Source organism: Anguilla anguilla, chromosome 18 (genome assembly GCF_013347855.1).
Source record: "Anguilla anguilla isolate fAngAng1 chromosome 18, fAngAng1.pri, whole genome shotgun sequence".
NCBI lineage: Eukaryota > Metazoa > Chordata > Actinopteri > Anguilliformes > Anguillidae > Anguilla > Anguilla anguilla.
This window is the reverse complement of record NC_049218.1, coordinates 15298129-15354707: the sequence shown is the minus strand read 5'-3', so window position 1 is coordinate 15354707 and position 56579 is coordinate 15298129. Positions and strand designations below refer to the sequence as shown.

The following is a 56579-nucleotide window of genomic DNA, read 5'->3' as shown; positions in this document are numbered from 1 at the left end:
AATAATTGCTATGACTTCATGTGTTGTCTGACTTGTCATTCTAGTTCACACTAGGATGGAGTTACCTGCATTCATGTTGTCTATGAGATTCACTGAAAGATACTTCATACATGTCATTAATAATATTCTGTTTGATTTCATACATAATTGACTTTTGAATTCATGGAAGGTTACTTTTACCGTAAATTTGAGAAATACTTCCTTTGGTAGTCGCTGTAAATTTCTAATCATATAGAGATATGCTGTGCCCCATGTAAACTATTAAATATGGTATGTCTGGACCAAGAAACACCCCAAGATGTGTGGTTCCTTAGTATATACAGATAATATAGGCATCTGTGGTCTCTACTTAATGAGAATTCCTCATATCCATTACACACATTTCATATATTTTATCTCAGAAATGATTTAACTTTCAGATAAATCACATATATTGTGTCCTGATTGCACCCTCTCAAATCTTAATACATGACCCACACATGGCACCTCCAACTGATCCAGTGATGGTGGCTCAGGTTGTCCTTGAACCCCCCACCCCCACTTAGAATGACCTTGGAAAGGGTAGAATGTGTAGTTGAATGGTTGCATCAGCTGGCCTTTACACTGCTCTAACGTAGTACATCTGCATTTAGATTTGATATGACTGGATGTCATAGATCAATTCATACCAGACGCAAGCTACCGAGCACAAACTGATGTAGCCTACAGGCAGCTCTGAAAAAACGTGAAAAAATCAATCTATCATTAGCAATGCCTAAGAAAACATGAACCGCAGTATTAATCATAATTTATATAACCACTGGTAATGTTAGATAGGCTACACTAACTATATTTTCTAAGCAATTGTAAACACTTCGTGGCTGTAAATTCGTTTTTATTCATAAAGTTTCAATACATATACCCCATGTGTTATTAAATATTGCAATAGGCTACCGTATTAAATAGGCTACCATTCGCCAATTCAGGCTGGCTCAAGTAAACAAGAATATTCCTTACTTTGTTTGTAATTATAGCCTGTGTATGGCGGGTTTAATAATTTTAGCCTTTTGTTTCCCCAACTCTTGATTCTGTTAAATACGGCTTTCGTGTTCTTTAAGAGTAAAAAACGTTATATACAGAATATCAAGGAAACTGAAGCAAGACGGTGATTAAATTGGCCCATACGCTTTTTCCAATCAAAATGTATAATGAATGCAAACCTATACGCTATACGACGTTTTAAAGACTTGCACGTACCTAAATACTCGTCGCCGGCTATTTTAAATTATCACACAACTTATGGACCATCATTAATCAGGCGACGGAAGGTTAATTTAACCAGTTCATAGTTAATCACTTATCACTGATGCGAAGTGCTCTTTGTAAAAAAAAAAAATTACCGACAACATACTTCATAGAATCGGTAGGTATGTTTGGCTCTATCAACATTTCAATGCTGTGGTTCCGATTACAAAACTAAATCAATACGTATTCTCCTTTCATCAAAGCGCGTCGAACAGCTTTTTGGAGCATCGTCATGTTGGAGACACTGCAACCTGATGTAAAACTCGGCGTCTGCACTCTCCTGCAGCTTTCGGCAGGCGCTGCTGACAGCGACAGCGCACATGCGCAGTGCGTCTCCACTGGCTCGGTGCTGAAGTTGGGCGGATGGAGGAAAAGCACCTCCGATGGAAATCGAACGGCAGCGTGCAATTTTACCGTGTGCTTTAACAAACAACAACATTAAACACTTTCAAAGTAACCACAACAGCAGACTGACGTCTAGGATTTAAATGGTAAGATTACATGTATATTTCTATATTGCATGCCGTCGTATCCCACCCGCTATTGCTTCTTCGTCGTGCATAGCCTAAATGATATTAAAATACAGAATAAAGTGCGGATGTTTTGCATTATTATTATTTTATTTGAGGTGGTTTTCATCCGACGCGTAGGTACTTTTACAGATTGAAATATACGTTTCAGATGGCAATGCAGTGTCTTTGTTGTTAATGGGATCGTTTTGTCATGCCCGCAGTGACTTAGTTCAGATATGCTTCGAATTTTACAGCTGCAACAGCAATCGATGCAAAAACACCAAGGCAGCGACAGCGAGATAAGAATAGAATACATTAATGACAAGCAGGCATACGAAAAAATAAAAACGAGTTTGTGATTTGTTAGAGCAGTCATTGGGTTGATCTGATGGTAGCCTACCTATGTTTGAGGGTTTGGCCCACATGTGTTGTGAATCGCTGCGTGTTAATAGCCAGCTCGCTACCTTTTCAGCAACCATTCTATGAGAGATTTAGTTATCAAAGGTTCGAGTAGCGTTTTTTGATCTACGACTGTGGTCTGACATAAGACTAAACGCCCACAACGCAGCATATATGCCGCAAACTGGCACTACAGTGAGCACAATGCATGCTGGCTCACTTTCTCATCGTTGTTATTGTTTTATGTCACCATTTAAATGTAGGCTATTCCTTTATTTATCTAAAGTCGATCTGTTTGCGAATGAGACAGTCGATAATTTGGTCACGCAACGAAGTCCACGGTTTATGTTACATATATTTGACTAAACTAGGTAGCTATGTCAGGTGAGTGAATTTAAGCCATTAAACTGGATATTGCACGAGGCCGTAATAAAGCTGTCAATCTTTCAGACCGCCCATAGTTTTAGCTGAATTTCTATGGTTACAGTGACAGATATGGCAATGTTCATAAACATAACCAGATGGATTTACTGGCGTGTAGAGTTTCCAGATCTCTACCATGTGCTTTACCATAGTTAATTCCTTCCCAGATATGTTTTTAATCAACACAATCAACAAATTAACCTGTACATTATTTTTGTACATTAACCTGTGTTCACTGTAAAAAATAATATTGATAATTCTACATTGTAGCTAGCAGTAGATAGGATACAGTAGGTACGAACAAAAGCTTGTGATATCCATTCTATTGTAAATGGGAAAAAATACAGTTATACAATTAAAATGAAATTATCACCTTTCCTCTTTTTTCGGCTTCATTCTTCTGAACATGGAGCATTTTTGAAATGACAAATATATCCTGTTTATTGTGTATTTTCCGGTTGTTGTTTAAATAATGAAAGAAATGAGTTTTTTCCCCTTGACATTAGTGTACAATCTCTTTACTTCTTTTTCACCCAGTCCTGCTGAACCACGGGCTCTCAGCTTTGAATTAGCCACAGTATTAACCCTTAAATGTGTCATTCTAACCTGCCAGCCTCCCTTTTAAAATTGGGAACATTAAGCAATCAGTTCAACCCAGTGTGAAGAGCATAACGTTACTTAAATTTGGTACTTTGGAATTATATTAAGGTTCTAAGATTCAGAATGATAGGATTCATTTTAATGTAAGTACATTTTCAGTATAATTTACGTAACTTTCCGTCTATATTCTGATTTGTGACATGAAATCCAAAAATGTGCAAGCCTGCTAGTGGTTGGTACTGAAATCACATGTGATTTTTCCGTAATTGCCTAGTTTTTGCTAGCAGCCGCCTCAGTGACATCTATGGTTATTTTTCCAGAATGGAATTCAGACCTAAAGTCATGGTAAATGGGGTTTTCCAATATGGCAATATAGCATAATGGTTGGGCAACTGGGGCTGTACCTCCAAGGTTGCAGGTTTGATTCCCTGGTGGGGCACTGCTGTTGTGCTCAAGGAAATTCACCCATTATCCATTATACAGTTGAATTGCTTCAGTAAATGTCTAGCGGTGTAAATGGGTTATATACAAAATAATGTAAGCTGTGTAATGTGCTTGGATGAGACTGTCTACAGAATGTCAGTATGCCTTATATGTACTGTAAATGCAAATAAAATATGGGTAACTGTAAGGGAGAAAGGGGTTGTTAATGGTTGTAAATGGAGATGATGAATATCCCTGATTTGTAGGCCCTGTGCAGTGAGACCGTACTGAAGTGGCTTGTGTTTTTCGCCTGGTGTTTGCCTTTCAGATATGATGCTCAGCTTCCCTCACCCTCTCAGCAGTTACTGATTTCTGCACTGTAAGCTGAGTCACACTGAGGAACTGGAGTACAGAGCCACTCCCCCCCCCACCCGCCGAAGGACCTGCACGACCCCCCTCCCCCCAGATGCCCCCGGCCTGCTGTCCCAGCGAGCACACCCCGTCTGGAGCATGGTGAGGAAAGAGCAGCGAGGAGACAGCGCTTCCCGACCCCTGCCGGCCACTCCGCTTACCTCAGCACCATGAGCCTCCTGCCCCAGTCCACACATTCACACTAATCTGCCCGGTAGGTGCGGTTTTATCACAACCTATGCCGCTGTTACGCCACAGCTTACTGCTAAACATGCTGTACGAAGAAACAAAACCATCATTTAACGGCAGATATTTGGGATCAGTTTAGAGTGACGCATCTGACATTTTTAATGCGTATAGCTTTTCCTCATTTTCTCAAGTGAATGCATAGCAGTTATATTATGGAACCAGCCAGTTCTGGTGTCAGGAGGACAGTGAAGGAGACATGATCCATTTTGCTTCAGGCAGTGATTATGGGGACCATGCTCTCTATTCACTGTGAAGCCACTATGTTGACGTGCAGTAGGAAACCAAGCTTGGGCACCATCCTTGAGCATGCTACGAAGTTTGGAAAAAAATTATCAGTTCGTTTTTAAGCAAAATAATCCAGAGCGAAAACTGGCAGAGGAATAGATTTCCAAATATAAAAGGCATATAAATAGTAATAAAAATAGAAGATAGCATGAGAAATTTCATGGCTCAGTTGTTGTGCATCAATATTTTTAGACCAGCATGGGTTATGCTGAAGTCTTTCCCCTTTTCTTGAATATAGAATTGGACCGGACTGTTGTAGTCCTGTTTGGCGAATGCTGACCAGCTCGTTACTCTGGTTCCATGCTAATTGCAGTTGCCGGGTATGTTAAACACCATCGATAGAATAAGAACGTTCTGTATTAACTAAATTGGTTGCCTGTTCTCATTGATACAGAAAGAGAATTGAAGAACATTCATTGCACATTATCAGCACTCCCCACACATGTATAACGGACATTTTCAAATAAAACATTGACGTTAAAATGTATTTTGGTACATTAAAATAGAAAATAAATGTTTCATGATGTACGTAAAAATATTAAATCATATTAAAACTGTACAATAGAGTGCTCACAGGAAACATTTTGTGTATAATTGATAGTGTTTTTTATACAAATAAAGAGCATCATTTGAAAAGTGTTTTTAAATCCAAAACATTGGCTGTGAAGGTTTCTTAAATGCTTTAAGCATCATTACATTACTGCCATTACTGAAGGTTAACAGGAGAATTGTCATTTAAGAGACTGAATCAATAAATTGGTTGCAGATTAGTCAAATTACCATCACTCTAATTCAGTATTTCATTGATTAGTGAAGATTCCCTCAATCAGCATACCATATATATCAACATACACTGTATAAACTAATGCAGGGAGTATTTACATTACAGTGCTCTGTAAAACCTTATGCAGTGAATATTTGCATTACTGTGCTTTATAAAGCTTTATGCAGTGAATGTTTGTACTGCCATGCTCTATAAAGCTTTATGCAATGAGTGCTTGAATTGCTAAGCATTATAATGCATTCTGCAGTGAGTGTTTATAATACAACACACTGTAATCCTTTATGCATTGATCGCTTGCATTAATACTCTCTATAATGCTTTATACAGTAAGTGCTTGTATTACTGCTCTCAATAAACCTTTATGCAGTGAATGCTAATGTTCTATAAAGCTTTATGCAGTTGCAAACATGCATCTTTTCAATGTTATGTTGTTATTAATAGCATTTGACATTGTTCATTTTATTAGACATTTGTTAATTTTATTAACTGGTCACCTGATGTATCCACTCACATATTAATTACCATAATTAATACTGGCCATTGGTAATCATCCAATAATCATCAATCATATAGCATTCTGATGATAATGGGGAAGCAATAATTAATTGTAGCATTCAAAATTTATGTGAGTCATGACTGAGGCAGGCAACATTTGGTAATTGAGACCAGGACAACTGTATTGTGTTTGTGTATTTGTTTTGAAGTTTAGCAAGCATATTTAGTCATTTGAAAGTGTTTCTTAAAACACTGGTATATTTATATAGACTCTGTGTTATAGCCAAATTTTTGTATTTTCAGATGGTAGCCCAGAGGTTACTCCCCAGTGTAAGATTTGCTGTCAGTTAGCTGATGTCCGTGAAGCAAGTTTCGTAAATGTGATATGCAAGTGAAACCATAGTAGTTTTATATTTTGGTAAACCATCTTAATATGACGCTGATTTGTAGAAAATTAAATCAAAATCCCATTTTTTGAAATTCATTTTTTGGTATTCAGTGTTCTTAGTCAGTGTTGTTACTGTGAACCAATGTGGTTCTGCTATCTAGTTAACAAAATTCTTGAGTGAGCCTGTTTTTAGTGGGCCGTCTTTCAAAAGTGAACTTGTGAATATTTATTTTTAAAATGTGTATTTTTTATTTCCCCCTCTTAAGTACAAATCATTCTCCTTTGGCTTAATGAACACTTTAAACATCACAGAAATGGAATAAAAGTGGTCGCACAGGGTCTATAAGGTAAACTGCAGTCTATCTGTAGTATAATGAATCAGGCAAATGCAGTCGGGTGCCTTTGCATGCACCTGTTGTGTGAACCCTCTAGTTAATTACACTCCATTTTTTCTCTTTCAAAAGGAACAAATGCCTGAAATAGGTTCCCCTTGCAAAAGCATTGTAAAGGTAAGGCATACCTAGTGATTGATTTCATTTTTTAAGTAAATGATCATCTTATTGGATGTATTGGATGAGAAGTGGCTGAGTTGTCATTGGCTGAAATGCCAGTATCTATGTTGCTTTGGGCCTGTGATACGGCGTTGCTGCTCATGGCTGAGTGCTGTGAGTGGGGGTGGTGGGGTTGTGCATTGATCCGTGACCCATGCCATGCATCATTTGAAGCGGCTCTGGAATCTGTGCAGTAAAGTGCACAGGGCAGAACACACCACCCAGCTGCATGGAGAGATCTGCTCAACAGGGTAGAGGGCCTGACGGGCATTCAAGCATTCAGGAAGCATGCACACAGTACTCACATGCGCACACATCACACGCATGCACACACTGCACACGCTTGCACACACAACACATGAATGACACACCACACGCGCATGCACACAGTAGACACGGAGTACGCACACAGTATGCTCATGCACCCAGAACAGACATGCAATCCGCACACATAGCACACGCATGCACACAGCACACAGCACACGTCTGCACGCACAGCACACATGCAGCTACATCATACACATGCTCATACTTCATATACGTGCAGCTACATCATATATATGCACACACATGCACACATCACATACATGCACACACCGAATGCACATTCAGACACAGCACATGCATGCACACTCAACACACACATGCAAACAGTACACACATGCACACATGCACACAGCGCATGCACAGAGCATGCAAGCACTGTACACAGAGTGCATGCACACAATGCTTATATAGGCTACTAGCGTCATCTAAGTCCTTTGTTACCTATGTTGCCTCAAAGTGAATCCAGGGAATTGAAGTTTCATGTGAGCATGCACAATTTATGTCAAACCAATATAGACTCTATGTGATCATAAATCATAACTCTTATTAATTGACCAATTTGCTGATAATATTTTTATCATGGGCTTAATTGAAGGTATATCGGATAGATGTTTTTGAAATTTCTTACTTGAAATATCCTCAGAATCCACTGAGCTTCACTTTGCCTTAAAGTTAGCTCCTTCGGAAACATATATGACCATAAAAGCTCACTTAATTTGTATAGGTAAATCTAGGCACAGTCTTTCAGTGAAGAGATCTTGAATGGAAAATTTTTCTCCTTATAGTCCTTGTGGATTGGTTTCCAGTCTGCAGTGCAGGTTAGGATAATAATTCCAGTTTGTAAAATGATGGTATACTTCCAGATTAATTATTGTAGTTCTCTTTCTCTTTCTTTGGAAGTTGCTCTGGATAAGAGCTTCTGCTAAATGAAAGTTATGTCATGCTAACATTTCTTTGCTAATGTATATGTATAGGTGCAGACCATCAGGGATTTTTTTTAGTACAGTATGTATTTTATATACTGCAGCTAGCTATCTGTCCAGAGTGAATGGGGTGCCCAGGTATTACTCTGAATATCTCTCATGCCATCTGACATCTGTTTGTTAATATTTTATATAGGTCAAATGAGTTCTCAAAGCTGTGCACATAATGCACTGCAGGCTTGACTGAGCAGTCAATATGGGGCCAAAATGCTGTCTTGTTGAGCTGATGCTGGAATTGCTCCTACATGAGTGCCTTCTAGGCACCGGCCAGGGCCATTTTTGTATTTTGTCTTATAGTTCTATGTAGTTCTTATTTTGATATTGGATCGTATGTATAATATCAGAATTGGATTTGGTTATTCATTCTTTTATTTTATTGAACATGTTCACTTTCAGTGGGACCTGAATATTCTGGCTGATGTGATGCGTGCTGTAGAGAGGGGTTTCCTGGGGACAGCGCCGTTGTGTTGTGTTGCTCATTTTAAGCAGTAAAAATGTAGGTCATCTTTCATTATTTTTTCTGTTATGATTGAAAGCCGACAGCATTTCGAAAACGTGTTTTTGTGTTGCAGAAAAACAAACACCTAATTGCAAAAACGCTTATGAGGGTGCGTGCGTGCATGTGTGTGTACTGAGATTCTCTAATGCAGGAGGGACTAATGTGGAGTTTGTGGCATGGAGTAGGTGAGGACATAACCACCAGCAAGTTCTTATTTTTGTTTTGTATTTGTTTTAGTATGTTTGGTAAGTAAAAATTGCTTATAATACAGCAAATAAGGTAATTGCTGCCAATATTTTTCTGAGTGGAATTATGGCTTTAATTATGCTTTTTACAATGCAGGTCTTCAAAAAATCTATTATTTGTGTGTCCCGCTGAGCAATGGAAGTGTCCATCACATTTCTGTAAGTGTGTATCTGATGAAAAACACATTTTCAATGTACAAAAATGCCAAGTTACTCACACATACAAAGCGCTGTCATTCATTCAAATCTAGGCCTGCCATTAAAAGTATTGATATCAAAATTGCAAAAAGTTCACACAAATTCTCACACAAATTAAACAAGCTGTATTTCAAAGCAGTGCTAAATTGTTTCAAGTAACTTTGGCACTATGTTTGTTATGAGTTAGTGATAATAATCATTCATATAAATGTAGGCTGAGAGTCATGCATACGCATACATGCATGCAAACACACATTCTAGCTTAAAGAAAAATAGGCATGGAGTCAATCATTTTTCCTTTACCTTGAATGACAAATAAATGAAAGTGTATTTCATGTTTTTAAATGTAAGCATTTTTAAGGGGCTATTGTACACGACAGACCTACTAATTGTTTGTATGTCGGTAGCGGATATATAGGGCAAGCTAACAATCAAATTTCAAAATGTGGCGTTGCAGGTCACAGTAGCTTAGTTTAAAAGTATTGAACAGTAGAAAGGGTTGTTAGATGTCTTTGACATTGTCACTTTTTAAGAAAATGGATATGCATGCATTATCTTGCGCCAGTTTCTATACGACCCGTATCGTTACCTACCGGACCCCGAAGTGCAACGCTGATTTTAGAGTTGGATTTCACAACCGTCTGTACTGACGTTATACACTCGGTCCGTTGTCTTGTTAGCAAGGTAGCTAATGTTCGGTGAAAATTCCAAAAGCGGAACTGTGCAGTGTGGGTGTATTTTATTTGTAGTTACATAAATACAGTAATATAATTGAGTTTCCCGCAGTGATTATACAGATGTAAAAGCAATAGATTAAATATTTTGTTTTTAGTTGCCCAGCAAGGTAGTGTAATGAGTGAGAGGTTTTCCTGAGTCCGAGGGGGATTTGAACCCTGCCTGTCGCTCATCCAAAAGTGTTGTGCCACTAGTGAAGAAGAAACAGGAACTGCAAAGTTTTACTCTTTTAAATTAGTAACTTGGCGGCATAGAATACCGGCCATCCCATTTTACAAGATTTGCAAAAAAGGTTTGTCACTGTAAAATGCACTGTGATTATCATTACAGCTGCAGCTGAAAAAGGCTGTCAGTGAAATGCATGCTCTGGATATCATTACAGAGAGTTTCATATGAGAAAGTTTAGTAGTGTAATCCATGCTCTGGGAATCATTACAAGGAGTTTCATATGAGAAAGTCTGTAAGTGTAATCCATGCTCTGGATATCATTACAAAGAGTTTCTTATGAAAAAGGCTATCAGTATAATGCATGCTCTGGATATCATGAAAGAGAATGTCATATGAAAAAGGCTGTCTGTAAACCATGCTCTAAATATAGCGGATGTTAAACATGTATAAAATTAATTGATGTTTGAATGGATTTATTTTTAACCATTTTCACATAAAGTGAACATTTAAAAGTTAAAATCCGTATGAAATACAGAAGCTTGGTTCAGTTGACTCTGGGAAGTAATGAAGGTTAACTATGTAGCTGCTCAGAAAAGGACATTAAATGTTCTCATTCTGAAATAATTTAGCTTGTCTTACTAAAGTAGCTCCTGTATAACCCCATATAATTGATGTGCAGCCAGTGCGTTTGTCCTACTAAAGTCTAATGGCACTAATGGTAATGTTAGCGCAATGAAGATGTAACACACTCCTTAAAAATTAATTCACCACTTTTCTGATCAGACAGTGATACTTTCAAATTCCCTCTGCTCACATTTTTAAGGCCATGTATTCAGGAACATTTTGTAATAAATATGCTTTTTGTTGGCAAAAATTCAAAAGATGAAGTTGTGGTGTTTACTGATGCAATCATTCACAGGAGCAACAAAAAACTGCAGTGTTCCTTAATGTGATCATTCACTGGAGAAGTGAAAGGCAGTGCAGTGCTTATTAACGTGAGTGATCACAGGAGCAGTGAAACTGTACAGTGTTCATTAATGTGATAATTCACTGGAGAAGTGAAACTACAGTGTTCATTAATGTGATCATTCACTGGAGAAGTGAAACTGTACAGTGTTCATTAATGCGATCAATCACTGGAGAAGTGAAAGGCAGTGCAGCGTTTTTAATGTGATTATTTACAGGAGAAACAAAGCAGTGCGGGGTTTATTAATGTGTTCATTCACAGGAGAAGCTAAAAACAGTGGTGTTTATTAATGCAGTAATTCTCCAGAGAAATGAAAAACAGCATTTGTTGAGAGACAAGTAGGCTATATTCCGTGTAACATGCTTCTAATGTAGTAACTTCTTATTTTTCTAATAATTTAAGTTGCTATTGAATTCTAAAATTTACAATGTGACAAAAATGGTGGCATGATGTAGCTATAACTTGTCCTTAGTTTCTGATGTGTGTGAAATATTCATAATCACTCTTGGTCATGAGCCTGGTCCCCATTATACCTGTGTCATTTGGCTCAGGGCCCATACACCGCCTGTGTGTGTACGTGAGGACGCTGTGAACAGGGGCAGAGATACCCAGCATGCCAGGGCCGGCAAGTTCAGGGCAGAAGGGCAGCAGGGAACTGTAGTTGGTACTGAGCATAATGCAGTGAGCGTAATGGACATTTTGGGAATGTTGGAAAAAGGCTGACTTATGTGGCTAATGGAAGCTATCAATGCTTGCCGTTGGGTGACAGGAAGTCGAGGCAGTGAACAGTGATGAGTGTTGCCATTGCCTAGCAACACAGTGCATTTCCTGCTTAAGTAGCTTGGCTGTTTTTGGTAGCACGATTTTGGTAGCTGCTTTTTTGTTTATATACAGTATTTAAGCAAAGAATAAATGATAAAAGCAACTATTAAAGCCTTTGGTTTAGACTCTCAGGGGATTATAATGGTCAAAATACTTTTAGTTTGTGGCTTCATTTAATGTATCCACATGCATTTTTAGCTGCGACCCCAGCTCTATACCTCTGTCTGTCGGGCGGGTCGGTTGGCCGGTTGGTTGGTCGGTTGGTCCACAAAAGTGTCCCACCCTGTAGCAGCCACAGTTTTTGCCCCAGGAGGCTGAAATGTGGCATGGACGTTGGCCATGACCGGAAGTTACAGCTGAGTAACTTTCAGGCCGATTGACCAAGAGGGGGCATGGTGATGGGCGTGGCCTATCACAAAAAGACTGGAATCCCGAATGGATTCACAGATTTGCAAGATTTTGTGGAAATGTTGGTCATGAGCCAAAGAAGAGGTCACGTGCAGCTATTGTGGATTCTTGCTTGTATTTTATAAAGATCATCAACACTGTTGAAAGGCGCCGTTGAACATCTGATTGCAACAACTGACAAGGACGAGAATCTTGATCCCAGGGCATTGTTGCACTTAGTTTCTCCCATGCAGCATTTGCCAATAGGCTATTGTTAAAATGCATAGGCCTATACAAATTATACTGTAGTAGTCTACGTTACGGTTACTATCTGAAACAACCGAAAAATCACGGAAGGAACTAAAAACAGGGAAATGGCAAAAGTTGTGGAACCCAACTTTGAAAGTTGACAAACACCCAAGCATACTGATCAGTATATCCCAATCACATCATGAAATCCCCATATATTTCTATGAAATAATTTGTCTTACTATCATGCTATATATTACTGGGGTGGATGTTTTGCCTGTTTTGTAATATTGGGGGGGGGGGGGGGGTGTCGGTGGGGGCGTTGTAACCCCCCCCCCCCATCCCCCTGTAAATGCCCTTAAAATCACATACAGTAAAGTATGTTACTGCATTTTCAGTAAGACCTGGTCTGACTCATACTGGGAATGTTATGTTGTATTTTTATATCTGTTAGTTCTGTGTAGAGAGGGAACTGCTCTGCATTTATATTGTAGGCAGACTCTGCAATTGTTCCATGGTCCCACATCAGCATCAGTTCAGACAGAAGATCATCTGGTGCTCCTGTAGTGTTTAGAAGTATCCTTTCTGTGTACCTGTGAAAGGCACTAATCAGCCTCTTTCTCTTTTCCTCCAGCCTCAGAGCCCCAGCAGGTGAGATGAGAAAGAGACAGCAGCCCCATATCGAGGCTCCCCCCCCGGCACCAGCCCACCTGAGACCCAACACCTGCTGTTTGTGCTGGTGCGGATGCTGCAAATGCCCCTGGTACGTCCCACATTTATAACACACTCACTTCTGACCCATTTATAACACACTCACCTGTGCCCCATTTATAACACACTCACCTGTGCCCCATTTATAAGGCACTCACCTGTGCCTCATTTATAACACACTCACCTATAACACACTCACCTGTGGCCCATTTATAGCACACTCACCTGTGCCTCATTTATAACACACTCACCTATAACACACTCACCTGTGCCTCATTTATAAGTACTCACCTGTACACCTGTGCCCCATTTATAGCACACTCACCTGTACCCCATTTATAACACACCCACCTTTGCTCCATTTATAATATGCTTGCCTATGCCCCATCTACAGGACACTCACCTATGCCCCAGATATGATCTCATCTTGGCCCAACCCCCCCTGCCCCCCCCAAAATTTGTCAGGTCCTGATTGGGTAACTCTAGCTTCTCACCGGCTCAGTTTCTCTAGCTGTAAAACAACATGGGGCCACGGGGGAGATGCAGAGGCTGATGGAGGCAGAGCCTGCATGTCTCCCGCTCAGTAGCACCATGAGAGGAACAGACTGCCCACCTCCTCCTCAAATAAAAAATACAGATAAATAAAAGAACTCAGCTCTTTATTTATGGCATGGGAATGCCGGCTGCCAAGTGAACTGTAGAAAGTTGGAAACAGTTTCTCCATTGAAGGCTTTGGTCTGTATTTAATTGTGCTCAGAATGCAGACTTGTGCATGCTGAGTGTCACCACTCTCAGTCACAGCCTGCAGAGGGTGCTTGAGCAGTGGGCATGTGGACGCTTTGTGAACAGGGCCGCAGAATGCTGTTTTGATCTGGTTTGGCTGCGACTGGTGGGCCTGTCTTCCATTTATAGAGTGATTTTGTTGAACAGAACTGCAGCCTTGTGATGACTGCAGTAGAGCCAGGGTCCTCCCTACCAATAGAAACATTAGAGCAGGGCTGAAGCATTGAATACCAGAGCATAATCTCACACACTAATTAATGTGAGAACATCAGTGTAAAGCACTGTGCATTGTGCTCAATGTAGTACATATTAGCTGATCAAATCATCTTTGTTTTAAAAGTGACTTTTAAAGGGAGGGGGGAACAGTCCTGGGGGGCAGGCAGGATCAGTCTTGGAGAAAGTAGCAGAATCAGAGATTCCATTGCATGTGAGTGCTGCACTATATGGAACACATACAAACACCAAATGATTCAACAAAAATTCAGAAAAAATAAAGAAAATCTTGAGAAAGCAGGACCTCCCTGTTTTAGAGCAGGGTTTCCACAGCCTCCACCACCCCATTTATAAAGCAGTGTTTCCGCCGCCATTCCTAATTATGTGCTGCCTTATCTTGTCTGTGAAGAGCTATTTTCAGCCACACATCACATGCTAAACAGCTGTGCCCAACATGCGTTATATTTAGAGACCTCAGCATGTGTAGGGCCTCGGGCTAGTGAGTCCAGCTATGCTAGCACAATAGAGACTTTGACGAGCATACCGAGAAGTCACAAAAATTCACTCTGAGGCTAAATAGACTTCCAGTTTATTGTACACATACAGTCTGAGACTCAAGATGCGTGCAGGAGTGGGGCTGTAAGGCATGATGCATGTAATGGAGCAAAACGACTGAATTTTCCCATTGAAGGAACCCAGATTCTGAAAGCAAACAGCCATGTTTAATTCTGTGTCTTTTCCTATCAGAACTGATGCTGATGATATTATCAGGGGTCTGAAGATGACAGAACCGGAATAGCGTTAGTGTACTGTTCTGCTATGGCTGGAAGCTCAGGCTTGAGAGCATTAGCACTGTATTTATAAAGAAGCAGAGCTGTGTAACTAAAGCTCACCTTTAGTGGCAGTGTTGCATCGTGCTTCTGCACCGGAATCGCAGTTTTTATTTATTTATAATTTACGATGGCGTGACATCTGTAACTAGTCTGTGAGGTGATTGGTTCCTGCCCTGGTGGCTATAAATTGCTAAACGAGTAGAGGGGAGTAGTGTCGAGCAGGGCGATGGAGCAGAAGGCGGGCAGTCACATGGGGGCCGGTGGGTGGGGGTGGGCTTGGGTGTGGGGGTGGAGAAGAGATCACTGACTGTAATGACAGGAAACTATTTGATATTTTGGATGGGGATTTCAGGCCTACAGGGCAGAGATGATGAAATAATCGGTACGTTCTAACAGAATTATCATCATAAAACCTAAGGCTCCGATGACAGGATGACAGGGAGTACAGAGCATTCAGGGCAATTAAATGCAGTAACAGTGTCATTTCATCTACAGTATAACAACAGTGACTGTTAATGTATAATAACAACAGTGGCGGTTCATATATGATAACAACAGTGAGGGTTCATAGATGATAACAACAGTGAGGGTTAATACATGATAACAACAGTGAGGGTTCATAGATGATAACAACAGTGACAGTTCATATGTGATAACACTGACGGTTCAAATATGATGACAACTGTGATGGTTCATACGTGATAATAGTGAAGTTACTTGTTTAGAAGTTGAATGTATATTTACTGGACTGGATCATGGTTCCAGTCCAGTAAATATATAAAATGTATATTTACTGGACTGGATCATGGATCAAGGGAGCAGCCAGATTATTCTTATCTGTTGATCAGAGAGATATTTGATCAGAGTGATATATTTGTTCGATTCTTCAGCAAGTGGTAAATTGGCGCTTTGAGATCCGACTGTGGCTGCTGCTTAGGGGGGGGTTCCACAGTTCACTTCTTGCCATTTTGTCCCCTTTTCAGTTTCTCTCTAGCATCTCTATTGCTTTGAGGAATTCTGATTATCACTAGTTTTTTGTAACTAATATATATATATATATAACATTACTGTACATTGAGTTTTCATTACAATTACTGGGCAGATACTCTTATCAAGAGCGACTTACAGCTGCACAAATATATTTCCCCCAGCATAGGCTGAGCATGTGTAGGCTTGCTGTGGTGAAGCTCTGTCCATTTTTCTGTTAAAGGAATGAAGACCGAGTGGAACGCACTGAAGGACAGACAAAAATGGACAGTATTGAAGCGACTGAAGAACAGTAAGTGACTTTGAGAACCTGGAATATCATGACATCTTGAAAGTAAAACTGGACTGTCAGTCTGATTTTTAATAATTTTATAATTATAAAATCATTTAAATTTTTTGTTGTTGAATTTTTTATAATTATTTTATAATTTTGTCATGACTGCATATTTGATTGTAAACGGGCAGGTTAATACAACAAACGCAAAATGACAAGCTCCAGTATGTGGAAAACCGAAAGCCCTAGCTCAGACGTGTAGTCGTTTGTGTTTGGCAGTTATGTGCACACATTTACAGAGTAAAAGCCTTTTTTTTCTTGAAGCCTTATTGGTCGGTGTAAGTCCTGACTGTTTGGCTCTGGTGTTGTGTGCGTAGACCCCCCACGCTAGAGGAGGTTCTGTCCTGGTCGCGTAGTTTTGAGAAGATGATGCACTCCCAGGAGGGCCGAAATGTTTTCAGCCAGTTCCTGCGCTCCGAGTACAGCGAGGAGAACCTGCTCTTCTGGCTGGCCTGCGAAGCGCTGAAGGCGGAGACCAACCGGACTGCCATCGACCAAAAGGCCAGAATCATTTATGAAGATTACGTCTCCATACTCTCCCCAAAAGAGGTAGGATCTTATGTCTGTCCGTTTTCCAGCATCAGGGTCCTTTTCGTGCTTCCTTTGAAATGGTGTGCAACTTGGGCTGTTATTTTTCTGCTGATTTGAGAGAAGTATCCCCTCACTGCAGAGGGTTTTATGCATGGGGAATATGCTGCGGTGGACTTTAGACGCAGCTTAGGGCAGGAAGTGTGAGGAGTCCCCCTAACAACCGGTCTCCGTGCAGGTCAGCCTGGACTCGCGTGTGCGAGAGAGCATTCACCACAGCCTGGCAGAGCCGAGCAGGGACATGTACGAGGAGGCCCAGCTGCAGATCTACACCCTCATGCACAGAGACTCCTACCCTCGCTTCCTCAACTCCTCCTTCTACCGGGAGCTCGTGGAGAGCAAGAGAAGCTCCTGTCTGGACACCTAAACTCTTGCTGAGAAAAGGGCAGGGAAAGTGTCCAAATCTGAAGGTTTGATATTTCCTATTTTAAAAAAACAAAACAAAAAACGAAGAGCTAACCATAGTGTGAAATCTCATATGCCTGCTTGTGTCCCTTGGGCTTCACTATAAGTGAGCTCCCAGGAAGAACCACTCAGGCTCTGAAAACAAGACAGAAATAGGCAAACCTGTAATTATGGTACTGTACTCCTCTCTCTCTCCCTCCCTCCCTCCCTCCCTCTCTTTCTCTCTCCCTCTCTCTCACACCTCACGCATTTGAACCTATTTCAAACAATGTTTTTTCCCCTCTGAGTTGTTTAACCAGGTTTAAGAGCTTGTCCATGGTGAGCCCCTGGTTGTGCATGTTATTGAATTTTAACTCACTGGCAGTTTCTCCGTGGCCTGGGAAGGGGAGTGAGTTTATTTTAGAATTGCCCTGAACAGGCTCATCATTTCAGTAAAGGGAATTAACTGATAGTTGTTGTCTTTTTGGGAGATGGGGTGTCTTACAGCAATGCCACATACACTTTAAGCCATCCAAGCACTTTCCTTCATTACAGTACAGACGCTGGGATTAATAAGGGCTAAATTTGTAGAGTGGTTGGACAGCTCAATGTGTTTTCCTCTGCAAAAATCACAAAGCCTGTATGAGAACACAAGAGCTGAAAAAGCCAGTTTACTGTACCAGTCCTCCCCCCATCCCAAAATACATTTTACACAAATAAAGAAGCACAGCTATTGAAAAGCTATTCAATTATTATTGAAAAGAAGCATAAATTAGATAGTAATGTATGAAATAAATGGCAAATGTTTTTTTAAGCTTTTGGGGGGAAAACTGCGGAGGGGAGGGGCTTCTGTTGGTGCTTCTAAATGGAAGCGGTTAGGCGCCTTGGTTATTTGGGGCAGCACTGCCTGGTTGAAATACACCCCTCCAGGGGCTGCTGTGTGGCTCATTTGGTCAAAGCACCAAGCAGTGGTACATCGATGAGCCCCACGGTTGTTGATGGAATCTGGACTGTGCCAGTGCCGACTGTGGCCGGTAGCACCACAGGGCGAATGCATCACTCAGGATGCGGGTGGGTTCAGTCAGTTAGGGGTCTGCGGTGTGGGGAAAAAGGAGAATCGCAAATGTCTACACAGTGGAGTTTGCGCATGAACGTGGCTGCGGTTGCAGATAATTGGACATTCCAAATTAGGATGGGAATTAGACATGTTCAGCCCCACATTGGGTGCCAAATTATTTTTAAAAACACCTTTCTTACAGATCACAGGACATTGTTTAGAAAGGGCCTTACGGCATACATAGCTTCAGCTTTTATTTGCAGACTGGTGGATTTGTCTGAAACGCTTTGCTGTAAGTTCAGGGAGAGTCAACACCTCAACCCAATGATTTCTTCAACCAGGAGAGTCAAAACCACAAGGTTTTTCCTGGGAAGTGTTCAGATTTAAGATCTATATTCCATATTCACTGTACTGCACTTCCCAAATATGTAACAGAGCAATTTGTTTTGATGGTGAAGTTGTGACATTTGCATATGAGCAAATGTTCATTCCCCTTTGAGGGATAACTCCTTTATGTGTTCCTGAATTGAAGGCCAGTTGGCCATTTGAACATGGAAGATTTATTCCAAGTCTTTGGCTTCTGCCTACCATTTCTTTTGATGAAATCAGTGCATGATTAAGCAATTTTTTGAAGGGCAGTGTACATAATCAAAATCACTCACTTGAACTGAAAGAATGACGCAGGATCAAACCAATAACATCAGTCTGAATTGAACAGAATTTCTGCTTTTCTGGATCAAACCAATCAGATCAGTGTTAACTGATAGCATATGGGCTTTTCTAGATCAAACCAATCAGATCAGTGTTAACTGTATAGCAAATGGGCGTTGGCCACCAGTTTCTGGATTTTTTAAAGGCTACTTGCCAACATTTCATGGCCAGTCATCAGATCAGTTCAAACAGGGGACAATCCTGTAGAACATTTAAGTGCAATTAGATAGTATTCTATGAGCTTGTGTTGTGGTTTGGAAAAAGACCCTTTTAAATATTAACAGCCATTTCTGTTGGTGATGGTGATAAACATTTTGATGGTCGATTATAGTCAAGTGTTCACTGGCAATTCGATGACAGCATACAAGAAACCTAACCTTTGGATAACATTCATTGAAATGCATGCATGACAGTACTGAACATACAATTTATTAGTACAATAGATTCATTTTAAATGTGGCTCCTTTGAATCCACATTAGATCTCCATTGGTGATCTCGTATTTGGTTAAAATGTACTTGTTTACAGTTAGGTGTGAATTTTGAATGGGCACGCTTGCCAAGTGAGGAAATAATGTTGCGTGTTACATTTTTACCCAGTTTACATTTTCACTGCAGAATGGCCAGGGAGACTCACTCTTTTAGTGATGACAGGTTATGGGAACACCAATTGTGCACGAACAGTGTTTTTAATGCATGTTTTGTTTTGATGGGGGAAAATGTCTTTGCTTTCCTCACTGTCCTATAATGTCAGTGTTCACAACCACTGCTTTTAAATTACTGGATAGGTTAAATGCCTTTTGAATTTTTTCCTCCTATTTTCTTTTGACTTCATTTAGTGGAAAACAAGTGAGAAGCTGCACAGCACCATATCTGAGCGCTTTCAAACAGTTGAGGACTTGTGGTCTGATTTGTGGTATAGACTGGTAGATGGTCACTAATGCTTTTATAGTTCATGGAAGAATATTGGCCTTATCTACTTTTTCCTTTGAGAGTTTCATTAGGATTTATCACTACCTCTCATGTCAGTTAATTTATTTCTCATCTAGTTGTCAATGTACAGTTCCTATTTAGATCTACTTGAATCCTAACACTGTAAAGACAATGTGCACAGGGGAAATGCCCCTTTATACTGAGAATTAGGGAAGAGCAGCCTTTTCGTTTCTTTAATTGTGTTCAACTGAAATAGATTTTTAGATTTAAAGAATTCAGGAAATATAATGTTCAAGGGCTAATCTCATTTTGCCTATGCAAATATATTACTGTTGTAATGTGGGAAAGTTAGAGAGCTTTTTGGCTGTGTTGAATGGACTATGGTTTACATTTCCCTTTGCTGACACTCTTCAAACTTCTTCAGCAAAAATGTATTCTTGTTTTTTGTTTCTATAAAATATATCAAGAAAATATATAGAGAATATAGTATATGCCTTTGTGATGGTATAAATAACATTTATAAAGACTTTAAATAAATTTGTCTTGTCTAAATTGTGGCTGTGTTATGACATCTTGATGGGGTGGCAGATCACTGCATTATAAATGTAAAATACACTCTGAATGGAATGTACGGTTTTACAAGCCCCTTATTTCATGGTTGCTTGGCTCATATGCTGTATTTGTTTTCAGGCCCATGAAAATTGATTTAATAAAGGAGGCACGTGGTATTAGACTTGCAGTTATTAATGTTGTGTACAATCCAAACAGCTATAGGTTCAAAGGAACAATCGTTTAATCAAAGTACAGTGATCTTTCGTTTGTTCATGATGGTGCGTTGAGTCAGTTCAGAGAGGAGGTCGTTGGGCTGAAGGACGGTGCGAGGCGCAAGGACAGAGAGAGCAGAAGTATCTACCTCTGTGCTGCCTTCCGATTCCCTTACGCACATGACACTGGCTTTTCTGTTCAGTGCTGTGTGGCAATTGTACCTTCATTATTTTTTTTCTCCTGTAATACATGTTGCATAGTAGCAGTAATATTTAATCACTTTGTTAGGGGGTCATGTTTTCGTTTAGGAATTAATGAATGCCTGTAGTGCAATGCAGAATAACAAAATCAAACAAAGAATCTAACTGAGTACAAATTTTTGATATTTCAGCAGTTTGTTTTTGAGTATAAGCAAATTAAATCAAGAACTAAAGCATAAACCTAACAAGCAATCTATTTATTCATTGTATTTCCCCTAAGAGTGTATTAGATACTACTGGGTATATTTCCACTAAGGGTGTTATTGATATTACTGTATGTAATATTTCCCCTAAGGGTGTGCTTTAGTATATCATATTATTCTTAAAGGCATGTCTGGTGCAAATAAGTCTCACTTCATCCAACACTGGTTAGGTGAGAGATTAATTGGTGTTTTATGGGATGTACTGGTGTCTTATGAGATGAATTGGTGTTTTATGAGATGACTTGGTGTCTTATAAGATGAGCTAGTGATTTATCAGGAAATGAGCTGGTGTTTTATGAGATTGATTGGTGTTTTTTGAGGAGATGCACTGGTGTTTTATGAGATGAACTAATGTTTTTTGAGGAGATGAACTAGCGTTTTATGAGATGAACTGGTGTGCTGTCCTAGCTCCTGAGCATGTTTTGCTGATTTTTTTTTTTTGGTTTAGACATATAGAACACAGTTCTCATGTTAATTACCGGATCTCTTCAAACTAAGTCATATCACTGAGTTTTTTTTTTTTTTTTGTAGTTTTTTTTTGGCCGACTTTGGCCGAACCCCCTTTTGTCATGTGTTTTTCGGTATAGGGATGTAGCGATTAGTAGCAGATTTCTGTTCTTGAAAATGATCTTTTATCTTTGTTCCACTGATACAGGGCACAGGATTAGCTTGGTGTATAATCAGCTGCAACCACTCAGCTTTAGCATCCTGCTTCTTTTGCACAACAGTGCCCCCTGCTTCCACTCTAATAATGACATTGATATTGAAGGGTGGAGTATTATCTCCAGCTCTATGTAAAAGGTGCTCTGTGTAGCAGAGGTTGTAAAAACTACACTGGAATGCTTGCAAAAATGCTTGGGAATCTTTAGTGCAGATTCCCCCATTCAGTTGCATGACGAATAACCCCATCTTTGTGAGGCCAGCCCCACTAATGTCTGAAAAACCTGCGACTATAGTATTGTCCATTAGCAAGTTTACGAAAACTACAAAAAACATTCAAAAGATGGCACATTTAAAATAACGCTTATGTAGTGATTCGTATCATTAAATTATTACAAAATTGTTGAATAATAGATAAATGTAACGAAGAAAAATAAACAATCCCCTTAATCGCTAAAACACTCACCTTGTTAAATTATTTTTCAGTGAATTTCACACATGTAATAATTATATTATTAATTAGATTTAATTATTAAGTGGATGTCCCGCACTATACCCATAAGACTGTAACTTAAAAACTGGATTTCTTGTCCAGCTGTGGTGTTCACTTTTGACCAGTTGGATGAGGTGTGTTGTCAAAATTCAAATTATCTTGTGATTGATGACCAGTGTTAAAATGAGTAATTAAAAATGAAAGCCCAAAAAGACTGCTGATTAGTATTCTCTGCAGGCACCCCCAATGCTTTGCTTTGGTGTGAACCAGGATTTCCATGTGCAGAAACATGTTTGGCTCACAAGCTTACCTATCCAGCAGACCTACACACTCATTTTTCTTTCTGAACCCTTAATGCTGTTTGAGATAAAAGCTTCTCTGCTTGTCCAGGTCAGTTAAAGGGAAGCTCTGCTATAACCTGGGTGTGGGGTGCTCTTGTGGGCGGAGCTATTTTGTGACACGGGGAAGCAGCATTTCAATAAGACTGATGGGTGGGGCCTGTGCATTGCACACCTTCCTCCTGTACAGTTAAACCTGGGTGGAACACAGGTAAAGGATCACTGAAAAGTGTAACCTTGCTAGAGAAATACCAAACTCCTCTGCGTCCAGCATAGCACAATGTGTAGCATTTCTGCGACGAGTCACGGACACAGTTATCCCTGTCTTATGTGGAGGTGCTGAAAGAGCAGGACATGATTCCATTATTTAATGACAATGAAAATTAGTTGTTTTTTTTTCTTTCAGGGAGTTTGGATTGCTGTTATATCCTCTTCTGTGAGGCTGTTTGTTTCAGTGCCAGGGGTGGAGAAGAGCAAATTTTAAGTGATGTAGATGGTACTCTCTAAGAACTTCAAACACAATCAGAAATTAGCGTCAATGTGGCAAAAACAAACCAGCTTTATGGCATCTGTAGAGCTGGCTAGCTCCTAGAGTACATCATCGGTTCATACCCGGCCTCCTACAGGCTTTTCCCCATGTTAGGACCTGTGCTTGTCATTATGTCTTAGCAGCTGAAATCCCTGTCCCTCTCTGACATTCTGTCTGGAAGCAGTTTGGTTACTTGATTATTGCTGTTTCTCAGACTGTAGTGTCATTGGTGGGATTACAATTTCCGAAAACCACAATTTATGTGGCATTTATCTTATTTGCTTCATTTTCTGCATTTAAGATGCCATAATATTAGGCTTTCTTTATGGACTTGAATTTACGAATCCTTTTTGGATACCTTCAAGTCAATTGATGATTGAAAAAAATGCTAAGGTGTAAGGCACTGAAGATATTGAGATATTGATAAGTGATATTTTATATTCAGCATGCATTTACTCAATAAAATAATAAAGTTATTTATCATAAACAATACTGTATGAGTATGTATAAAAGTACTGCAATATGCAGACAACTAGTAAGTTTGAAACTCCTTGAGAGAGGAAATTGTTTTCCATTTGAGTATGTTTAGGTGGTATTGACAATATAAAAAAATATTAAAGAAATTTTACCAGTGGATTCTCAAAATTGCCAGAATGACTTAGATCCTCTTTATATTAATGAGATTATGCTATGATGGGTCAATTCAGATGATTTGGCTGAATTCAAATGTTGCATGACCTTGTTATACCAGTCATTGGTTAGATTAATGACCGTTTCAGTTACTAATTTTAGTGGATTGAACATGATACATTCGTAGGATATGTAAATATATGGATAATATGATTTCATGAGATTCTCCCTTTTGTTGGGCGTTGTGAATGGGTATGTTCCCCAGTGTGTTTTAGACAAAGGGCTGAATAGATCTGGTCGTTAGATCACTGAACACCAATACATGTTCGGTGAAATGGCGATTTCAAGGGCAAAGAATCTTATTTTGTTTTGTAAGCCTCCATATATTTTGTGAAGGAGACAGTCAATGTTTTTACCTTTTTAACTGAAGGTATTTTCATCCTGTTTTTCCTGCATGCCTCCTCTCTAGCATAGCTGTGAGCATCTCTAGTGTTTCCAAGGTCTTCACCATTGGGTGGTTACTTAAAAGCTGATGGAAAGATGGTGGGGAGGAGAGAGCTGGACTCTGAGGAGTGCTCATTAATGTATGCAGGAGGTGTGCATGATGGGTATTAAAACATTACTTGGGCAGCTGTGATCCAAGTACTTTTTTGCAGAAATATGTTGCAATAGAACGATTTTTTAATGGGGAAATACGTGCTTAATGGCCATAGCTACTTTGCAAAGTCTTGGAATTCTCAACGAGCCATATTCCATCTTGGGGTTTGTTCACTGGTTTACCCACTAGAAGCTTTGACATGGACTTCTTTCAAATTCCTTAGTGTCACTATTCTTCTGTCATGTCCACTCTTAGCAGTCCTGCATGGAAGTAGCTCTATGGGAATATCCTCTCCTTAGGATCCAGTATGTGAGTCTTGATGTTTTCTTTCCTGAAAAAATAGGCCTATTAATGAAAAAGACCTTGATCCATGTTGTTATGTTGTTCATGATTTAATGCATACATTTTGTTATTTTAGGAATGTGCGTGAAAGTGCCAAATGTTTATATGATCCCAGTACTTCTGCTTCAACTTGCCAAAACAGTAAAGAGGGACTTTTCATTCTAAAAACTTTGAATACAAATTTATATACAGGTTTGGTGCAAGTGTGTGTTATGAATTGTTCTTCTACACTCAAATCAAAGGATTCATGTGCTATATATTCAGAAATATAAACAAATACTCAACTCCCTGACGTCTATATTAATTTGTCCTATTTTCTTAGAAGATATCAGTTTCTTCAGAAAATCTAATTCTGTAATAGCACTAAAGGGCACTAAAGCTGGATGTGTCATGAAGAATGACCATGGGATCTCATGTCAAACGTTTGCAGGGACTGGTATCATTCATTCATTAAACTTTTCTTTCTTGGCATTCACAATCTAGAAGAGGTGGTTGAAAAATCTGTTGAAAGAGTAGGATTGTGTAAAAGACCAAATGTGATGAAGATACTGTAGGGGCAGTCTAATATGACAGTAAAGGTGGAGTTGATGTACAAGTTATCATTCACTATTTTCCTTTTTTATCTTGAACTTCTTGTTCTCTTCTGACCAGGTTTCTGTTTAGTTGTTTTAGTCATAATGAAAATGTGCATTTGTTGAATTTTATTTTGAAAACATTTTCTTCATGGTTTGGAACACCTTCATGTCCGGAAGCTCACATGCTGGAGACTCTGGGTGCTGAGTTGTTTACACAATGCTGTCCTGTGGAGGAGAAACCTGTTTAACTGCCCTCAATATTTCTGTGTACTGACATAGTGCTGCTAGAGAAGAAATGCTGAATTTAAATGTAACACCTTACTACAATAAACACTTTTTAGACTTTTACCAATGTTTGTTTTGACTTCTTTAGGCGAGAAGCTATGCTGTCTTTCAGCAATTCAGGAACTGTTTCAGTCATATGTCTACAAGGGAAAAAGGACTAGTAAGAAAATTAATCCAAGAAAATGTAGTTAAATATGAACTACTGTTTAGTAGTGACCATTATTCTCACATATTTAAGAATGTTTTTAAAAAGTGTTTAACCTGTAGAAAGGTAGCATAATCTGGGACAAACACGGAGTATTCTGCCCAATGAGAAGAAGGGAGCTTCTGAAAAGTTTGTGAAGGAGACCTGGTAGATGGAATTTCCTTATTGGAAGTGATGAGAGTTGAGTAGGAAAAATCAGCCAGGAGTCAGCAGATGTAATGGACGGACTGAAAAGGCCTCTGTCTCAGTTCAGAGTGTTGATGGCTTTCCCTTGGCATCCCTTGGTGACACTAAACCCATTAGCTCAGATAAAGTGCATTTGCCAGCAGGTGTCAGGTATAAAGAGGTGTGTGACCTGTCTGATAGCTCTTTGTTTGAATTTATGTCTTAAATACATCAGTTAGCTGCCAAATGCTTTACACATGTGGTATAATTCTGAGCAAGATGTTGATCTGGTGCAGTACTGGAAAGTTCTCTGCACAATGGCATGAATGCCAAATCGCATTCCGGTCCAATTTTCTTGCCAAAAATATGTGTGAGAATATTTGATGATGTGAACAGGACATTCAGCCAGCATAAGCTCATATTTTTTCCCTGAAATCTAGAGTAGGGCTGCCCAGCCCTGTTCCTGGAGATCTACTGTCCTGTCGGGTTTTCTGTCCAACAAAGCACACCTCATTCAACAGCTATTTCTCTCGTTGAGCTGCTAATTAGTAGAATCAGATGTGCCAGATTAGGGTTGCAATGAAAATCTACAGGAGAGTGACAGTAGGTCTCCAGAAGCAGAGTTGGGCAGCCCTATAGTAGAAATGTAACCCTGTAGTAGTGTTCCATCCTCACTGCGTCCTTCTGTGATTCACTTAGAATCATTGTAGTGTACTTAAGAGATTCCACACATCTGTGATATGCTTTAATTGGAATAATGTCCTTAGGGTGGAGTGCTTGTGCCCACTGAAAGGCGGGGTCCCTTGTGATGGCCCATCATTTTAAGGGTGAAAAATATGCTAAACACTAATGCACACATTCTCCATCATCTTCACAGAATTGCAAGCACTACAAGGTGAAAGAACTGTTCCCCCAATAGCAGGACCTGATCATTTTAAATCCAGAGTAATCAAAGAATTTGTTGATTTTTAATCTCACATCATCTATTGTCACTGTCCCCATCTGAAAACCCATGAAAGCCTAATGCATCGTTCCTGTACAGTGCTTAAAAAAAGTACAGGGGCAGTGAAGGCATTCAGACCTGCTGCTCTTGTATAGCAAATGATGAAAAGGTTTAAACATGCAACCCTATTGAAAGCCCAAGTAGGGTTTACCAAAACCATATTCAGTTTGGCTCTTACCTAAATTCTCTGTTTGCGGACAGTTCATGAGCCCTTAATAAATAAATACATTTATCTTTAATAAAGCTGGTAGATTTACCAGGATGAAGTTCTTTGCACGAAGATAACTTGACAAAAATGCCTTAACTTTCATTTCAAAGGATGAAAATATAACAAGGCAAACTTTCTTTAAAGAAGCGTGCCTACAATAATGTAAAATCTGCTCCAATAAAATTTTTTAACAACTTGACCACTCTTATTCTCAAATGAGATTTTGATAGTTAGATAAAGAAGTCATTTGAAAGAGGGGCTGTTATCTCTGGTCAAGCACGTTGATCCAACATACATACACAAAAATTCATTAAAAATAAACTGCTTAATTGGCTTTTATTGGCTTCTACCTGGAAGCAATTCTCTATTAAATGAGAATCTTTAATTTTTTTCACACGTTGTCACTCTCAATTAAAATGAGGTTCCCGTTCGGTTCTGGCAGGGAAAAATGAACTCACGCTTGGGAATATTTGGAATAGAATGATGCCACAAATAAAACACACTGCACAGTTAGCTTGGTCTCAGAGTACAATGTTACTTGCACTTACATACTGTCTGGGACAAACACGACCAATCTGAAGAGGCACCTGCAGCTTCACCACCCCAACATCTTTGACATGGTAAGTGGGCATTAACACGCTCTGTGTCAGAGTTAATTACACCAACACCAAAGATAGCAAAGTTAGCAATGTCTACCTACTACTGTATATGACTGCAGTAAAGTGTAGTTTTATATTGGACATTTGACACACATTTGCTTCTGGAATATCAACAGCTTAAATTGATTTGGAAAAAATTGCCAAACTCCATATTCATTCTTGGAGCAATAAGGAAAAATTTTAATTTAATAATATTTTGCAATTGTAATATTTTTATGTTTTATGTTCTCATTGTCTGTAACTGTATGTGCTGTTTTTCTTGGACATGTCTCTCTTGCAAAGGAGATTTTAAATGTCAGTAAAACTAACCTGTTAAAATAAAGTTTAAATAAAATGAATAAAGATTCAGCAATCCAACCGTGAATTTCGAATGTGTATGTCACATGGATGGACTGCTATTGAAGAAATTGCTTTTCATAAAATCATTCAAGCATTGTTTTCAAAAATTGGCCTTTCTGGAGTGCAATTTGTTTTAGATCAGCATGTCACATGGATGGCCTGCTATTGAAAAAACGTGTTTAAAACAAATCACTAAAAAGTACTCAAGCATTATTGTCAAAATCTAACACCTGCACTAGGGCCCACTTTTTGGCCTTTTTAGAATGAAAAAAGAGTTGTTTTAAATACGTATTTCACGTGGATGGACAGCTATTGACGAAAATGTGTTTTCAAAAATCACTAATAATAATTGGAGGCTTTTATTCAAAATCTAACACTTGGACTCGAGTCCACTTATATGCCTTTCTAAAATGCAAATGGGTTTAGTTCTGTATATCACATGGATGGGCAGCTATTGAAGAAACTTGTTTTAATTACTAGAAATCATTCAAGCATTATTTTCAAAATCTAACACCTGGACTAGGGCCCACTTATAGGCCTTTCTAGAATGCATCTGTAGATGTGTGTATCACATATATAGACTGCTATTGAATTTTTTGTTGTACAGAAAAACATCCAAGCATCATTTTCCAAATCCAACTCCTGGTCTTAGCATCCACATAAATGACCTTACACAAACATGCATATTATATGGACGGTCTGCTATTAAAATTTTTTATTATTATTATTATTAAGTTCATTAAAAATCTGAAAAGCTTAATTTTCTGAATTCATCAACTGGACTGGAGTCTACACAAATGGTTGGACAATTATTGAAAATTTTGTTCAACTGCAGTTCAGCAGTAAAATTACTGTCCAGACATAGGCCGTTCTACCAAGCAAAGCTGTTACCAATACATGTATCTCTTTTATAACATACAATTGGCTTTTAAACATAAAAGTAGGATGAGAATAATTATCTATACAGTGCATATTCAATAGCAGCGCAGTTTTGAGATGGTTCTTTGACGGCTGGAGTGTAATTCTGGCTGCTTTCACTCCTATATTTATGTTTAACTGAAAACACAAAAAGAATTGCAGGTAAATATGAATAAGACGATTGGACTACACAGTTCTCCCTCACCTTAGAATGAATATGCATTGTGTAAGATTTTACCTGCGGTCATTCAGGAGCTATTGGGGGAAAGATAACATTTTAAATATATTAAAAACAAAGGAAAACATTGAATACACACATGTTCTTACCCAGAGAATGAATATGTTGTATGAATATAACATTATAGCTATAGCCATTCAAAAGCTATTGACATTTTAAAACCAAATAAATGTTGAATGTCCAATATAAAACCAGCTTTACCATAGTCTGTATGTCTGTGTACCACTGCGCTGATGAATGCAACATCAAATGTGGTGATAAGTGTTGGAGTTTATTTAATTGGAGGGTGCCAATAATGTTAACACACATATCAAAGTGCAGGTTAGCAGCAGCACAAAATTAGTGGGGAAGGGGGGTTAGGAATTACTCAGCGGTATAATAAATTGTGACCATGTCCATATTTGTATTTGCACAATGTCAACACAGCTCCCACTAGTGACAGAGTAACTAATGACTGCATATAAATAGTAAATAGTGTGTTGAAATGCCTTATTCATATGCTGTTTTATAAATAGTAAATAGTGTGTTGCAGTGTTTGGCCCATATGCACCATTATAAAAAAGAATCTAGCCCCCAGGAAGAAGTAATTGAAATAATAATAATTTAAAAAATAATCTATTTGAAATAGCCTGTTGTAAAATTTGAGCTACTGTCTTTACTGCCACCTTGTGGTAGACCCAAATATATGACAGCACCTTTACAGAAAAGGAAGCAGGGAGAAGCAGATAACTGGAACTGCCCCTCTGCTGTTTATGAAGTCATTTTGTTAAGTTTCTCTTTAAAGACTTGAGTATTGTGTGACAAAACAGAACCCCAGCTAAAACAAGGACCACATCCTCACTTTAGAAAACATCACCATGGGGCTTTTATCAAATTCAGTTGCATTTTAGTTCAGTTCCAGTGACAGTGACCAATGAATTTATGTTCAACCAAAACATCCTGCAAGCTATCTGTGCAACTGGGTCATTTTGTTGAGTGAAAAGAGAAATGGTAGTGTCAAACACCGCTCTCCACTGCAGCGGAGAACCCATTTATATTTAGCATTTACTTTTATCCAGACAACATACAACAGCATACATTCTTTGTACATACAATCCATTTATAGAGCTGGATATTTACTATGGAAATTTGAGTTAGGTACGCTGCTCAAGGGTACAACAGCAGTGTCCCACCTGGGAATCGAACCTACAACCCTGACGTTGGAAGCCCAGTTCCTTAACCCTAACTATGCTACACCACTGGCATACCATCACAATGACACTTCAAACAGATTCTTGTCAAGATCAGTCTGTTCATCCATTTAATCATTACAATAAATCCATTTTTATTAGTATTTCTATATTGTCTCTGTTGTGTTGCATCTGGAGCTCCATTGTGAATTCAGCCATGAAAATAATCATTTATATAGTTATATATCAGATTGGGTCAAACATATTTTTCCATCACTGTCACAAATTTCACAAAAAAATATAAGAACACTGAAAGGAGTCCCAGAGCAAAGACAGGACAGAGTCAGGCACAAGCCAAGCTTCAGTGTGTGAAAACCAAATAAAAATAATAGAGCAGAATCAAACCTCTATTTAAAGCATTTATAACACCTTAATAAAAAATGCCAATGACATAACAGCAGAAGACTCCATGCTAATGTCAAAGAAGCATAAACACTTTATACTTATATTGTTTAAATAATCCAAATGTTTTGCAGTCAGACGTGAGATTAGAACTGTATCATTTACATTTTTAAATGTAACAAAAAGTCAAACTGCATCAAAAAATAATAATAATAAAATAATCACAGCCTGAAAACTGTTAACGCAATGGCATTTAAAGGCCTCTTTCAATCCTTAGTTCTATAACGGGGAATATGCATAAAATGTGTCCTTACTCTCTGTCACCTAGCCGTACCTCAAACAATGGGCAGAACACCAGGCTGAAAGAATGATATTTCAAAATGACAAATATTCATACAAAAAATTTACTGAACATACCCTCGCTATTTAAGAAAGGGAAAGAAACAGAGTGGGACTGCTCACTGTAGCAATGCTAATGCAACCCATTCCCCCGACAGTACTTAGCAGCATCATTGTCATGTGGCTCATGTCCACTGTGTGTTACACAATGTGTTACAATACACCATTCACTCATTCTTGCACCAGATAATCAATGCTCTCCCATATCAGCCTATTTAATAGCAGCTGTAGCCAGTTTTTCAGTCCTACAGTGGGGTTATCCTTTCTGGATTACCGTATTCACTTGAGAATCCTAAATAGTGCTGTCAAAGCCAAAGCTACTGTACTGGACAGAGAAGCCCCTCCCAGCATGACAATAGGGCTGTATGAGTTTCTGTCTCCTTTAGTGTCATGATTTGCACCTTTTATGCATATGCCCCATTGTAGCTTAACATTGTGATGACACGCTGGCTACCACAATGGTTCTACAAAATGGCACTCCATGGCAAACACTTTATTGAATCCTGTTATCACTTGCTTCATAAATGGTTGAGCACAATGTTCATGAACATTTGCATGGGAAATGCAATAATATGAAGGCTGGGTAGCTCGAGGTTTTGTGGTTTAGGACATCTGTTGGGGCTCAGTTCCTTGCGTAGTGTTCTCAGAGACAGGCGGCTCAGGCTCTTCCCCAATGGCCTCTAGTCCTTCTAGAATGTTCTGAACTCTGCGAACACCATCCCGCCTGGCCTGCCGCACATCTGCCCTGCCCTCTGGGTCAACAGAGTCCAGCGCTAGCAGTTCTTTCATCAGAAGCTCTTCCAAAATCAAATAGCGCTTGTCATTCTTCTTTCCATCAAAGCATTTGACTTCCTGCTCCAGTCTCTGAACCCTCTCCACAATCTTCTGTACCTTGGCCAGGCCGGGATGAGCCGGCGCCTCCTCTGCTTTCTCAGGTGTTACTTCCGGTTGAGCAGACGTAGCTTTTGGCAGGTCAGCTTTCTCAGGGATATGACCTTTGACCTCTGCCTTGTCTGGTCTCTCAGGTGGCTGTCGCAAATCAGCATCTCTGTGCACAGCCTGGGGGAACTGGGAAGTCGGAGTTTGAGGGTACTGGGCGGTCTGAGCCTGAGGGAACTGGGGGGTCTGAGTTTGGGGAGATTGGGGGGTCTGGGCCTGGGGAAATTGGGGGGTCTGGGTCTGGGGGTACTGGGGGGTCTGGGCCTGGGGAAATTGGGGGGTCTGGGCCTGGGAGTACTGGGGGGTCTGGGTCTGGGGGTACTGGGGGGTCTGGGCCTGGGGGTGCTGAGGGGTCTGGGTCTGGGGGTACTGGGTGGTCTGGGCCTGGGGGTGCTGGGGGATCTGGGCCTGGGGGTACTGGGGGGTCTGGGTCTGGGGGTACTGGGGGGTCTGGGCCTGGGGGTACTGGGGGGTCTGGGCCTGGGAGTACTGGGGGGTCTGGGTCTGGGGGTACTGGGGGGTCTGGGCCTGGGAGTACTGGGGGGTCTGAGCCTGTGGAAATTGGGGTGTCTGGGCCTGGGGAAATTGGGAGGTCTGGGCCTGGGGAAATTGGGGGGTCTGGGCTTGGGGGAATTGGGGGGTCTGAGTTTGGGGGTACTGGGGTGTCTGAGTTTGGGAAAATTGGGGGGTCTGGGCCTGGGGGAATTGGGTGGTAGGTGTTTGGGGGTACTGGGAGGTCTGGGCCTGGGGGGTCTGAGTTTGGGGGAACTGGGTGGTTTGTGTGTGGGGGTATTGGGGGGTCTGTTTTTGGGATGGGCTACTCTTCTCCTCGGCTGGGGCTTCTGGACTGGTGGCTTCCAGCTGCGCATACTGTTGAACCTAAAGGACAATACACATTATATTTTTATACATAAAATATGCCGCAAAGAGGCAACTTCCATTTCCTTCATCTGCTGAACCACACTATTAACTATGGAAGACCAATTATCACAAAATTTAATAAATTGATAATGAAATAAAAAATCAGCAATGAAATAAATAGATAATTAAATAAATAAGCAATGAAATAAATAAATTGATCATTTATAAAATTTTGTCACATTTGATCTTCCACAATTGACTGCTTTCCATATAATCAAATTTTCACTTTTGGTATTCATCTATTCCATAAAATTTCATGGAATATAACTAATTCATACCGGAGGTCGCTCTCCCATGACCTGAGCTCTGATTGGTGACTGTGACCTAAGGTGGGAGGGGATGAGGATGGGGGAGGCGTTACGATTGGCTCTCTCGTGGGGAGGCTGGACAGGTCTGGGCTGTTGGGTCCGTTCCTCCGGCTGTAGACGGTGATGGGTGGGCTCAGTTTGGGCGAAACGTTGGGGGTGCAGGCTGGGGTTTGGCGGGGCCTGAGTGTGGCCCCCTGCTCCTTCATGGATCACTGGGATGGGTATGTAGCCGGGCTGCAGCTGCACAGACTGAACCGGAGCTGGATGGCAACTCATCCCAAAGGAAGAGATCTGATCAACAGAAAGGGTTACGTCACTATCCTACACTCAAAAGAACACAACTCTTCCATTTTTTTCCATGAAGATCGCAGTCATTGCATATCGTCAAATCCAGCAGCTAACACTAAAACTGCTAAAGGCTGTAAATTTGACTGTATTCATTTTTTAAAAATTTTTTTATTGGGATTTGTGTAAAAACTTTACAATAAGTAGTAATATTATTTCTTCTCCATTTCCCACCCCTACCACTCCCATCCATATCCAAAGTAAAATAGAAAAGTCCTGAACTGCAAATTGAAAATCGATCTTCAGTACAAGTATACACCCAAATACAAACACATATCCTGTCTTATGTACACTCCATATTTTTATGCAGTCTATGGGATGAAATTTGAAGGAATAACATCATCAACAAAAGGCAACTATGGTTTTGCAGGTGAGGCAGTAGTCCAAGGCGCAAAGCAGAACCAGGCAGCAACTAAATCGGTTGAATACAAATTTAAATCTAGGATGTGATTTGGAAGTTTTATTGAAAGTTCTCCAGAGCAGGATACCAGTCAGTTTGCAGTGCGTAAACTGCTCACTACTCCTGCCAATGTACCTTTACCAATACCACGGTGCAAAGGGCACAGGCAATGGACTACTAAGCAGTGAAGAAATGCGATATGGGCAGATAAATCATCCTTCACCATGTTCTCAGCAGTGTGAGGCACACCTAAGGAAGCCTACAGTTTTCAGTTCTTGGTTATAACAGTGGAAGGTTTGGTGGTTTCCAAAATAGTGTGGAGCGCACTCGTGCCCTAACCTCTCCTTGGTTAACCCCAGCCGGGTCCAGGGATTTGATGCGTTCCACCTCAAGCACACCTGTGCATCTTATCAAGCCCTTGATTCGTTGCATCAGGTGTGCTTGAGATGGAAAATAAGGTCATTCAAGCATTTATCGGACTTTCTAGAATGACATCTGAGACTGTGTTTTACACCTCATTCAGTGTTCACCACTGTCAGTTTTACACAAAAGACCTTTTACTCGTGTGCTAAATTCCCTGGCAGTCACATTCTAGGGCACCTTCATGCACTTTGGGTCCTTTCTGTAATTAAGTGAAAACGTTCAGTGAACGTCATTCATTTTGAGGCAAGTGTAGTATGCCTACATTAAAAATTTAGTTGCTGTTGCTGAATGCTCATTATTATTATTTCTGCTTAACTGTGAAATCTCTCTTAACTGCATTGTTGAATATATCATTGTATAATTATAACTAACAACAAAGTTATCGCTAAATGCAGTTGTATACTTTGCTATGTTAGGTTTCCTGTTAGTTTCTATTAATTAGCCACGCATATCTCACATGTGCGTTGGTGTGTAACTAATTCAGTTTAATTGCAAATGGCATGTAATGTTGTAACAGCAAAGCCTTTTTCTTTGATAACCCCTTTGTGAAGATGCCAAATCTGGCCAATCCCTGCCTATTCATTGAGTGTTCTATTTAAGGCTTTATAACTCCAGATGTTAGCATCAGAGACATGGAAAATGGCTTAAATGAAGCAAGACACTGGAGTAAGGCAGTTTACAGACATGCACCCCCAAGGATAAACAGACTGTTTACTGTGCTGACAGGGAGTCAGCATGTGTGATAAAGAGACAGTGCTCAGTTGCAAAACATCCTATCGGGTCAGCATTGTGTAAACCTTTGGTTCATAATATATTGTAATAATATTAATTAGCATTGTTTGAAAGCCGACAAAGTGGTGTCTTTGGTGATGGAGGGCTGACTAAAGGTCTTGATACCTATTGGTCACTGCCCAGCCAGATACAAAGGTTAACCCGGTGTGGCATGCTTACAGAGATAGCACAAGTAGGATGGTTGTACTGTTTTGGTATGATTGTGTGTTTATTTGATCACTTGAGGTTTTCCTTTAATCTTTTTGTATATAAGGGTAAGAGTGCAATGGTTCAGGGAGACCCGTCAACATGGTCATTATATGCGTATAGCCATTCAACTAAACTCACTTATGCACCTATATTGCCATTTTTAACATACTGTACAATAAATTTCATTCACTTAAACCTGGCATTCCTCTTTGACTCTTTCCACTGCACTAGCAGTTTTAAGGTTGTAACATACAGAAAGAACTTCTGCACCCCATAATCACTTGCCTATACCCTAGTGTCGTAGCAAGATATACAATTATATTTATGCAGGCCACACAAGCCAGAGGCACGACTGTGTCTACCAAGATAGACAGCGATCTGTACAGAGCCACACTACAGGTGGAAAGCAGTCTCCTCCATCTGTGCATAACCGTTAGCACAGAGGAAAGGCTAAAATATTATTTTGGAGTCAGATAACCGAGATAACATTAAATTAATCCCGTTCCAGTAGCGCTGGATAAGACTACATGCGTTTATTCTCCACTCAGATATTTGCGCTGTTTGGTATATCTGAGGAGTTTCTTACACTGTTACCATTTACAATACTACATTAGTTTATATTCATAATTAAGGTAGAAATAAAGTGGTACAACTGCAAAAATAACCTTGGCAAAACTGAAGATGTTCTCCTTACTCTCCGTACTCTGGTGTCCCTTAGCTTCTCCAAATCTATGCAAAATGGCTAAACTGTGCTGTAAATCATAACATAATAATATACTGTATATCACTACAAATCAATTGCTTTGACTCATTGCTTTTGCATCATTGGGAATTCATCAGTTATAGGGTCCAAGATACAATATCTAGGGGTCCAAAAACCTACCCAAAACCTCTCTGAAAATGAATAAAATACTTTGCCCATTATATAATATATAAACTAGCCTCTTGTGATGGTTTAAGATAAAACACTGATATCACACAAAAAATAATGCAAAAACATTGTGGTATACATACCTATATACAACGTTCACCATTCACTCTTGCGTGTTTTTCTGTACTCTACAGTATGTAATCTTTAGTTGCATGGGGATGGGATGACATTTTTCTGTACTCTGTTTTACAAATGTTACTATTTATGATCATCACTCCCAGGGAAATTTTACATTCATCTAGCACATATCAGCACACAGTAAATTTGAGTATTTTCTACGCCCTAAGTGACAAGTACAGCGCATGGTGATACTAGTACCCCACATAATGTGCAACATTTACAATAAAATAATATTCCACCATTAGAAAAATGTTGGTGATGTGGTAGCTTCACAGAAAACTGGTAAATCAAACACAACACATGACTGAGCCACCCATGAACGCTTACACTACTACAGCAGGTGGAACGCCCGCATTAAAGAACAGCGCACAAGAGAACAGCGCAAACCTTTTGACAGACACTCAGTTTCATTTGTGGTATGACTTCTAACAAAGCAGGCCAGTATGAGCCACTATGCTAACAATGGCCAGGGTATGCTAACAATGCCACTATACTAATAGCTATTAGCTAGCCCACAATACAAATATACTGAGCATTATTAGCAAAGGCTAGTTGTCTATTATGACCAACGCAAAGGTAACAAAAGCAAAAATATTGCACAAAGTAAATGCAATGAGCCATGCCATATGCTATTGGAAAGCTTAAACCAGAATGAACTGAAAAGAGTTATAAAGGCATAAAAAGCAAGTGGGTTCTGTGTGTGGCCTACACCCGCTTTCTATCAGCATGTTTATTTCTCAAACGGATTAAAACAATAAATGACCACTGAATTTGTATATTTAAGCCATATTTAGTCCCAGATATTGATAGTGATAGTAGAGTGACATGGCATAATTACACAAGAATTCCACATGTTAATTTTGTTATTCAGTGAGCAGTATTTTTCATGCAGTTTTCCCATACCTATTGTTGGCTTTATCTTGTTGCTTTAACGGAATACAAATTTTTGGTGTTCTCATGTATTTATGCACTCCCGAATAGACGCTATTGTCCAATGTGTCATTCTAGTTACAGATGTGACCCTGGGGGGGTGCTTCTGAAATGGACAAACTACGCGTTGATGGTGGCATTTAGAAACTCTGTATTTGACATAGTCGTCATGTATTGTCTATTAATGAAGCTGGTTAATTGTTTCCATTCATAGTTTGGTTGCAGGAACACTGAATGTTGAGTTAAGCAATCTCGTGACACCTGCGCCAAGGCCACTAGGGGCCTTGTGTAAAGGGGTTAAAGAATCATGGTTAGCGTGGCCACTTATAATACAGAATGCCTATCTGATGTTTTTGCTTATGTAAGTAGGTATATATTGTATCATAGGCTTTTACATGTTTAAGTTACATTGTGTATATCTGTTTGTATTGCAGGAAACCATACATTCATACATTAATATGTACAATCTTGACTCGGTAAACAAATGAACTGCACCTCTGTGGCTGTGCCAACTTCGAATCGAAGCCCTGTGGTGGATCAGCATCACTAACCAGTCAGTTCTCCAGAGTAATTTCAATAACTTGAATTACTGTTGAAAGCTTTCTCTACAGTATATACAGAGTGTTATGTTAAGTAAGTTTAAGTAAGTATATAAGTTTATAGTAAGTTTTTTGATATTCAATTCTGATTATTTCTGCATAATGACCGCCATTTTGGTCAACTGATTATATCCCTCTGCGATCTGCATAAGCAGGTAGTCCAGTCAGAATGCACTCTTGTGTGCCGGTAAATAACTATTAACTTGGGAACATGGGAAAAGCCTGGAAAGAAGGAAACTAAAAAAACTAGTTTAAAAAAAAAAGTTTTAAAAAACGATGCTACAGGAACAGCTGACAGGCTAAAACCTGGCTATTGATATCCCCAAAATGACCTCTTTAGAACACAGGACACACTAAACAATAAATGGACATGTACAAATAATGTGGACTATTCAAAATTAAGAATGTGAGCTAGTTTGCTTGTCATTGCTAGGACACTAAAAGTGGTTTGTTGAAACCTTGTTGGGGGTGGAAGCTTACAACATAAATAAAAGGCTACAATAAATTTAACTTAAATGATTTTGTGCCAGACAATTTCTTAACAAGCAGCCGTGGTATAAGCGTGATAATGTACATGCAGCTTGTCAACTGTCTCAAAATAACCTCCTTCAAGGTGATTAAGATCCCTCCCCTGTGTGGGAGTATTTTGAAATAACTGACAAGTTGGCTATACACTACCCCTTACATAATATTCACTATGGTCTAGATATACAGTCTAGATATACAGTCACACACACACATTAGATTTCTTGCATGATGCATAATTGTTCACTGAAAAAGATTAACATTCAGATGTTTCACATTGTATTTTTGGAAAAAACAGCTTTCACAACATACACACAACATTGCATCATTACAATAGAATCTCAGTGTGTCTAAAAAAGTGTGTGTGTCTGTGAACAACGAAACAGTATCGGTACCACAATGCACTGCTAAAATGAGGAAGTTGAAATGCATTTAGTGGGAATAGTTATAACTGCTTCCTGGCATGAGCACTGTTGCGCTGTACGACCTCTCACCTCAGGTGCTTGTGATACAGGTGAAGAAGACATGCCCAAACCACTGTGAGCGTCAGTCAAACACCCCTCTGGAGACATCCTAACAGGGGACCTGGGCCGGGAGGGGTGGGTTGGCGTGGGAGAGGGGGTTCTTCCTTCAGCCCGAATCCTCTGTATGGGAGCTGGCTGAGCAAAGGGATAGCCAGGATGGTGCTGCTGCCACAGGTCCAGGTTGTCATGGGTAACAGGAATGGGGATGTACCCCTGGCGCAGCGTGGGGTACTTCATCTCCCGCACATAGTTCTTCAGAGGTTCCTGAGCAGGAGCTTCACAGGGTCCATTCGAGGTCTGGCTCTCCTGAAACACAGAAGCACACACAGGGGGATGACTACTTCTCCAGTGATGATCTGGTGGAGGGTTTCTTGTTCTCTGTGATCAGCTTCTGCATATTTCACATGTATGGGGGCAGACTGGCTATATCTCTGCTGCTTCTGTGTCTGAGCTCTTGCATTTTTTAGCAGGGTGTATTGCTATAGAGCACTGAGTCATAGCTGTCCTCATGCAGTTTTGACAATGATTGCGCATCACAAAATAAAAATAACACTACTAAGCGCATGCATTATTAGTAGCTAAATACAAAAGGTAACATGCAAGAGGCTCCCCTCTGCTAAAAAGAGAACACACTATACCCAGTCTGAAAATTGCCTTGGTGTGCCCTTTACTGTAACCAAATGTCAACAGGGTTGTGTCAATGAATAGCGAGTCGCAGCAAATTCTATAACTTCAACACAAGAATTCAAACCTTTGGTCTAAAGTAAATATCTTTCCTCGTAACAGGCAATGGATCCTGCTGTCAAGAGTGGCATGGTGGGCCTAGGAAACAGGCCTGAATTAAAATAAATACAACTGCAACTCAACACTCTTTTGAGGCTCTGTGAAAACTTTAAACTGCTTTACTCCCAGTCCAGAGATTAAGCAAGAGTACTACAGTAGCAGCTGTCTGTGCATTTAATAACTAGAATATTTAAGTGCTGGAAGATGTACAGAACACTAATGACTGCTGATGTAGATATCACATTGTATCCAAACTAACATGAAATAAAACCGAATTCAACACCATAAAAAGTTAAACCAGCCTTAGTAATATTCATTTTAGCCTGCATTCTGTGTACAACTTTAAAAACTTTCACATTTATGTGTGAAATACTGACACAACAATTTCATAAAACAAGCAGGAAAACAATGGCAAAATAGGAAATTTCATTTACTGATTCATATGTTCATCTGCATACTGTATAGGAATGGCAGGCAGGCAGGACTGCTCTAGAGCACTGAGTCATAGCTATTCACATGCAGTTTAGACAATTACTACTCATATAAGGAGATCATTTCCACACCACTGCACATAACCCAACTGTAAATGTCTGAATAGCCATACTGTATTTTTCACCACCATCTTCCGTATCTGTCAGGATTATACTGTAGACTCTTAAGTACGGTTGTATTTTCAGTTTGTAGGTGTGGTATACAGAGATTAAGCTGTATGGTGCAAGCTCCTGAGGTTTTTATTCCAAATTTGGAATGTCTCATCACAACTGTAGGCCTGTCTAGCCAGAGCTTTTTCTTCTGCATGTTAACACCTGTACTACATTAACACATTCTAAATTAACACCTATACTACACTGACACGTGTACTAAATTAATACCTGTACTATATTAACACCTGTTACACAAATGGCAAAAGGATGCAAGATGGAAGCCAAATATAAATGCAGATGAAGATGATCCTGTTGTTTAAATATTGAATCTGAGGGTTGATTGAATTGGTTTGGTCTAATTCACCTAATTATGTTCAATGAGATACTTAGAAAATACTTAGAAAATGAAGCAGAAAACTATTTGGCAGCATAATGTTGTATACAATTACTGTATTACAAGGGCATTTTCCTCATATATCGAATCTACAATTCTACCGCCCTCCTATTTACTTAAATTACACTGGGGTGTAAAGTGGCTTTAAAGACAGCCTTTCCAGTCATAAATAATTCCTTTAATTCAAATCTGCAAATGGCAACTACACTACATCCATGTGGCTACTTGGATCATAAACAAAAATAAATGCTGGTACATTATTTCTCTCACTAGGTTGAGAAGTATGCGTTTCAAACAAAAATTAATTGTGCTCTTACTTCAGTGCTTTGGGTTAAATACAGAAGTGTGTAGCTGAAAATACACTACTAAAAAATGTGAGTTTTATAAATCTTTGGATACAATTCTGGTAATTCCTCTCTAATTATCTTCTACACCTCATACATATTCCAGAATTGGGCATATAGGACTACCTTCAGCATATAATAATTCATTGATAAAGGCAGTGTGCTGAAAAGTTTTAATCTTTAGAAAAATCTTAAGTGGAAAAAATTGTGCTGTGCTGGGCTGAGGTTTATGAATGTAGCTTGAAATGTAGGCAAGCATATGTCCTGTAACACCCATTCTGAATGTGTATTGCTGTCATGGTGTAGATTGTTGTTCCTTTTTCGCACATTGTCCTAATGCTGTTTGGTCCTTCAACACTTTTAAGAGCGACTGACATGTTTACCACATTTATACAGAATCACTGAAACTACCAAATAAGTCCATTCATTCTGTGTGTGAGCTCAGACTGACACTAGTTCCAAGGCATCTTTGACATTTCAAAAATTTGGGGACTTTTGTTGTATATCTAACTGCAGTCTCAAGTACAGAACTTAAATATGTGTATTAGTGTAGTCCATGAACTACAATCCTAAGACCCACAAAGCTTGTGATTTTGATTTATTATTTCAAATAATGGACCTATATTTGAACTTCCAAAATATCATATGTGTAGCTGAAGTACACACAGTACGACCAGTTTCTTTCTGGCATACAGGCAGGCATGCAGTTGCCCAGCACCGCACCAAGTTTATCTCCTGACAGCTGTCTTTCCAGCACATTCTGGGTGACACTAACTTTGGACAACAGCAAGTGTTGATCTTTTAAAATGGAAGAGGCCAGCTGGCTGACAGTGAATCTCTACCCCCGTTTTCCTACAGGGTCTGACGCACATTGAATCTTACTCTGTTCTTACACCTGGCGTACTTTGATTTATAATAAGCCAAACAATCCAATTTTAACTTGCCACCTTCCTAGTCTTAATAAGTAAAATGAAAAACCGTAACCATATATGTTTATTTGTTTATTTATTTATTTGTTACAGCCTCAAATCCCTTGCAAGGTAAACTTTTCCGTTGGAAGTAGCATGCTGTACTAGCTAGCTACATTTTATACCAGGAAACCAGTGCGTAGTCTACGGAGCTTTAAATAAACATTATGAAGCAGTCCTAATACTCTGTGGTATGAGTGACTTTACAGATGACTGCAGTACGTCATGCACAAAACAGTCACGGTTAGATCATAACACAGAAATATTAAAGGGCATGTAGGCTATTATTTAACCCCTTATACATACGTTTTCAAGCTGTTTTCGTAGCATACAATTGATAAACTATTCTACCACCAAAGGCTCGGATAAAAATATGTTATCATACCACAGACTTATTCGAATAGGCTATTAAATGTTTGCGCCACTGCTGTTCGAAATAGCGAATTTAATACCAATGAAACTCAATATCGAAATGGGAAGATAATATTACCTTATCCGTTTACATATTATAGAATAAAATGTGCGCAACAGCAACAACATATCCAGCAATACCCCGCCTCTGTAAATATGTACATTTTTCTAGAACACCATTTTGAGTCTGCGATTTATGTTAGCAAGCATCGTAATCATCGCTAAAATTATAAACTTCAACGCTATCTCTCTCTCTCTCTATCACACACACACACACACACGCACGCACGCACGCACGCCCACCTCGCTAAGCGCTGGCTACATTTGCCAGCACATATATTAGTAATACACCCACCTTTTTACTGTCGTGTCTTGGGTCATTCCAAGTGGTTATTCGATTGTTGTGATCAACAAAAAAAGGCCATCCAGTATGAGGATCAATTTTAATTTCCCATCCCGGAGGCAGAGGGTCGTTCGTAGCCATTTGTACCATTGGTGACTGTATCTTCCTGCTCTGTAAGCTTCTCGGTGCTGTGAAGTGTGCCATTATATACGGCCCACAGACTTTAAGGAATCCGTTCGGTGACGTGTGGAAAGGGGGTTGGAAGTTTCTCGAATTAGCCCCATCAATGCTTGGAGTCCTAAGTTCCAGCACTGTTTGGGAAGTTCTAGATGTATAAAAAGGAGGGTGTGCTGACTAACCGCTTCTCCATGATTAGTAATCATAATAATAATAATAATCAGGGCGATTGGTCATATCATATCAGCGGTTAAACCTTGTGGAAATAAGTCGCCTTCCAGTTTTTTCACTTAGGTTTTTTTTCGCAAAACAAGTATTATTAAGCGTCAATCTATCATTCCCATCGTCACTCGGTCAATAAAACATTTTATTTGTAGAATTAGTTCTGGTTGGGTTCACCACGTCGGAAGTCAGAACTACCAGCATGTTCTGGATCAATTCAATCTATAAGCAAATCAGACTTACGCGCGAATTTTTTAAAAAAAGAAAAAGAAAATATATATTATTTTTTTCAATAAAAAATATACGATCATAATAAGCAATTGTACTCTGTATAGGTCTACTCCATACCAAGATCTACTATAGGCCTACTGTATCTATATACTTTCACGTATCTGAACCTTTTTGTTTCTCAGGTGTGAAGGGGAAATGTCATGAGGGACCAGGTATCAGATCATTCAGGGTTCCTAAGCTTTACCTCAAGCTCCCCTAAAATGGCCACTCTCAGGCTATAGGGCAAATAGGACTGATCTGTAGCGGAGTGGCACTTTGCTACTGCATGAAAACATGTATTAATCATCCTGTGACTTAATATTATATTTATGTGAAACATATAGCCCTTTATACAGTGAAAATATTTAACTAGTGCAATTATGGTAATACTAATAATAATAATAATAATAATACTAATAATATGTTATTTACATGTACTGTAAATATAAACAAAATATTCTAGCAATGAAAATGTTTTTCCACTTTGCAGACCTGTTTTGGGACCTAATGAATGAAATTAGTTATTTTAACCTTTTGTGTGTTTTAAGTTTGGTACACAGAACAAGTGTTCTTGCCATCTTTCTTGTAATATTTACATTGTTGTATAAATATTAATTTATGTCTCATTTGAGAATTGGTAATTCTGAATAGAAGATGTGGCTGTCTGATGATCTACCACTGATGATGGTTTAAACCAAAGAGACACCACAATTCCACACTTCTGCCAAAAAAAACCTTGTAAATACTTAGATAACTTTGAGTATATACTAAATAACATATACCACAACTTAATTCATTCAAACTGACTTTTTTCTAAAATAATTGGTCTATTTAATATTCATCTTACAGCAAAAGTCAGTGGCCCGGAAACATATTGCCATAGTGAATAGCCATTTAATTTCTGCAATACTTTCATTTAACGCCATTAATTTACTTTTGCTCTGCATGATTCTAAGGTGATTCAGAGTGGTCTTTATATATACTGACAAACAGACGTAGAGCTCACTGCAGAAATACCATTCATTTAATTTACACAGAAAAAAACTGTCTTTAATCAGACTTTGTCTTTATAAGTTAAGGTCTAGTTAATAGGACAGGAATTCTTGAAATAATGTTATCATACATAGTTGATTCAACCAAAAAATGTCATGATTTTCTTTATCCAGCATATCTCTACATTTATGGTCAAATACGGAGTGGAATAAATATATTAACATATATTCATATAGTAAAAGGTCACCTTCCAAACTACATTTCTAAATACACATTACACTGACACACACAAAGAAAATACATAAAGTATACTTTACACTTACTAATGAAACATACCCATCATATTAACATAAAGTCATATATCTTTGTTTTACATATATTAAGACATGCAGTGCATACAAAGAAGCTATATTACTTTCAGATTTCAGTATAGCAGACATAGCACATGGGTCATTTTAAGACTAGAAAAATATTCGCCTAAACTGGAGTAAAACCTGCTGTTGGTGCATTCTCAAATGGGTTCTTTGGCTCTGGGATTTTGAGACTGGATTACGCGGAATGCACTTGTTCTGTACATTATATGGATGTGTAAATCAAATGGAATTTCATCAGTATTTTTATAGAGTGTGACAGAGACAGGGATACAACCCTAATTTATATTAAATTCATAACTTGATTTTAAATACCATCCACTGGGAGATTTTTCTCACCCAATTTAACCCAATTTAACTATGCGTTGTTGACTTTTTTATTATAGACATTTTGTAATCTTTTATTTTCATGACTTCACACAAACAGGTAATGAAAATTTTAATAGTTAGGTTAAAGGGCTGGGAAGAAAAAGTTTTGTAAAGTGTTATAATAAGTTGTATATGGGTATTTTTTGTAAAATTGAAGCATTTTCTTTAAAAAAAAAAAAAAAAAAAGATGTAAAAAAACCCAGAGCCAATGAACCTGCATCTGAGCAGGTTCTGCAATCTGAGTTTCTTGGCGCCCCCCTGTGGACACCTGGACATGCTTCACATGTGGCTCCTAGAGTAGCCCCCGGGACTGATGGGCCAGTTGGATCCAGCGTACCGATGCTTTAGGTTTCCATAGTTATTAGCATTCTCCCCAAAGGTGGTTCCCATCACAGGGGCCTGTACAGTGCCGTCAGGGGCAGGCCTTTCATTCTGTGGGACCAATGAACAGACATCACTTTAATTCTTTTAATAACTGTAATTCTATCCTCCATTTCACCATTTTTCCCAAACTGTAAGAATATACGCTACATGGCCAAAAGTATGTGGACTCCTGACATCCAATATTTCATCCAAAATTATGGGCATTAATATGGAGTTGGTCCACCCTTTGCTGCCGTAACAACCTCCACTATTCTGGGAAGGCTTTATACTAGATGTTGGAATATTGCTGAAGGCATTTGCTTCCATTCAGCCAGAAGAGCATTAGGGAGGTTGGGCACTGATTGGGCGATTAGGCCTGACTCATAGTTGGCTTTCCAATTGATCCCAAAGATGTTGGTTGGCGTTGAGGTCCAGGCTCTGTGCAGGCCAGTCAAGTTCTTCAACACCATTCTTGACAAAATAATGTCTATATGGACCTCACTGTGTGCCTGGAGATATTGTCATGCTGAAACAGGAATGGGCCTTTCCCAAACTGTTGGGGAAGCACACACTCGTCTAGAATGTGATTGTATACAGTAGCATTAAGATTTGCCTTCACTGGAAATAAGTAGCCTAGGCCGAACCATGAAAAACACTTTTGGTCATATAGTGTATTTATGCCTTTCAAATAAGGTTGGAAATATGCACATAAACAAGCAAAATTATTTAATTAATATCCTTGTTTAAGTATGATTTTGCACTACACAGAACTGAGTACAGCATGTATTGTTTTTCAGGCTCAGTATTTATTTTGATATTTTTTTTGCAGATTTCAGTTATACTTACCTCAAAGATATGGGCAAGTAGTGTGGGCATTGTTGTATTGTTCTTGGATCCACTGCTGGCTGGGAGGTCCATTTTCCCCATAATGGTTGCTACTGAATCCTCCAGCTGAAGAACCTGCCTAACCAACCTTCAACAGACAAGACAAAACAAAACAGCTGTTATAGAAAAGCAGATGGATGAATATACCACAGCAATGATCCTTCAATGAGAAAATACACAATATTATACTAAGCTATGAGAGCACATTTCTGAAAAAGCTTTAACATTAATAGGTCATTAATAATTAATAATTATTTAAAATATAGGAAATGTTTCAAAGTTCATTTCACCTATTTATGCTGATTTGGATCTCCTGTTTCAGAAAAGGTGCCGGTGTTATTGTTGTTATTATTAAGCTATTTTGAAAATGTGCTCAGTTTCATAGATGAGTTTAATATCATTGTTTTATTCTTTTCATTGCTAATATATGATTTAGTACTTTCCATTTAATTTTATATTTCTTTTTGGTCTTATGATTTGGATGCCAAAATGTTTTTTTGTTTTCTTATTAGTTTTATACTGTAGGTATGAGAGGCATTATAAGAATTTTTTGGATATTTCATTGAACAGATCAGCGTGAACATGTTATTTTGACCATGTTTTTTTGTAATTAAACAGAGAAAATATGTGCTTGCCTTAATATTCAGAAAAGAACCGCTTTCACCTTATACTTACTGAATACACGCACATCTTATTTAATATTTAAGAAGACAGAAATGTACATACATAGTGAACTCCTCCTGGGACACTGTGATTCCTCCATTACTGTCGCTCTGCCCGTCTTCCTGCTCTTTTGCGTGGGCCAGCACCTTCTTACCATAGTGTTTTCCAAGGGTGTTTATCTCAGCATTTAGAGCATCCTGAGCATGCAACACACAAAATAATTACAGCTCTGTCTAACTAGGCCCCTTCTCCCAGGCTATGTTACAATTATTCATAAAATAAATAAACATTATTTGTACTCTGTCCCATAACACTGTTAAATACAACAGAGAAATAACTTTAATTGTATTGCACCATATATAGTGCATAAGTACATGTGCAATCGCCAGTCTTCCTTGGTGTCACCATAACAACTGTCAGCATCTAAATCAAAGTTCAACCACATCACAGCTAATTCAGTACAGACAGCAAGAGAACCCCAGTTTATGGAAGTTTCTCCATTTTCAACGAATTAGGACAACAAGTAAATATCTGCCTCAGTGAGTTTTCCGTATGATCTTAATCAGATGTTGTGACCAAACACACTAACTAGCTGACTAGAAAACTGGGCAGTAGTTAATTAGCTTGCATGAAATAATAAATAATAAAGAAGATTTTGTGACATAGCAAGAAAAGCAATTTTAACTCTAAAATGCTGCACAGGTAATAATAGCAAATTTGTCTGACTATAAAAGTTTTTTTTTTTTTTTTTTTTAACAGGTGCAAATACAGCAATACCCAGGAATTTTGATGACAGAGCCAGTGCTCTCAGGTGAACATATCCGAAAGCACTGGTTATGTAAAAAACAAATAGGTATTTTTCAGCAACGGTAATGTGTTGCAGTATGATAGTGACCTATTGAAAGAAGTTGCTCCATTGCCTGTCAAAAAATGTCCACCAGATTGAACATTTGACAGCTGCGTACTGCAGCTGTACATCAGCCGATAGGCTACAGTTTAGGGTGGGGTCACGGTATTTTTAAAATGCTGCCCATTTGTGGACAGGCTGCTGCTGCCCTGTCCACAAATGGGAATGAACTACAGAAACTCCTCCATTTACATGCTTTATGGATCATATGAAGCTGTCAAGGATTTGCTGTACATGTCTACCAACCCTTTTCTCCTTCAGCTCGCGTTTCATATTGGTCTGTTCCTCCTCATCCAGAATGTGGTTACCATCACGATCAAATTTGGAGAACGCTGCTGAGATCTCACTGTCCGCATGGCCCATTCTGAAGGACACAAACAATTTAGGCATCATCACCTTTACCTACAGTACATGGATGGATTACCAGTTCTGTGACAATAGTGAATTAAGAAATAAATAAAATATTTTAAATGGTAAAAAATGGCCAAGTATGTGGACACCTGACATCCAACATCTCATCCAATATTACGGACATTAATATGGAGTTTGCTGCTATAACAACATCCTATATGGAACAGGAAAGGACCTTCACCAAACTGTTGCCAAAAAGTTGGAAGCACAGAATTGTCTAGGATGTCATTGCATTAAGATTAGCCTTCACTGGAAGTAAGGGGCCTAGCCCAAACCATGAAAAACAGCCCCAGACAAATGGGTGTCCAGATACTTTTGGTCATATAGTGTAAATGTTGCTACAGTAAAGGAATGGCTGTTGTGCTTAGTAACACTGTGGTCATTGTCCAATTCTCAGACATCCCTTACTTACTCTTTCAGGGTTTCTCTGAAGTCTTTAAACTCTAGTTCCTTTGATCCTGATTGTAAGGCCTTCTGCACATCAGTGATTCTTTCCTTTTTGAATTTAAGTTTCATAAAGGTCTTCGTGTAGCTCTGAAACGGAAACACAGTTAAATAAATAAGTATTTTTAAAAATGTTTTTGAAAGTTGTTATACACATAAGTTTCATAAAGTTCTTCGTGTAACTCTGAAACAGAAACACAGTAAAATGAATAAGTATTTTAAAAAATGTTTTTGAAAGATGTTATAAGCATGTTAGTAAGTTGTTTCATGCAATACCTGTTTTATTATATCAGTAATCTGGAGGTCATCTGTCTCCTTGGACAGCTCCTCCTTGACCTCTGAATATGTGTCATTGATGATGGCCAGGAACATATTCTGGAGGACAGAAATAACGTAATTATTATTGAGCAGTTTCTTTTGGCTCAATGATTAATTACTCATTTTTTAATGTGAATAATAAAATTACTTACCAGCAGCACAAAGAAGACAAAGAACACATAGGTGACAAAATATAGGGGTCCCAGAATTCTGTTGGCTTGGTCAATGGCATCGTAGTCAAAATCTCCTAGGATAATTCTGAACTGGGTGAAGCTATAAGACAGAACATGACATGCTCATCAATGGAGTATACTGACCTTATTTTATGTATTTATCATTGTAAAAGTTTTTTGTCATTTGGGGGAGGGGTTAGGAGAGGTTGCTTTCCCTCAAGTTGTTCATGTTATTTGTTTTTATTAATTCCCCCTCTCTTAAATATATCTCAGGAGAAAGTAGGTTGATCCTCTTACATGCATTTCACAAAGGTACTGAAGGACTCCACCTCTGTTCCAAAGACCAGGTATCCCAGCTGAGCATAAGCGAAGAAGACGATGAAGAACATGATGGCGAAGCCCAGGATGTCCTTGGCACAGCGTGCCAGCGTGGAGGACAGCTGTGTCATTGTCTTATTGAAACTGATGTACTTGAACACCTATGGAGGGGCAGCCAAGCATCACAGTGTCACAGTTTCTAATAGACATACACAAGTCAAACAGCTGAAGTGGTAATTAAGCTGACCGCTGATCATAAGTCTAGTTTATTGGTTGACTGTTTTATGAGAGTACGGGTATCTTAGCCAAATGTAACAGAACATTTCATTATGTTTGTTTGCTAGAGGACATGCGAAGAATAATGTGTAAATAATATTAGAACCTTCCCACCCACCAACCAGAATTATATGGGAAGAATATAAGATCTATCTGTGGAAAAGCACATCTACGGAGATACTATACCTTTATCCATGCAAAGAATAAATTCATGGCATTCATGTTGTTGTACTGGGTTTGCCAAAATGCCAGAAATTCAAAGTCTGCATAAATATCTGGCTGTTCCAGCAGCTTTCCCAGTAATTTATCCACTTTGATGGTCCGGAACACATTGAATATGATTGCAACAATTGCCAGCTGTGGAAAAAAAACAATTTATTGATTTGAAAATAAATCAAACAAAACAAAAATTTGGAATGAATTGCTGATATATGTGATGATGATATATGTGACATATGAAGACTTGTGAATGCTTTTTACCGGGGCACCACAATCACAGTTCCACACAGCCTGCTACCTGCATTCAATGCATAGTAAATAAAGTCTTCATAAAAAATCAGCGAGATGACAATCCAAATTAAACTCATGTAATGTTGTTTGTCATCAGCAGAGGGAGCCCAATGTCCTGACTATTGAGGGTGATTTCCAGTAGTCTCAGAACCCAGATGGTAAGATCTGGAGAGCGCCTATACTGTAACAGCAATAGGCACTGCAAGGAACATGACAGCTTAGACACTGGTTAGATTCTTAGAAGGCAGTTTGTGAAAGTGTGATATATAATAACTATGCTGCCCCTTAGCCTTCCCATGTAAAGAATATGAGATTTATCGGTGAAAACCACCTCCAAAAAAGGAAGAGTCTGCTTCTAATAGCAGAGCTACCGGACACAGGCTGTACTGCCACAGTCTTGATTTGTATCAGGGCACAAAGCATGGCAGTGCACAGAAAACAATCGCTTTAACCAAGACTGCCTGGTCTTAGTGAGGTCTGTACGCAGTTTGTCCTTGGTGTGGTGTCTGTAAGGTTTCTAGCTTGCCTAGCGTACCAGGTGAGGGCTTTGTGTGATTTAACTCTTCTGTCCCTCTAACCAGGTTTTCTCTATTTGAATACTTATATTTCCTTGCTATCAGTAGTTAACTCATTTGGTGTGCAGTGGGTCAAAGCCATGGATGTGTGTCTTAAGAAGAAAGAGAGGGGAGCTGGTGCCTCTCTCACCAGAATGACCAGCACGTCCAGAATGTTCCAAATACTTGAGAAATAGGACAGCTTGTGTATGCGTATCTCCAGGGTCTCCTCTACCACATAGTATAAGATGAACACACAGAACACCATTTCACAGCCAATGATGAAGTAGTCCCAGGTGCTGATGTAGCGAATCAGCTTCACTGTCCTGATCTGATAAGATGGTATTGCCCCTCCACTGGCTGGAAATTCAACGACTAGGCTTAAGAAAAAATAACATTGTGTTAAAATTTAGCCTTTTCTAATAGAAAAAAAATATTGCAAAGTTTCGCTCAACTGCTTATTTGTTGTGATTATTGTACATTAACAAAAGGTAAAGAAAAGAAAAAGTAATGCATATTTATACTCTTCTTTGAGAAGAGGGTAGCCCCCAAAACTCCTTATTAATGATACAGTATCAGAAGTTCTAACCTGATGACACAGAATAGATTGATGTTGGCATTGTAAGCAGAAAAGTCGATGAAAACCACCCTGGTTCCACGGTCCAGCCACAGGTTCTGTTTCAGCTCCAGTATCACTGCGGCACTTTCATCCTTGGACATTTTGAGGTCCTGGTAAAAGCCGCCGCCCCCATATGTGGTCAGGATGGCCCAGTGAGAAGAACCCTTCAGCTCCTTCTCAGTGTGGTACTGCCAGCTGCATGGGAATCAAAACATCCCTTTATTTCGCAAATGTCTATTTGTTTCTCAACTTAATAAGCAGTAATTTGTTATAATTGTCTACAAAATGATCTACACAACTGAGAGACAGAGAGAGAGAGAGAGAGAGAGAGAAAGAGAGAGAGATAACATTCTCTCTAAAAAGAATAAAATAAAGTGAGTCATCATATATACATATATATATATATATATATATATATACATATATATATATATATAACACATTTTAGAAAAACTAGTCTAAAACTAGTCTTTTTAAAAAACCTGTACTATACAAATTTGTTTTTATTAGAATAAATGTAAAATCATGTGTTCTGTTCTTCACACCTTAATTAATGTTATTTGTTTCTTTTTTAAATGTTGTGATTATTATTATTATTATTATTATCATTATTATTATTATTATTATTATTATTATTGTATGGTGGGTCATATCATAAGTGTTGCATGTTGTTTATGTGGTTTCCAGGTTTCTGTGTCTTACATGTGTTGCTTTGGCAATGTGACTCTAGTTTTCCTGCCAATAAAGCAAAGAAAAATTGAAATTGAAATTGAGAGAGAGAGGGAGAGAGAGACAGAGGGAGAGAGAGAGAAACAGACAGACAGACAGACACTGGCAGACTACTTGCAGAGATTACTCACGCAGTTCCATTGATGAGGCCAAATGCAGAAGTGTCCTCTTTCTCGGCGCTGTAGACATCGTAACAACCTGTGATGTTTTGCCGGAAGTCTTTGTGCACCGTGCAGGAGTTGTTCACCACCTTCAGCTGCCTCATTCTGGGGACTCCCAACAGCAAGTTTTCATAGTAGATAAAGGACTGCCCGTTGAGCTGCGCACTTGACTGCAGCGACTGCTCGTTGTACCACTTTGTCCAGTAAAGCCCATCCAGTAATGGTCCCTGTGCATACTTTTCAGATAGAGGAAATATGCATACAGTTGATGCACAACATTCATGGTTAATTATGTAGATTGCATATGTATAAGAGCTACATGTATACTGCGATTAACAAATTTTAAGGGCCGAGCACACTTTAAAAAATGTTTATTTTTTTTAACATCAGGTGAGTTTTTCTTTGTGTGCAGAAGTCGGCTCAGGCTTGTCACATGGGATGTGTGGATAAACAGACACACAGGCTATATGTGAGCAGCTCACTGAGTGTAGATATACATGTCGTATATAAATCAAATATTTGCACACACAGTATGATAAACAAATTTTCAGTGTCGAGAGAAATCATTCTACTTGAAAGGGATGCTGAAAGACCATCAGACTCAACAGTCATTAAATGTTAGAGGGCATCCAACTTTAGTTGTCTGACTGGCGTAATTATGGGAGGCATAAGATTCAGTTTTCTTTCACTGATGTGGCTGTTAAATGATAAAGGTATGTGTTATGTGTTATAAAATTAAATAATTAAAAAGCTAAATTGGCTTATCCTGTCCAGTGTAGGGGATTATCAGAATCTCTTTAAGGTTTAAAAAATATTGAGGCTCTTCTGTTTTTGTAATCTCATAGCAATTTACTCTATCCATAAATGGGAAAAACTAACCGCCATAAGCCTGTGATATCGTCATCATCATCCTCATTATCATCGTCACTGAATCAGTAGAAACATGATACTTACATCCCAGAAATCTCCCATGTCACTAATGGACTGAAATGTAACGCCACTCGCACTGGGTGTGTTCACAAACAGATCAGTCATGGCATTATTGTAGTAGTAGGCGTTTGAGCTGGTCATGCCATACGTCACTGAAAGGGAAATATCCGCATTTTACCAGGTAGACATCAATATACTGAGAATAGAAACATAAATAGGTTTACATATTCACAGTGTTAATACAAATGATATTAATGTGCAAGAATACACGTCATAGTGTCAGACACATTGTACCTCTGAGGTAATTTATATAAATAAATAGAAACTTTTGAAGGCATTTGTAAAGACCGGGTAATCAGACTTTGCACACGCATGTAGTGGTAGCCATGCTGAGGAGGGAGATAAGAAATGCCAAATGTTGGCTGCATTCAGGATGTGTCACATAGTGACAGATATAGGCAATAAAACCGCGCACTAGCAGTCCTGGCAGTTTGTTATGAAACAACCAGAAGGATTCACACAAAAGCTTCCGCAAACAATGGTAAATCCTGCCAGGACAAGGGGACAGCAGAAAGAGACGCAGGCCTACTGTTATCAGTCAAAAGCAGAACAAGCGTGTTTGTCTTCCATTCATCCTCAGTGTTTTGCTACACAATGCCATGCTTTTTATACCTCATCTATGGAGGGTGGAGGATGCAATTTGATACCACCGAAGGCAGCAATGTCCAGATATAGAGCAAATAATAAATCAGGAGATAATGGCACTTTATCTTTTAAGAAAACACATTTACGTTCAGGTGTGCTTCACCAAATTTCAAAAGTATCTTTGGCAAATGTTATTTGGCTGCTTTAAGTTCTGTACGTCATTATGTATTCATAACTGATTAGTGACTACACAATAAACCACACAATCTCAAATTTGCTCAGAGGCATTACTTACATAGACATATATCCAGGAGGAAGATGATGTAGACCATCAGCTCTCTAAGAGTAGTCTTTACAAACATCTCCCGGTTCTCTGCTGTGTTCTCTGTCAGTGTGGTTCCCCACAGTCCTGTCACATGCACAAAAAATCCTCTTTAAAAAGATATGCACATATAAGTATCCAGTGAATTTTGGTTTATTTTCCCAAAACCCTAATGCAAATGTGTAGAAAAATCTGCATTAAGAACAAACACATGGTCTGGGGTCATTTAAATTATGGACTTAACGTTTTTCAAAATGAAAACAAGTTTTTTTTTTCTTCCCAAAGTTTGGTTAGTTCACCAACTGCTAATATGAAAGAAAATTGTTTGCGCTGAAAAATGCTGGCATTTAATCTTAAGTGAAGGTTAAGGGCAAATACTGACTGAATCCATGCTCATGGGAGGGCAGTCCTTTTTCTCTCTTAAGAATCCTAAGTTTTTAAGTTAAGACAAACCTCTTGAAACAATAATGAAACTGTAATGTAAAGTATTACGAAGCAAATGTTTTTACAAAAGAACATTTCTACTTATGACCATTTTTCTATGCAGAAATTAAGTTAATGCAATCATTAATTACCTTTAATTTCTGCATATATATCTGTTTTTGACTTTAGTTTCATTGTTATTCCAGGTAAATTACATGACAGCTCATACTCAATATATTCTGAAATAATATTAACATGTTCGAAAATGTGGAATAACATTTTTTTCTGTCCCATTAATAACATGTTTTTACTCACTCATAATCTTACATGTACTTAAGTTCCAAAATAAATAAAATACACAGCATTGTACATTACTTTTCAGGGAAAAATAGAACTACACTGTGCAATAAGTAAGACCAAAATTTTCTTGCAAGTAACGTGCAAGTATATTCACTTGCTTGTGCCGGTATTTGAGCCCAAGCACATATATTTCGATACTGTACATATGAATAAATGCAGCATTCTTACCGCGCACTGCTCGGGTGATGAAAGAACAGCATCCAGTGGATGGTTTCCCCTGGTGGTCACTGGGGCTCTTGGACTCAGCAGCCACAGGAGCAGGCAGGTCCAGCTTACATGAGCTGCCATAGGGGTTCGCCAGAACAGACTTTGGGTTGTAGATGGTGCTTAGGGGCGAGAGCGGGGGGGAACGGCTGTACCCCAGGTTCACTATGCCTTCGCCGCCCAAGCTGTCCAATTCACACTCCAGCGAGGGGGTGAAGTGACTCTCTGCCCGGTTGTTCAGGAATGAAGCCTGCATTATGTTCAAAGTGCGGCAGCTGCAGCAGTGGTAAAGGAATAAGTGTGAGACTGTACGAGGTCAGTGAGGATTTCAGTGCAGATTGTCAGCGAGCTGCACGTGCAAAGCCTTTATACAGCCAAAGACACACAGGGAGGAGTTTACCCTGGTCTCCTAGCAATGGGCTTCAGAAAACTGGCCTGGCTCTGTACTTAGTGTGTGCATGTGTGTGTTTATGTGTGGGTGTATATATACACCCACACACACACGCCCACACACACGCACACACACGCACACACATATATACATAGGTTAAAATACAGACAAACAGCTTTAATTTGAGGGCATTAACATTGCAGCCCTTTTTACACATATTCAAAAATTAATTGGACAATTGGCTGATCAGCTGTTTCTTGACCAGCTGTGTGTTGTTGCATCATTGGTTCAAACACAAGAAACCTAACAAATAGTCTAGAGTAGATACTGGGTGTTGCATTTTCATTTGGAGCATTTGCACTTCCTCTGGGCATCTTCATTTCTCCCTACTTGACATCAGGGTCCCTGTCATCTTTGTTGTTATTAGTCAGAGTGTCAC

At 39.1% G+C, this 56579-nt stretch overlaps 3 protein-coding genes across 6 annotated transcripts; 1 reads left to right on the top strand and 2 right to left on the bottom strand.

The window, feature by feature from the left end:
- The first annotated feature begins 1579 nt into the window (after nucleotides 1-1579).
- LOC118218192 (regulator of G-protein signaling 17-like) lies at nucleotides 1580-25657 on the top strand. Of its 4 annotated transcripts, XM_035400679.1 has the most exons (8): nucleotides 1581-1775; nucleotides 3970-4266; nucleotides 4825-4906; nucleotides 6718-6762; nucleotides 13019-13147; nucleotides 16135-16203; nucleotides 16563-16794; nucleotides 17012-25657. In XM_035400679.1, the coding sequence occupies exons 5-8, from the start codon at nucleotides 13041-13043 to the stop codon at nucleotides 17198-17200; spliced, it is 597 nt and encodes a 198-aa protein (XP_035256570.1). In that variant the 5' UTR covers nucleotides 1581-1775; nucleotides 3970-4266; nucleotides 4825-4906; nucleotides 6718-6762; nucleotides 13019-13040; the 3' UTR covers nucleotides 17201-25657. The 4 variants fall into 4 exon arrangements, with proteins under 4 accessions (XP_035256568.1, XP_035256570.1, XP_035256571.1 ...); XM_035400677.1 differs by lacking the exon at nucleotides 6718-6762 and having other exon boundaries at nucleotides 1580-1775; XM_035400680.1 differs by lacking the exon at nucleotides 4825-4906.
- A 2333-nt stretch (nucleotides 25658-27990) lies between these two features.
- On the bottom strand, nucleotides 27991-43413 carry bag3 (BCL2 associated athanogene 3). The gene is made up of 4 exons (XM_035400936.1): nucleotides 43145-43413; nucleotides 39216-39551; nucleotides 33438-33758; nucleotides 27991-33117 (listed from the first exon to the last, which is right to left on the bottom strand). Exons 1-4 carry the CDS (start codon nucleotides 43334-43336, stop codon nucleotides 31903-31905), a joined length of 2064 nt encoding a protein of 687 aa, XP_035256827.1. The 5' UTR covers nucleotides 43337-43413; the 3' UTR covers nucleotides 27991-31902.
- A 1314-nt stretch (nucleotides 43414-44727) lies between these two features.
- pkd2l1 (polycystic kidney disease 2-like 1) lies at nucleotides 44728-56195 on the bottom strand. The gene is made up of 15 exons (XM_035399885.1): nucleotides 55714-56195; nucleotides 54736-54849; nucleotides 53820-53947; nucleotides 52836-53101; nucleotides 51946-52170; nucleotides 51508-51736; nucleotides 50479-50649; nucleotides 49996-50177; nucleotides 49678-49798; nucleotides 49484-49582; nucleotides 49176-49297; nucleotides 48599-48716; nucleotides 47509-47642; nucleotides 46744-46870; nucleotides 44728-45966 (listed from the first exon to the last, which is right to left on the bottom strand). The coding sequence occupies exons 1-15, from the start codon at nucleotides 56003-56005 to the stop codon at nucleotides 45814-45816; spliced, it is 2481 nt and encodes an 826-aa protein (XP_035255776.1). The 5' UTR covers nucleotides 56006-56195; the 3' UTR covers nucleotides 44728-45813.
- Nucleotides 56196-56579: the final 384 nt, after the last annotated feature.

Excerpts from the sequence above, each read along its gene's own strand:
- bag3 (XM_035400936.1), bottom strand. The coding sequence starts at position 43,336 with ATGGCACACTTCACAGCACCGAGAAGCTTACAGAGCAGGAAGATACAG. Across the intron at positions 39,552-43,144 it reads CAAGACACGACAGTAAAAAG|GAGAGCCAGACCTCGAATGG; the intron begins GTGGGTGTATTA and ends TCTGTGTTTCAG. Across the intron at positions 33,118-33,437 it reads TCATGGGAGAGCGACCTCCG|GTTCAACAGTATGCGCAGCT; the intron begins GTATGAATTAGT and ends ATTGTCCTTTAG.
- LOC118218192 (XM_035400677.1), top strand. The coding sequence starts at position 4,887 with ATGCTAATTGCAGTTGCCGG. Across the intron at positions 4,907-13,018 it reads ATGCTAATTGCAGTTGCCGG|CCTCAGAGCCCCAGCAGGTG; the intron begins GTATGTTAAACA and ends CTTTTCCTCCAG. Across the intron at positions 13,148-16,134 it reads GGATGCTGCAAATGCCCCTG|GAATGAAGACCGAGTGGAAC; the intron begins GTACGTCCCACA and ends TTTCTGTTAAAG.
- pkd2l1 (XM_035399885.1), bottom strand. The coding sequence starts at position 56,005 with ATGCAGGCTTCATTCCTGAACAACCGGGCAGAGAGTCACTTCACCCCC. Across the intron at positions 54,850-55,713 it reads CATCACCCGAGCAGTGCGCG|GACTGTGGGGAACCACACTG; the intron begins GTAAGAATGCTG and ends TGCATGTGACAG. Across the intron at positions 48,717-49,175 it reads TTCAGAGAAACCCTGAAAGA|AATGGGCCATGCGGACAGTG; the intron begins GTAAGTAAGGGA and ends TGTGTCCTTCAG.